This window comes from Thermobia domestica, chromosome 1 (assembly GCF_964235325.1).
Source record: "Thermobia domestica chromosome 1, izTheDome1.hap1.1, whole genome shotgun sequence".
In the NCBI taxonomy this organism is placed as follows: Eukaryota; Metazoa; Arthropoda; class Insecta; order Zygentoma; family Lepismatidae; genus Thermobia; species Thermobia domestica.
Window position 1 is genome coordinate 196,270,617 of NC_137454.1, and position 72,089 is coordinate 196,342,705.

Genomic DNA, 72,089 nt, shown 5'->3' on the forward strand with positions numbered 1-72,089 from the left:
TGAATAGCCGTCAATTTTGAACTTCAGCATAGCTAACGTGTTAGTTTCAAGTCCTTTACCCGAGATGCCACGGATAATAGTACGTCTTTTAACAAGTCTAGTGTTCGGAGGAAGGAGCTCTCTAGTGCAAATTGAAATTTGACTCCCAGAGTCCAACAATGCTTTATACTCTTTATTTCCAATAGTAATTTTGATGCAAGGCAGAATCCTATCCCTAACAATAGGCGTAGTTATCGTGTGAGTCTTAAAAGCAGGTCTTTCACTATTCCCTGAACTATTTCCACTATGTAAAACATTACAATTATTACTTCTCCTGACTTGCGCCATGTTGCACTCTAATGCTTTGGCCGGACAGTGTATTTTGTTATTCACGTGAGACGTCTTATGATTCTGTTTGCGCTTGTTCTGTTCGTTCTTAACCATAACAGAAGTATTCGTCGCAGAGCCCATTCTATCATGCATATTATTATTATTCTCGGCACTCTTACATTCAGAGGAACAAAAATAAGAAAAAGAGTTACATTTCTGTTGATGAGACGGAATAGAATCTACTGACTGTTGATCACCGCATTCTTTCCCAGCGGATGAGATATGATAATGCAAATATGATAATGACAGCATTTCTTTTTTTTCCCGTTGTTCTTCGAGAGGAAATGAAACATGAGAGTTATCGCGCAATGAAACATCAGCTATCTTAGCGATAAATTCCGGTGTACTAAACTGCAAGATTTGTTCTTTCGAATTAGATTTAATGAGCGTCTTGTAATTCACTATTAGCTCAGCTGACTGTTCTTGTAATAAAAACTCACATAACGCATCAACAGATGGAAACGATTTGTTGCATGTAAGCTTAAAATACTGAGGCAATAACCCTTCAATAAAGAAATTAATTTGTTGTTGAATCGGCATGGCTTTATCGAAACTAAGTATGAGATCTAGCTTCTCATAAATGTATGTCATAATAGGTTCACCTTCTTTTTGATCTCTAGAACGAATGGTATGTTCCGTCACCTTCTTAACTACAAAACCACCAAATAATGTGATCATTCGTCTCTTTATGTCTACAAACGACAAGTTCACAAAATCATCTGTCCTAGTTAAAGCTAGAAACCACGCTAAGGCTCCGTCCCTTAATAGATATGGAAGCAATCTACGCTTCTTTACTGCATTGAATTCATAAATGACGCAGTAAGATTCGAAATACTCAAAAAAACGAATGACGTCTTCCCCATACTTGCCGTGAAAAAATGTGGGGCGCACAATAGAATCTAGAGACGTAAGTCGAGCTTGTGCCATAATGCTAGTATTCACCATTTTCTCTAAATATCTCTAAATAATATAACTAAAAGCACATAAAACAAAATAACACAACAAATTGAGAGGGTGGAGGGAGGGTGGAAAAAATAGAATTTCATAAAATTCTAACGGTGGGCGGCAAACAAACTAATGCAAAATAAATCGAGGGTCGCAAACATGTGTGCATTCACACAAGTTAAAACCACATCTCCGCCATGTGCAGTCGCCCCTTGTCGGTCTGAGAGCTCAGATGATGTACTCATAAACAACGTAATTGGGGATGCCAGATCCGACAAGTTGCGCCCAGGATTTTGTAAATATAGAACTTAACAAAACATGAGGTACGGGATCTAACCTGGGTTGCATTTAAATGAAATCCAACACGTACAAAAGAAACAGACTGTGATGTTAAAGGGGGTGAAAAGGGGCAAGAAGGGAGTAACTTTCGGGATAGGTTAATCTACTCGCACTTACTTGCAGGTCTGATCGTTGTCCTCTCCACGATTCCTCCAACGGGCCGATGTCCGTCCATCCCTCTGTTTGGTTGGCTGGTCGTTCCAGTAACCAAGGTTAAGAGTTGGCGAATCCCGGACTGAGTAACCAACTTCACGAAGTCCGCAACTTTAGATAAATTCAAAACTTCTTCTTAAAAAGCAATACATCGTCGTTGAATCAAAGGTGCTCTCTAAGACAGAGCAAGGCTATTCATCGTAAATTTCAAATGAAGCTAGCGGTCTACATTCTAACTCGTCTCTCGCTCCATGTCGACTGTCCCTTCCAATAGTCTCTCAATCGATTTTGTCTGGCCTTCTTTCCGGGTTCATGTCCTGGGTTATTCACTCTGCCTCGCGTCTCGATGAAGAAAGTGCATGGTTGTAGATTAACCAAGGTAAGGTGATGATAGGAATGCTGACGGGGAAGCAATCTGTTATTTTATTAATTAAGAAATTACAAACGTAAGAAGTAAATGACAGACAGCAAAGGCAAATGAACTTAGAAAAAAAAAGTCGAAAGGTGATTTAATTTGAAACGAATGATGATGCTTTTGACTGAAATGTTCTTTTAAAATAAAATGTCCCATTGTTCAAAATAAGAAACTTTTCCATATGTCCAAATACACATATCTTCACAATATGGTGTTCTTTGGAAAACACGATCCGAACCGTAGAGATTCATCTTAGAATGGGAAACTGTTTCGTTATTCACCTACTTTACATTTTACTTGCATGGACACCTCGATCAGTGCTGCCAACTGCTGTCAGTACCGATTAATGTTACGTGTAAGATGGGTTGCATCTGTGTAGGCGTTCTCACAACTGCAAATGACCTGGACCCAAAGTAATGGAATTATAACAGCCAGGGGTCCAGGTACTTATGTGAGTGACTGCACATATCATAGGATCTTAGTATATATCTCTGAAATTTTAGATGATTGATTTTGTTTTCCAAATTTGCCACCAATACAAATTTAGGAGTACTCTGGATATGTGTTGAGCTTCCCAGATTGGAATTTGCTCTTAGCTAATTTAAATATAAAGATCGTAAATTATTTTGTACCTTCCCTAGATTACAATTAATCCATAAATTTTTACTTCGGTAGTTTGAGCTTCTACGTTTATTTTTCACTCCTATGTTTTCCTTTTCGACACGTTATTTTGTAGATGAGAAGTACAGTTACATTTGAATGTCTCGTTGTAGTTTTCGAGTGACAACATTGAATTTTCACCCTAGATGCGTATTATACAAACCGAATATTATGAGTAAAATATCACCTTTCAATTTTTGCTTGACATCATCTTTCCCTAAAAGGTCAAATGAAGTGTAAGTACGGTCGAAGCTCAACGTATATCCTGTTTTAGGGCCAACATACCAATTCGAAGTAACGCTACTGCAAGCTATGTCTAAGTTGCTTTTAGACTATTAAAATATCATGTTTTTGATCGCGGATACAATGTGATACAAGTTGACACAGCCTGTAGATTTTTATTTTTAAGGGGAAAAAACGCTATAAAGCATATATGGAAAAGCGCATCATAGACCTTCCTTGTGAAAAGTGTTTAAAGTATATGCTCAGGAATATGGATACTGATCACAAATTAATTAAAGACAGCGACATACTCGAGTAACAGATCATACATTCTGTCACAGGGTCAAAAGTCAGAGACATAAGAATGGTGGTTTTACAGTCAACATTGAGAACGTCATGTGAAATTGTTACATAGGATAATCGGGGAAAATATTAAGTATGTAGCTACAATATTGGTGAAACTAGGTGAAAGACGTAGATACCTCATTCAATCTAGTAAATATGAACACGAAGAAATTATTCTTTTTTATAGCAACTGACCGAAATCCTCCTTTGGAGTGGCTTTTACCCTTATGTGTGGAAGACAATCAAACATCTGGGGGGATGGTAAATGGAGAATTCAACATTGCTTCAACCAGTGGCAAACAAGTAATAACTATTTTCCTTCAATATATTGATGAAAAATGTGAGAGGCTGACACCAGAGGAAGAAGAAAAATTCTTCAAGCTTCTTAGTATTATAAAGAGTGGAATCGGATGTAATCCTAAAACTTTTGTTCATGCAGTGAGGAATTTATTGTTTAATTTCGACAAACATGCAAAAACAGAGTCCAGTTCGATTTCTGTTATTCATACATTTATGAAGTATAGTGGTATTCCTCGTTTAAACATTACCAGGAATAATCCGCAGAAAGGCATGGAGCAAAATTGGAGTCCAATCAATTTAGTTGGGATTAGAAAGTTATACTTTTCAGATAAAAAAAATACTGATCTCGGGACAATCTCTTCAATTTTAATTTGCAAAGACATGATCACTGACATCTCAATAGGGACAGTACCGCGAAGGAAAAGGAAAGCTTTCCACAGATTGAAAGATTGTGTGTATCAAAACCAGACTTCTGGGTGCACAAAAAAAAGAAAAAAGAAAAAAGAAAAGAAAAGAAAAGAAAGCAAAATGTAGATAGAGTTTCATATACAGATTCCTTTCTTTCAGTTCACAATTGAGGTTCATCTACTGTAATATACTTGATGTTGCTAATGTAGTATGAAATTTATGTGCAACTTTAAGATAATGATTTGAGTCATGCCTTTCCTTTTACAGTAAAAAGTCACTTTTGCGTTCTGTGTATAGAATGAATATTATCTCATTATGTATGTAAACTTATAGTTCTTGTTGTAGTATGATACCCGAATAATAATTATGAAATGATATGTTGCTTTGATGACGCTTCAGTAATTGTTCAGAAATTTAATGAATGGCCTTACATGGCATGAGCAAATAACTTAATTAAATAAACCGAAAAACTTCGCATATGATTCGGAACTCAAAACAAGAAAACGTTTCTTTACTACTTTGGCAAATAACGCCTAATTACGGAGATGTAGCCAACTCAAAGTAATGAATTGAAACTGGCTGTAAGGTAACTACACAAAAGCAAAGAACAGACAAACTTTGTATTGCAGATCTACTGAAGGCAGGGGTGCCCACAAGGGGGGGCTATGACGCAAACTGCGTCATTGAAATATTTGGGGGGGTTAAAATCTATATAAATATGTTTGATGAGGGGGGGTAAAATTAATCGAAAAGAAGATTTTTTTCATGGAAGAACACCTACGGATAGACAATTGGGGGGGGGGGTGCGTCATAGACATAAGGGGGGGTGGGCACCACTGCTGAAGGACTGTCTGCTAGGACGAGAATATGTGTGTGAATTATCTTATTTCATTAATTATCTTAAATTAGCTGAATCGCTATAACTAGCCGTTCCCAACCAAAGTTTCATTCAAATTGCAAGGTACTGAGAGCAAGAAATTAAAAATCAACTTCGTCGTCAGGGAACACTGGCTAAAAACTATTCTATACACTTCCTTTTGCATTGTATGTAACCATTAAGCTCGTTGAGTTGACTCTTTCTAAATTTCAGATGTCGATTTTGTCAGACTAGAAAAATGTTACATTCATGTTTCATTAGTATTGTCGTTAGGTTACCAAAATGTAGTTAAAATTTGTCTTACAATTCCAGGATTACATATGTTATCGTGTTTTTTTAATCTTATAAATGTTTTGTATATTTTGAGTTTTGTGTGTTACACTATGAAAGTTAATTTTAAATTTCAGTTTGAATTTCTCTTATCCATATATAAAGAAAATGGGAGATGAAAAAATAACTCATTGTAGTATAGTTAAAAGTCATTATCATAGACACATGCATTTCAACTGCCGACGGCAGACTTTTTAACAGTTTGGGAAAGAATGTACGTATAAAGTAAAATGTGAAAATAATCGGAAAGATAAATATCAAATTGAATACAAATATTCATTGTTTCACGGTGTATTCGATGACCGGTCAAACGGTTATTTCGATTTCAGTAGGCAACCATATTTGTGAAGTAGTGTTGCTATGTTGTTTAATACATCGAAAATTCTGCAACTGAAGAAAAGAAAAAACATTGAAATTCTACGTTATATGAGAAGTTAAAATGCACAGTGATTCTTTTGGGTTGAAAAATATGGCTGGAATATGGCTGAATTCATATAGATTCTGTAATTTACGAGATCTTACAAAGGTAGCCCAAAACTAATAAAATTTAGTCTTAAATATTGTTAGCTGCAGATAGGTATTTTTTTATGTAGCACTAAGAACGTATAGTCATAGAATGGAAAGGGTAATACAATGTGGCAAGTGTTTTTGCAATCATTTCAGCGTCCCTAGAGTGTAATAAATACAAAATTAAAATAAGTAAATTAAAAGTATATACTATATGTTCACTAAATGAGAGGCAACAATATTCCATCACCATGGAAACGAATCATGACTTTGGGTTCATACTTTACAGTTACCTTATTATTATTATTATTATTATTATTATTATTATTATTATTATTATTATTATTATTATTATTATTATTATTATTATTATTATTAACTGTTGCCATTTGAATTCTTAGCCCCAGAAAACAAATATTGATTAAAAAGTTTAACTGTTGTTGCTGTAATTCGTATGGTGTGAAGAAAGAGTACCATCGAAGAGGGTCAAAATAGTAAATCACTGGTAGGAAAGAATATTCTATCCTAGGCCACTACTCTCTTCCAAACTGTGCCCGAGACTTGTTATTACAATATCAAAATGAATAGTTTTTGCCGGAAATGATCTAGGATCGAAATAGTTAACATATAGAATTATTTAGAATTTAGGATGAGTAGAAGTACGGTCATACCCTATCATGGTTGGAAAACATGCATGGGCGCGGACCACGCATAAGTTTTCCGTTATCTTCCTTTGTACGTGTAAGTCATATATGCATATCCGTCACACAATGAAGAAGCATAGTAGCCCACAAAATTGGAAAAGATAGAAAGAGAATAGCTACTTTAAATTGTTACCGGTTTGCATAATTTAGTTCAATAACATTTAAATTATATATTAACCACTAACGCCGAAACAATAAAAGCTAATGTTCTATAGAAATGTACTTTATAGCTTTGGTTTTATGCTACACTAATAATATTAAAAACACTTTTGACACTATAGTGTGTCCAAAATACACTGAACAAATCTGGAAGGATTTCTTGCCACCCGTAAAATATGTGAACATTATCTATTTTCTACTTGAACCGTGACGGTTTTGTAGTTACTTTTCCACCTTGTAGAATGCTTTAGAAACTATTTTTTTTATTTACATATTATTTGCTTCCTTCCACTTAAGTTCGTACATCTTGAATTCTTGTATACAGTTCACACAACATGGTAGGTCTTGAAGCATTCAGGGCGGAGGACAAAAACACATTTTTTTACACTTGTAAGGTGTTCGCCCATAACTCTTTGCATCTCCAATTTTACAGATCAGATTGAATATTCCAGTGACGAAGATGATCATATCTCATAAATTATGTTTTCCAAAGGTCTCCAAATTTCTTGGCATTCCACATTGCAAAGCAAGTTGCTGGGCTACTTGCATAACAAAATCGAGAAGTGGGATGTTCTCTCTCATACGGTATATTCTCCATGCATTGAGAGCTGAGATGTTAACACAACATGAAAAGAACTGCCACCACCATTTCTTTCATCGAATTCTAACTCTACCTGTATAGTATGCCTGATATGGCACTGCTATAAACTCCTTCTATGTTTTGTTTATTATATATTGCTACTTGCTGTGGAACAGGGATTTCTATCTTTTCTTATCCTTTTTTCTCAACCTGTAGGCTTCAACCAACGGATTTGTCTTTATTTAGTTACTGGCAATAGTCATAGTTTTGTTGTCTTTCCGTTCCTTCTGTTTCTCGAACACGCCTTTGTGGATGTTCGGGCAACTCTTCATTCTCAATATCTGTTTTATCTGAGTCTTCATTCTGTGTCACCTTCAGGATCCTCTACAGATGGTAAGATAGCTACGCTGCACTGCGTGTTCTCAATATCAGAATCTTGTATCAAAATATCATAGATATCATTGAGAGGGATTCTGGAAAGAATGAAAAATTAAATCAATACTTAGCTACATAAAACATGAAATACATTGTCCTTTGAAGATTACACTACTTTATTTTATTTTAAACTAACTATTCTGTTTAGAAATAATATACTTAAACAAAATCAAGATGCTTTACGTGAAACTAAAGTTTTTTGTTTGTTTGAGTTTATCGTGCTACGGTTATGCAAAAGGGTGGCTAAAAGTAACATGGGTCTACTTACTATAGTAGAATCCGAACCACGTTTATCGTTCAATTGCACCCCCACCGGTAAACGTGCCCGGAACCACAGGCACCGAAGATAAGCATGCTGGCCATTAGTTTCTCAGTTATCTTCAAAGTCGTAGTAGTCCTGAATGAGTATTTGCATTTCAGAAAAGAACCAGTATTCCTCAGGGAAATTCTCGCCAAGGCTATGGTAATTCCTATACTGGTAGGAAATTGACAGATGAACATTTGAAAACGTGTTCAAATTTAGTCTTAACATGCTTCCAGAGCAGAGTATCCGGAAACCTGAGAATAAGTTTCGCGAAGTGATGGAGCGAACCCCATTTTGAGAAATATTGAGTGATGGTGATATAGGCATTGCAATACAGACAATTGATTTTTTTTATTTTCTTGTAAAACAAAAGATAACGATAAGAAGAAGAGCATGAAATCAGAAAAAAGCACGAAATTTTGGAGAAAATTTAAAAACTCATTCTCTTAAATTGGGACCGGCAGGATTTCCTGGCATGGTTTTATTATATTTAGATAAAAACCTTTATTTATACACACACTCTTTCAACTTGCACACGTTCTTTAACCCGCAACGGAAAATATTAGTTTCCATGGTTACCGATAGGACAATCTATCGTCGAAGCCTATTCTTTATTCACAGACTGATCAAGTATAGAATAAACGCTCCAGTATAAGTACATTTAAACGAAGTTAACTTTACTGTTTAAAGAGAACATACCATTCCCGCAACATGCTAAAAGCGGAAGTTGTTGAAATTCACTAGTAGTTCCTTTTCCAGTACTTGTTTCAATAGAGCGAATGCGGTAAGAGATTTGGAAATGTTTTTTCTTTTTTTTCACAGATTCAGTATCTCAAGAATGAGTTTTGAATTAGCTTTTGTCTGTTGAAGGTGGAAGTGGTGAACATCTGCGATTTTTAGGTTCCAACACAGTGCGTAATGGATGAAGTAACTAGAAACAACAAGAACCACAAGAACGTGTTTGGTTTCTGACTTTACTTCTTTATTGCAATAGGAATATTGGATATAGAATTAGCATAGTTTGGAAGTCTACTGTAATTTCGCACTCTGAAACAGAACCTTATTATTATTAAAGTATTTATTAATTTTAAAAAATGTATGAGTAAAATTTTAAGCCTTGTACGGTTAATGTTATTTTATCGTAGGTAGAAGTTAGCAAGCTAAATTTAAAAATATTGTGTTTGCATTATTTAAGCTATATCATGTATACAGCAATTCATGTGTCGGAATTTATTGTGCGACTGAATAAATTTCTTTTATTAAAGATATGCTTTCAAATGTATTTTTAAAGTTATTGTTTACTAGCAGCGTTCACCCCGCTTCGCTGCGGTCACCCCGGAACGCAATAAACTTTGTTACTTAGATAATTTTTACTTTTTCGCTTTCAAGTGATATGATAAAAACCATAGAAGATTGCAGTAAATGTTAACATTATATCGCCTGTCATTTATGTTAACCCGCCCCGCTTCGCTGCGGTCACCCCGGAACGCAATAAACTTTGTTACTTAGATAATTTTTACTTTTTCGCTATTGCAGTAAATGTTAACATTATATCGCCTGTCATTTATGTTAACCCGCCGAGTGACACGGTCATGCGGGTTGCATATAAATACGTTTATTTTTACCTATGATGAATAACTAACAAAGGATTTGTACGTTATGGACACTTGAATCGTCAATTATCTCAAGACACTGGTAATTAAAAATTAAAGTGATATGATAAAAACCATCTAGGGTCCAAATCCTAATAACCCCCCAAAAATAAAAGAAATTGGTTCAGCCATATTAGCGTGATGAGGGAACAAAGGATTTTGTACGTTCTCTTTTATATATAAGATTATATAAATATCAGTAGTTGGAGGTACCTTGAACCACCCGACCAATCTCGACCAAATTTTCAACATAGATGAGGTTCGCGCCTGGGATGGTCATTATCACTTTGCTTTGACAGTGCAACGTAGGGGACGGTATATATATATGTTGTCGGTGAAACGTAGAGGAGGGGGAGAGACATTTAAAATGACCGATATTAGTGTTGAATCCATGGCTATCGGGGTCATTGAGACGAATAGTGATGCTTCCGATAACGTTTGACCTTCGCACTAACTAGGTATTTTTTGTAACGCTAATTACCAACAGGGGTGTTTTGTGCCACCTATTCAGATTAAATATATCTCGCAAAAGAAAATAATTAGAAACTCTTACGAAACTCTAGAGGGACTGAAGTCAACAGTACACAGTACGAAACTTACATCTATTTATTATGCTGCAATCTCAGAGTGGCAATTCTAAATGTCAGTGATATCTTCCACCAAATGGGGGGAAGTACTTTGTGCCCACCTACTTAAAATAACAATACGAATTTGAAACTCTCAAAATAAAGAGTACACCAAAGACTAATCACCAAATTCAGAAAAGGCATTTCACTGCTATTTACTATATTGCCATCTAGGAAAGGGACTATTAAATGTCAGTTGCATGTCATGCTAACGGGGGGTACTTTGACCCACCAACTTAAAATAGCAAATTTTATGAAACACGCACACGTTCAATTGTAACGATTGCAAGGTATACGCTTTAGCTAAACATGTTGAGCAATAACATATTTTCTTACAATTTTCAAGAAACCATTAGAAGAGTAATTACAAAAATATATACTGAGATGGGCAAAATGTAACCCCCCTCTGCCCCTTGGTATTCCAAGGCTTAAATACATGTCGGTAAAAATAAAAATAGCATATTTCAATGGTACGAAACACACAAGATACGGAATTGTGAATTTATTTATTTTTATCTAATCCACCGAAACTGGCAATCGATGCTAGTACTTTATAAAATAAAACAAATTAAAATTGAAGTGTTTTCTTGAGTTGTTAAATTTGACAAAAGGGCACACCACTATACCAGAGATAAGATCTAATTAAATCATAATGATGTATTCTGAGCTGTGTGATATTAAGTAAAACTTCTGTTTACATTCTAACTTTATCTCGTTTAGTCTATTTGCCAAACAACAGTTTTTTTAGATAAATTAAACAAGTATACTATTGTAATTAATGACTAGTAAAAGAAAATTCAAATCAGATTGTCTTAATATTGAACAATACAGCTTCTGCGTTAAGAGAAAGAATTACTTATAAATGTGTTAGACAATGTGTCAAATTCTCCCGAAATTATTTATTCTTATCTTAAGCGTAATAATACAAATCAACATTAACTACAATGATCGTTGCTACTGTTGATACAGATATATTAGTTACTATTGAATACCACAATGTTCACCATCCTCTTAGGTAGTGATCAACACCAATATCATGTAACTTACGGTTCTCTACATATAGCTCATTAAATCTCCCGAAATCCGTACATTTTAAACCAATATCTGGGAAACTATGAGAGTGACGCGAAAAAATTCGTCACTTCTTTCAGTTAATTTTTGAAGCTCTATCGAATGGGGGGCTCAAAATTTAAAACAATTCGAAAACAACACACACACACGCACACAGATATAGAAATTTAAGAAACAAACTTTTTAAGCTAAAATTAATCTTTAGTACATAAATAATAATACACTGATTAAAGACAAAAATTAAACAAGTGAATTTCGTCACAATATAAATCTACTTTAGACTTTGAAGCTATGCAAATTCAATATTCAGACTTGAAATAGTACATCTCAACGTTCTGGTTGCAATAGACGAATAAGAGCAAAGATAGAACGTGTTCTTCGGACGCAGAAGCCATATAAGAAACGTCATTATCAGTTATGTCATGCTGTTTTTGATCCTTAAAAATCAATATTCAAACTAGAAGTGATGATTGATGTCTTATCACTTCAGGCTGTAGCAGAGGAATAAAATCATAGATGAAACAAATTCTTGCGCTAATAAATCCGTATCAAACCAAATTTGATTGTCACTATCTATTTCCGTTTTAGTCATAATGAGATCAGTACTGTAACTGGAAATTACAGATTTTCATCATTTCTGGTTTGGATAGATAGGCACAATTCAAGATAAAACTCATTCTTACAAAGCTGAATCTGGATGAAATAAGCACAATTCTATATTTGCTTATATATATATATATATATATATATATATATATATATATATATATATATATATATATATATATATATATATAAATTTTCCCTATATTGAAGAAATATTGACACCGGAAACTCTAGTAAATTTCAATCAATTTCGGTTTTCCTAACGCATTGCATTTGTTGATTCTACGTTACCATGAATAATTGAATCAATTCCTCTAGTAACCGTTTGTCGCTATCTATTGATGGTTTTACTATTTAGATAAACGTTGAAACCGGAAATGGTTTATTTGTACCACTTCCGGTTAGAATAAATGGTTAACAAAGGAAATGAAACATATTATTTGAATGCTATTTCGATTACATTAAAACCATTTCTCGGTATATTTTATCGTTCTTGGTCAATGGAAATCAATATTAAGACCATTAGTAGTAGTAAATTTCAATTGCTTGTGGTTTCGGAAGAGTTTTGAGTTTGATGTTTCCATGTTTCCTTCAGACGTTGATTTCTTTCAAAATATCTCTTGTCGCGCTATTTGTTGTTATTTTTATTATATTTCGACAAATGTTAAAACCAGAAATGGTTGATTTCTACCAATTCCGATTTGAACAAAGGATTAGCGAAGATGAAACTTATCCTTTTGACACTGGATCGACTACAGTAACCACTTGTTAATATGTCTTACCATTTTTAAGCTATCTAAATAGAAGCATTAAAACCGGGAGTATAGTGAGTGTGAACTACATTCCGTGTTGGTAGTGTTATGGGTAATTATGGTTCATTCGCTATAGACTGTGAATTGAAAGTAAAAGAACAACTTGTTCTTGTATGTTACTGCTTTTCTATGACAATATACGTTGAAATCGGAAATGGTCGATTTCTGAAACTTCCCGTTTAGATATAGGGTTAATGGCGAGATAGAATACATCCTTAGAGACCCTGAATCGATTCCAAAAACATCGTTTATTGTTAAATCAACACTGAAACAGGATGTGCTAGTAAATTTCAATCATTTATTGACTACAAAAAGAGGCCTTTCGATGTGTGTTATTGATTTTGATCTATAGCTACAAACTTTAAAAATGAAAGTGGTTCACTTCTAGTACTAATTGTTTGATAAGATGGAGTCTATTCTGGATAAGATGGACTCGACTACAAAATCCGTTTCTTGATATCACTTATCATTTTTGCTCTTATAGAGACATAGACCGATGAATTATAGGACGGGCGGAGTCGCTCTATAAAACTTCTGACATTTATGCACAGTTTAGTTTGGAAGCCTAAGTGACCATTGTTTGTAACGGGGTTTGAAAGTGTTTAGGGGAAACAACAATGCCTCTTCTAGATCAGTTCAAGCAGTTAGGGGTAACCATTTAGATTTTACAATGTACTACATCTTTGAAAACTTCACCTTCCTGTCAAGATTAGGGCTTGTATTTCCTTCTGAGTGGAAAAGAAGCGAGGAGTTGCTTATCAATTTAACTGGAGTAAATTATAGTAACAGTGTAATTTCAAAAGGATTCAACCAACTAAGTAATGATGAAAATTTAACTTGTTACATATTTTTAGTATTTATTAATTCTAAATTAGGGCACTATAATATTCTTATTATGCATTGAAATTCAAGTATGGATTCAATAGTTTCTAAAGTAAATGAGTAAGTCAGATTTACTTTCAGCATCAAGATATTGACCTTTAGTTTAACGTAAATCTGAATTACACGAGCTCGTACCAGTAATCTAACTTTGCTATTCCATGTCGAAGGCACATTTGCTAACCACATATCCAGGAGGAAGATTTATAAAATTTCGCAAGTCTAGTGAGAAAGAAATTTACTTAGTTCCCTATGGTTGTTCCTCGCAATAAATGTATCTAATTTATCTTACTTCTCAATTGAGTATTCTCTAGTTACTGTTCTTTGAATACAAAGTTCAGTTCTTTCATTATTTGTCTGTGGTTTTGTATGCTTGCTTGAACAGTAACATCAGGGGCGGTTCTAGGATATTTTTACCCTAGGCGAAAAACGTCAGCGCCCCCATAACCTCCTTCTCCCCAAACCCAAACCAAAGTAAAGCCTTGTTACCCCTGACATTTTTACTACATTATCGCATTGTTACCATTTGTTTGAACGTAAAATAAAGTAAAACTTACTCGTAATGCCTCTCTCTATGGTATTAATAAGTAATCTATAAGCCAATTATTTTTTTTAAAGAAGTTTTTATTGCTGTGTCATTTCGAATGAAATTTTACTAATATAACCAACGAAAAATTAAAATTTTATTGTAATGTAAACCATGTCGATTCCATTGTAAATATAAAACAAGAGATGGTTGTAATTCTGTCTAAAAATATCCCATAGAAAACGTAATTAGTGACTAGAATGTGTCCAAAGATTTAACTTTTGCCTGTTTAAGGAAATCAGAAGTTAAAAGGTATGCTATGAACAGCTTTGTGTTTTGAACCATTTATACGTTAATAATTCTAGACTGTGCGGGAGAAACAGTGTAAGTCAGAAAAGGGTCAAAATGAGATAAGTCAAAATTGGAGATCTATGTGTCATGTTCCACCTCCACTTAACTTGGCATAAGACAATTGTAAACGTAGTTGAAAAATCGCGTCTTGGTACTGTTAGTATAAGTGATTCATACTTATGTTTGGTAAAATAAAAAGTCGCCTCCTGAAAACCTGTTTTTTTTTTAACTTATACCATTTCTCCCGTGCAGTCTAGAATTAGTCTAAACTAGTAGTAGAAAGTTTATACTTACTCATAACTTTTGATTGGAATACCTTTATCTACATTCAACAAATAGTCTATCACAGAAAAATCATTTCTTTTGGCACCTGTGTAAAAAAACAACATAAAGTTCGTGATATTGTGATAGTACATTTTAATATTTCCATAAGTCTCTCACTCACTGTTTAAGATAAATTAAGGATCAACATTTATAACTTTAACGGCACTTTCTTTGCTTTGATACTTGCAAACATTTTTACTAGGACGCTCGGCCTGTTTTTTATTTCATGTATTTATTTTAACAGATACTCAAATACAGCATAAGGAGCGCCATTTACACACTGAAGTATAACAAACATGATTATCAATAAAATAATAAAAAAGATGAAACAAAGATGAAGTTTCTTAATTCATTTTTAGTTATTTTGAATTTGTGTAATATTCTGTCAAAAGCTTAGCGCCTTAAAAATGTCCACAACAGTTCTTATCTGATTATATAAATTTAGTGCTTTGTGAAAGGAAGACCCAATCGACAACCTAGAGCGGGAAAGGTGGGTATTTGTTGCTATACCGGTAGGAGTGTGAAGTGATAATTCTTGAAATAGGGCTTCAGACCTTAAGTCTTCATTGACTACCTTACGTGGAAACTTTAGGTTAGTGATATTTCTGCAAGCATCTGGAGTCTGGATATTCAGAAATACAGATCTTCTATAGCCATAGAATAAACACTGGGAATACAGAAACGTACTGACTTATGGTCAGATACAGGGCCGGATTTAGCATTTTGGCGCCCCTAGGCCCAATAATTCCCCCCACCCAGTCTCGTTAAAGTTACTTTCCTAAAAACCTTTATTAAAAAATTATATCAGGCCTATAAGTTAATTGGTTAAACACCACTCCACGATGCAATTTTATCATTGCAAGTTTTTTGAGGAATTTACTTGGTTCTGGGCTTAACAAAATACCTTTAATATATTAACAAAAAATTGGTGAATAACTCTGGTTTTGTTCAATTTAGCCATTTGGGCAAATAAATAAATAAAAAACTCTGTAATACATTATAAAATAGTTTTTATCTCAGAAACACAGCTTACATGAAGTATTTTGATAACGTGACACAAAAACTGTGTTTTAAAGTAAAACTAGATATTTTGTATGTACAAATAGTAAATTGTACTAGTATAAAAAATTACATTTTTCCGTTCGATTACGTGATTGCAGCTCAACGATGCGTACCGCTCTACGGCATCCCTACAGCCAGTTCTCCCGTGTTTGAGATCAATGTTGTAACGAAGTTGATGCATAATGTTGAAAAATAGTTTAACTTTATCAACAATTATTTGTTCCAATGAACTTCAAAATCAGAAATCTTTATTAGCCTGATTTTTTTTAATCAATTGAAAAAATATGTTAAGTTATGGCTATTTATTTTTATTTCTAGATATTTTTAATTTTTTTCTCTCAGCCGTGCGCCCCCTGGGAGCTTGTGCCCATAGGCCCGGGCCTACCCGACCTATTGGGAAATCCGGCCCTGGTCAGATAGATGTTCCCCTGCTCCTTATAAATGAGCAGTAATCGATCTTGGATGATCCTACTTTTCATTAACTTTCTCTTCCTAAATGTGTGGTTCACTGACGCACCTACGTATTGGTTAATGTTGACAAACCGCACGTGAAAAAAATGCCTATAATTCCGCCCCTAAATGTTGCCGTCCCAGGCAGCCGCCTTGGTTGTCTATATGGACAAGCCGGCCATGAGTAACATTAACTAAATCTATAGAAACCTGCTTTTCAATACTGTATTCACGAAAGCTCTCCATTGCTTTCTGTCCTATTTTGGATCCAGTTTCTATTTTGTATTCCTATTCCTGAGAAATTTATCTTAATATTGTTCTCCAGTCTGATTCTAAGTCTTCCCAGTGATCTTTTTCGATTCGGTTTCCAGTTAAATGTTTGAAAACGTTCTGACTATATGACCTGACCACTTGAGCCACCACGTTATGAAGTTTCCGTCATTCACCATTCCTAGTCTAGCAGCTAGGAGAGTCCTGTTGGGAGTTTGAGAGCCAGAAGGTTTGTTTGTTTTACCAAGTTCTACTATCTTTAGTGTTTAAAAAAAAATTGGTCACATGTTCTGAATCATGGTCATTATTGCGCAATGGCCGCCATCTTGAATATTCCTTTCGTATTCACTACATTTTTCTTAAATACATCTAGCTCAAGCTGTAATTGTCGCAAAGTTATCAGTTATACCTCTTTCGATTTGCAATAGTATAGGCTTTTAGGTGACGTTATTCACTTGTCAGTAATACACACAAAAGGGAAGTAAAGAAGGGAAATTTTGAAAATTTCCCTCAAAATTTTCCCTTTTACCGATTTTTTGCTATTGTTATATGGCAACGCTGAGTTCTAGACGAGAAAGAAAAATTTCATACATTTACTGTAATGTGATAAATATATGCTGAAAGTTTTGTCTTGATTGGTTCACTAGCAGAGGAGTAATAAAATATTTTGTTAGAGCGACCAAAATCATAAAATACAATCTTTGGATTTAATGAAAGTACTTTTGTCACATAGAAAGACCTCCAGCTCAGACTGTAATTGCCGCAGAGGTACAAATAATATTTCATTTTATAATTTGTTTGATTAGAGTAATAAATGGTGTAGATTAATCTAACATATGTGCCATTATAACTTATGACAAGGAAGTATAAGGGAAATAAAATTCATACGAAATATTTTCCTTTAATGATGTGGAAACACTAAAAGATAGAAGTGGAACTACTAGAAATTCACTAAACATTAATACCCAATATTTAATTCACAAGTGAAGACAGTTTTTTTTTTTTTTTTTTTAAATCGTAACATTTCATGTTTCGTAATTAAGAAATGTGTTCCAAATTTGATATCAAGTGATATTTTCAAACAGCAATTTATTCTTCTTCTTACATAACAGTCCACAAATGTCTGATAAACTGACACTTTCATCCCACATTTACACACATATTACTTCACTTTACATTTACAGAATGGACAACACGGTATTTGTTTCACTCTGCAAGGACAAACATTAACTTTTGCACATGTCTTGCACATACAAGGAGAGAGAAATTCAGGAGGTCTGAAATATCCAATCGTTATTATTGGCTTATGATATCCTGCTTCTTCTATGTAACCATACTCTAGTGGATTCAGTGGTTGGGCTTCATCCTGCACAGTCATCCATATGTAGCACTGAAGATATGCACGCTTTATATGAAAGACTATCGTTGATGATGGTGGACATAGTTGAGAAAAGTTGATAGCTTTTGCTTTGTGGTATTGTTCAAGTCGTACCATATCACAGTTTGTTTTTGATGAACCAAGTACTTTTGTGATAAAAAGCTCGGCATTTTGTATCATTCCTTCATCCAAGGGAGCAACCCCAAAATTTTTCAACAGGGTTCCTGATGTCATTGCTGTTTTAAGTGCCATAAGTTTTGTCCCAACCTTACCTGTGGTATCGCAACCAGTTAAACTGGGAACAGCAGGAAGAACATATAAAAGTGTGTCGTCCATGTTCTCCGTCATTTTGTGAAGTGGTATGTACCTCATAGATGGTCGTGGGTCGTGTGTCTTTGACAACCCACAGTTCTTCCAGGCCACATTTTTTATAACTCTTTTTGAAATGATATAGTGCGGAAATCATAACATCTGTATCTACTGAGGCAATTATAACTCTTTCAATGCAATCAGTTTCGACCATGTGTTGGATGTGTTTCATGATTCTATTATCAGCTTCCTCATTCAAAGTAAAGACCTGGTACCAAACTAACAGATTCTTCGGTTAATTTCAGGCATAGCTTTGGGTTATGTTCGTGACCTCCTCCCAAATACAAAGATTTTATAGAATTTCCTTGATAGACAATCCACTCAATGAAGAGTTCTTGCAAACGTGCTTTGTTCTGGCTTGAAGCCCAAAAAGTATACACACATCAATAGGATCAACATTTTTTTGTCGCCTCAGTCGCTCCCAGTTTTTGATACTTTTATCTTGATACAAGGCAAACACTATGCCAGTGCGCAAATAACCTTCGGAAAGTTTTAAAAATATTTTCCAAATAGTCAAAGTAGTCTCCAAACGTCTTACACATAAGTCGTTTGACATATACTTTTCGCGCGTATACCATAAAGTCAATCACCATTGCTGCTCTCGTTTCCTGCGTTAGTAGATGACTAACTACATCATTCTTATTTAAAAAGTGTTTTTCAAGTTCTTTGCTGAGTTGTGCTTTATCTGCTTTCTTTAAGAACCCATCATCTGTTAGATAATACGATGTAGATGTAAGCTCGTATTTTAGTACTGTCTCAATATCGAAATTTCTTGAACATGCTATTTCTATGAACCGAATAGCATTATTTGCTTCTTGGAGTGCCGTCTCGGTTGCATATATGCGTTTCTTTGTCTTTGGAAATTGTTTATGTATGGGATCTAAATACCTTTGGATTTGTCAATAAGCCTTTCTTGAACGAAGTTTTTGTAGCTAGTTTTCCTTTTCCTTGTATAGAGAGTAAGTATTCAGCTATTACTTGATCAATTTTTGTTCCACTTATTATGTTAGAAATTCCACAACTATCAACTTTCGAAAAGTGATTTCCTCTCTCAAGCACAAGAGTTATCATCTCTGAAATATTTTGCTGCTCTTGAATTGTTAAAGACTTCGAAAACTCATGATGAAGAGCATATTCATCGTCTTCATTAAGGCCACAAAACCGTCTCAAAAAGTATGTTATATTTTCTTTCTCATGTTTGATAAGATCGTGTTTTGTCACGGCTTCTTTTCGTCTGGTTACTCCGATTATGCCTCCAGATCCCTTGGCTGGCTTATTGTAGTGTTGCTCTAGTGTTTGATCCAATGCAACGCTGCTAAATCTATTGTTACTATGTTGAACTGTGAAATGACCGTTCTTAAACTCATTATAGATCAGAGGATGTTCTTGTTCTAGTTTTAAGCAATCGTGGTAATATAGAGTACACCACCGTGCACAATTTGTTCTGTCAAATGAGAAGAAAAGTGGCAAACACTCTCTTAGGCTGCACACATGCAAGTCCCAGTTATTTTCTCTGTCCGCTCGAATTAAGGCTCTGAGAAGAGGAGTAAGTGTGGAGACAAACTGATCCCAATAAGCAAACATTTCACTTTTTTGTGCTCCACTTTCTCTAAATTTCTCAAAGTCCATTTTGATGGCACTCAGGTTTTCTATAGCACATTTAGTTTCTTTAGATAAACTTTGTTCTTCATACACTGATAACTGTATGCGTTTTACTATTGAGAACAATTCGGAGTATTTAGTTATGTTAATCTCTTCCATGGACGCCTTCCACTCCAGTGTTTCCATTACTTCACAAAGCATTCCTATTGCTCTAACTCCCCTGCTATAGTGGTTTCCTTTTAAAGCGCTTTCAGCAGTGTGTGGATCCATGGTTTCAGTCTGAACAAGAATTTCCAAAGCTCCACTGCTCTTGAGGTATAGACCAATACATGCAAGCGCGACTTTCTGAAGATGAAATCCTCCAAGGCCAAGAAATATGTTGGAAAACTTTTCGGGTTGAAGAAGCTGAATTTCTTTAGCTATATGATATACGCCTTCGTCACACCACAGTGAACTCTCTTCGACATTTAACTGGTGCAAGATATCTTGGAAATTACGCATTGTTGTATAAATAGAGTCATACTGAATTGCAGGATAGGGTAATATTGGAGTATATCCCGTAATGGTCCTGTGAGATGGATGTTCAGATAGTGCACTCATAAAAGCGTTTCTAGAGGGAATCTCAACTTCCTGAGGGAAATCTAATTGAAGAACGTTGGATTTTTTAAAAAATCTTGAAAGAAACCATATGAGATCTAAATTTCTGCCTGGCTGTTTTATTTCATTTGCTGTAATTAGGTCATTGCTAGGAACGAAAGTACTGAGGATACTGCACCTTGTTTTTGGCTTTGTGTAGTATAATAGTTTTTGGGCATCTATATCTTTAATGAGAGTTCATGAAGTGACATCAATGCCAAACGTTCCCAGGTATCTCTCTGGACTATCAGGTTCTTCTAACGAGACGTTACGTTTATCACTCAGATGAAGGTCTTGAAACAAGACAAGTACTGTGTCGTGTGTTCCATGTATTCCTAAAAATGTAGCTTCTTCTCTGTCGAAATTGTCCATAGCACCTCGAACAGGAATGTTGGGTTTTATTGATGGAGGTATGGAAACACGGTGTCCTTTCGCCCTAATAATAGTCCTGTTTGCTAGCATTTGATCTTGACGTACTACATCATCATAACTGCAGCATAGTACATCATCATAACTGCAGCTTAGGAAGAAAATCTTGAATCACTTACCTTTAAATCATTAATCTTCGCTCTATTGATGGCTTCGACGTTAACCTCGACTTTTGATCATAGTCAAGAGTCCAACAGTGCTGCCAACCTACGCAAATAGAAATTTCCTCTTGTATTTACTGTGCTACAGAGAAAAATAGAAACTTTTAAGCGTATTTTCCACATTTTTTTGATCCTTCCCATACGCACTTCTGGCAAGCCACCTAAAGGCCTATATCGTTAAAAGTAGATCTTGATATTATTTGTATCTCTGTGGCAATTACAGTCTGAGCTGGAGGTCTTTCTATGTGACAAAAGTACTTTCATTAAATCCAAAGATTGTATTTTATGATTTTGGTCGCTCTAACAAAATATTTTATTACTCCTCTGCTAGTGAACCAATCAAGACAAAACTTTCAGCATATATTTATCACATTACAGTAAATGTATGTAATTTTTCTTTCTCGTCTAGAACTCAGCGTTGCCATATAACAATAGCAAAAAATCGGTAAAAGGGAAATTTTGAGGGAAATTTTCAAAATTTCCCTTCTTTACTTCCCTTTTGTGTGTATTACTGACAAGTGAATAACGTCACCTAAAAGCCTATACTATTGCAAATCGGACGAGGTATAACTGATAACTTTGCGACAATTACAGCTTGAGCTAGATGTATTTAAGAAAAATGTAGTGAATACGAAAGGAATATTCAAGATGGCGGCCATCGCGCAATAATGACCATGATTCAGAACATGTGACCAATTTTTTTTTAAACACTAAAGATAGTAGAACTCGATAAAACAAACAAACCTTCTGGCTCTCAAACTCCCAACAGGACTTTCCTAGCTGCTGGATTATCCCGTTCATCTTAGATCCGAAGCTCTCAGGATCTTATTGTCAAATATTTCAATCTGCGTTCTTCACTCAAAGTAAGCGATCATTATTCGTAACCATACATCACAACAGATATTATTATTTTGTATACGTTAAACTTCAACTTTTGGCAAAGATAGTGGAATTTGCACTAAACAGTAACGTAAAGTCCCTGCATTCACTCGATATTTAATTTGTTTTTGGATATTGTTTTGGTCTGTTAATGTTGACCATAGATATTTTAGAGTATCCACTTTGTCGAAAGTATTATTTGATACTTTAATGGAACCATAATTTACAGTATTATGGTCACGGCGAATTTCCATGTATTTAATTTTCACTTCATTTACTTCTGTGCCCATGTCACTGCAGGTGTTTAGTGAAACTTGTACACTCCTTTCACTATTGTTCTCATATTATACCATAGAAACCTTATGAGTACAATTTAACTCTAACCCTTTAGTAGTTCATGTGGTTCTGATCCCACGTTAAAATTTGGATCCACGTCTCATATAACCTCGCTGCTTAATGGTCGCTAATATTAAAATCAAATCAAATCTAGCCTTTGATTGCTATCATTGGTTTTCAGTATTCAGTATTCAGTATTCAGTATTACTAAACAAAACTCAATAAAATGACAGCAATGTACCCCCTTGTTTAAGACCATTATCGAGATGAAAGCTCGCGCAGGAGTATTTTCCTACTCGGGCTTTACTTTTAGTTCCAACGCAATTCGCTGAGACAGTGATATTTCATAGGTAATTCAGTTTAAAATTTGTTAATTCAAGAATATTCATTCGTTTCGTATGGGGACTTTTGGAACCGATTAAGAAAATTTTGTATTTCTTCATAACAATTTCAATACGAGTGTCGCAAATCACACAAATAAACTACGAAACTCTACTCGTTGGGGAAACAATAGTGCCACTTATTTTCCTGTGAGAAGTTAAAAATTTCTTCTATTCATGATGTGAATTGCGCTTTAGCAGGGAACTTAGTCTCTGCCATTTACTCTCACCTGCTGCAAGATTGGGGGAAAGGGAGATTTTCAGCGATGGAAAAAGGTCAATCACATTGTACGTAAGTGCAGGCGTTTAGAAGTTTGTTATGTTAGATGTACAAACGGAAGGAAGAGTCAAGTCAGAACAGGTGATTAAAGAGTCTATGACTTAGGCACGCAACGTTGCAATATCTCTCATGGACTCAACCGGTGTTGTAAATTTCGTAATGTTGTAATATGCGTTAATTTGTGATGTCTTGTTCGGTGACTTTATGAACTCCCTGATTATAGTAGTGCTACTGGTTGGCTATCGTACATTTTTCTTTGAAATTAATTGTCTTCTCTCTTCGATATAGAGTATATTCCCTTAATATTAACACAACATAATACACAGGTAGTTCTTGCACTGGTTTTAATTTAACCATTTATCCTTTTCCTTAATATTTTGTATAGTTACAAAAAGCATTTTTCCGTATGTATTAGTTTATTTATATTTTATATTTATTAACTTAATTTAAAAACGAAGCGATGAATGGGTTTCATGTATATTGAAAAATATTATTTCGTGTTCTTTTCTGGTTCTTTATGGAAGAAACATGAATCTATACAAAATATTTAAACTACTTTCATTGTTATGATAAAGCAGTCAACAATATTTGGTCAAAATAAATTCTAGAAAATAGAACGAGATGGTAGCTTGAAATTCTATCACCTAACTGGAGATGTTGAATAAGTAGATTCTGGCATCGGTGTGAAGTAGTTCATAGTAAAAGAGTGTAACAACGAACCGTTCATATATTAGTTATATACACAATAAGAATAAAAGTACAAATAAAATAAATAATTTAATATTTTTTATTATTTTTTTAATTTTTAGTATACGTTTGTAATAAAACTGACATTTGTAATGCATAATTTATCCAATAACACTATTGACAAAGTCCAAGAAATAAGCGACATCAGTGTAGACTCCAGGATATCCTGGTTCAGCACAGCCATTGCCCCAGGAAACAACGCCATAAAGAACACCATCTTGAGTAAGAGGACCGCCACTGTCTCCCTGTAAATAACATAGTATTATAATGTTTTGAGGTAACAAAATATAATCTGCAGTAAACAACCAATATATAAAATTTTATGCAATAGAGAAGTGTGTAGTATAATTTCCAAACTACAAATGATTGTTTCTTGAGAATTCATCCATACTCAAATACGTCAACCAGAAAAATTAATTTTGCAATCAGCAGTAAAATTATTAATTGGAGTTTTTAAATGGAAAGTTGTATAAATAAGTTATATAGAAATCTCTACACAATATATCAAGAAAGTTACATTTAAAGATTATTCATATATATATATATATATATATATATATATATATATATATATATATATATATATATATATATATGTTTTGATACAAACTATTTAAGTTTTAGTAAATACTGCAACAAATTTTAAGGTAGAGAAGCATTTTCTCTCTCTTCCACTTGATACGTATCAACATGCAAGGTATGAATGAGAAACGGAGGTGATACTTCCGTAGCTTACAAAGTTCTTATCTATTTACTAAAACTCAAAGTAGTTTATACAAGTAACCATTGTATCTGCATATATATAATCACATTCCTTAAGGATGAAAAGAAAACGATGAGAAAGGCTTCATTATATCTTGAGTATGTACTTCTCGTTAGGGACATAAAGAGTATTACATTATTAATGTTGACATTATAGCTCAAGTCACTTTAACCTCATTTTGCCTAATACAGTCACCACCAACCAATGCGTTATGTAGGCAGTTTAAAAAGCGTAATGTATTTGTAACTACTTCTGGTCCCCAATGAAAAATGCCCTTATAACTACTACGAAAGCCTTAGTGGAAAATATTGTTCGCTGTGGATTTTTCATTTAAAAGATATTTCTAGAATGTTTTTAATTAAGTACGAAAGAGTCTAATTTTTTCTATTAAAATAGCTTCAGTAAAGACCCAATCTGTTGCTAATTAAAATTTCGAAAATAAAAGAAAATTATTAAAATGGTAGTAAATATATATCGTACGATATAAGAATGACCTGCGAAAAAAACGCACTGGTCTACTCGACTGGAGAAACAAAGAAGTTCAGTACCGCTGTGACATGGTTACGAATGATGAGAAAGGGAAGCATTTTCTCACAAATTATTGCAAACAGTATTTTAACACTTTATAGAAATTAGTATATTACAGACTTGATACCCTTGTTTACAAATCATTAAGATATTATTTAGTTCACATATTCAATATGCTGGAGATTAACTAGGCGAGCAAGAGAAAGAAACAGTAATATATAGAGTATGACTACTTCCTATAAATTTTCCGATGCTATAATTGATCATAAATTTTCATTTTCGAAATTGCCCACAACCATAAATAGTACAAATGAGACCAAAACAAGTTCTAATAACTTAGCAATTTACTAATAATTAAATGAAATCTTTCGTTTTAAGGTCAGAAGTTTATGTTATTTAGCCTAAAGGAAGATCAACAATTTACTAATGATAGTGTCAATCTACCTCCAGGTAAAGTGAGATTGTAAATAGAATTTAATTGTTAACGACGAGATAAGATCAATGCCAGAATGGAAAGTGACGCAGAATGTCGTCAGTGTGTTTTGCTTTCGTCTTGTCATGACTTAATATTCGTATCATTATGGTTGCAGCCTAACTTTGGAATTGAGTTTGCAGGAGATTCTATTTCTTTCTGGTAAGCAACTACGAAAACCCGTTGAGAATGTTTTCACGTGTAAGAATAATATATATTTCAATGTTCGGGGTAACTTAATGTCCGTCAAATAAAGTTCCAATATGTAACTGCGTCTCTTCGTCTTTTCCTTATAACTACTCAAGAAAGCTCCAACAGCACGCATCAGATGCTACATCGCTAATCGTTTCACTCTCTTTGCATTCTTGAAATTTCGAAGTAATCGAATACAATTTTCCAAGTGTTAAAATATTAAAGTGTTAAAATGTTAATACCTGGCGGTAGATTGTTATTATTATTATTATTATTATTATTATTATTATTATTATTATTATTATTATTATTATAGTTATCTATCTGGAATAAGATATACTATCCATTCAAAATTTCATAAATTCTGTGATTTAACATTATTTATCATAATAATGAACATGATATATAACACTCAAACTGTTTACTTTTGTGAATTCGAAATCATTTGCCCATATAAAAATGCTCCATAATTATTTTACACGTAAAGAAAAAGAGTGTTTATCAAGTCTAACATCGCAAAATCAGTGTTATTAGGGCAATTTACAATCTTGGAGATATTCATTATTAAGTGGACTTCACTACATTTTATTAGTTGTGTAACATAGGTGTATTCTAAACTATTAGAAATAAATATCCAAATTTCTTACTTGGCATGAATCCTTTCCTCCTTCAGGAACACCAGCACAGATCTGACCTTCAGGAACTCCACCATAGTCATTATCACACTCTTCAGCACTTACAATGGGAACTTGAACTTGCAGGAGATCATCAGACACATCACCACCCTCCTGTAGCATAATAAAATACATTTAATTGATAGTTTTAAGGATAATCAATTAATACAATATCAGTGAATATTAATGGAAACTTTAAACTCTTTTTATTAACGCTGATAGAAATATTTAATAGAGAGAAACCAATGTTCTTCTTTTAAATCAGTTAAAGAACAGTGTGAATAAATGATAAGCTGTTTGTTTTATTGTAAACACCAGTGTTACATAGGTCTTTTATTTGCACATTTCAATATTTGGGGTGCAAATACACACTTGAGATTTGTCCAAATTTCGTTGTGGCATTCAGATTATTTAAACTTGTTCTCTTAATTTATGATTAGAAATATTTCAGAATACGTTAAATGTTTTTACGCAAATAATGACACAAATATTATATGATAGATTCATATTTCAACACTAGATAATAAGTGCAAACGTCTACATCTTGATATATATATTTTACCTCTGTAGTACCCCATCCAGTGATGGTAACTTCAGTTCCTGGGGCGAGCTCTTGTCCAGAAGAAGGAAGTTGAGCAGGTTGAAGGTTATCATTCAAATCAAAAGGTTCGCTAACCTGTTAAAAATGATAAACGTAGGTGATTTCTTGAAGTTTACATTATATTTTTATAATCGTTTAAAATTCTAGTTTAGTTTGAACTCATACCATTTGCTAGAATTCTGTAAATTCACTACTGGTCTTTAGGAATATGGAACTTTAATACATATCCTGCACCAAAATGAAAAATTAATGTAATAAATTGATTTTAATTTCACAAAAGCTTGTATTTCAAGGGTATTTACTGCTAGAACATTTCCATTTATGTCTTGGAGTTATTTATATAACTTACGCTGAATGTAAATATTCTTGTTTAACTTACTCTGAATACGGCAATGTCGTTGATTGGAATACCACTCCATAGCGTATCATAATCTGGGTGAACAGTAATCTCGGCTACACTACGGGACTGTCCTTCTTCGTTCAGGTTGGTAATTCCAGCAACAATGTTGTAATATCTCCTATTATAGCTGTTAAATAAATGTAAAATAAATTTCTATTCTAGTGTAAATTATGATTAACACGTATAGTTATTTTAGCAGAATTATCGTATAGAGCAGAGTTAAAAATAATGGATGGTTTAAATTATTTTTTTTAGCTTTTCTAAACTGTTTTTTTAAGAGAAGAAAATATCAAGTTACATTTGTTCCACCACCATTTGCTCCACCATTTGTTCAACCAAGTGAGAAGGAACAACTTGGAGTTAGAATGGGGAAAGACAATAGATACGCTATAGGTTTATTATATGTGATAGGTCAAATTAATTAGAAGAGGGCGAAGTTCATATATTTTCTTTAGTTTGCAGAAGGAACTAGATGAAAGATATTATTTTGTTATAAGTTTTAAAGGTATAAGTAGTGTAGTCTCCAAGTAGGTGTATTAAGAAGGTACTTATTAAGTATGTAAGTAAAGTAATGAGCTTAGAAATGATGTACAGAAGTAAAATTAGCCTTTCGCAAACGATTATTTTCAAAACTTTGTGAGAATACCTGAAAGGTCGATTTTTAAAGATAGTAATTGATGAGAGGTATAAAACACTAACTTATTTGATATAAAGTATTGTGATATGTTGAGCTGAATTGTGAATACTACGGAAAACAGCTAGAATATTTCGTAATGTTGGTACAGAGAAGAATGTAATGTAACAAAACGTATGTGTTATACATTAGAGATGTTTGAATTATATGTACTATATGTACGGTATTTATTTGTAAGTACATTTATTATTGATCACTTTTATAATGATCAATAAGAAGACTTCGATTCCCTTAGAAATGAATAGAGCAATCAATTCTCTTTAATAGTGCATGATGACTTGCATCATCAAGATTTCCTTACATATCGTATTCTGATATTACCAATTGTCACATTGTACTATTATACTTTAAAACAATTAGTAATTGACCAATATAATTGAATTTATTTATTTACTAATGCAATATAAAATAACTTACTCTGAGCAATGGCCAGCAGTGATTACGAAGTTTTCACTTACGACGGTTCCTCCACAGATATGACTGCCAAGAACTTGGACCGATGCCTGCAATACAAAAACTCACACTTAGTAGTTTGCCAATATTAATATTAACAATACCAGCTTGTTGCTAGTAGAATACCTGAGTATTTTCTGTGTATATGCCATTATCGGGTCGGTTACCAGATGGAATCCCAATTAAGGATTTCTATTTTGATCAGTATTTCTCCTGTTATAATTTATTGGCGGAAATTGAACATTCTAAAATCCCGTCAATTTTCTTGAAGCTACATTTACTGTATAAAAATATCCTTATATTTAATTTATCTCTTCACACACTTCGAATAAAATGTTTAGTTTCTTTCTTTAAGAACTATATACCTTGAAACGATTATCAAAATAATAATTGACCAAAGATCGATAAATGCATCTGAGCATAGAACACTCTGAAAACCGAAGACGTTTTTAAATCTCAAATAACATCTTTCTAACTAGCAAAATCCGAAACCACTTCAACTTTAAATAATGGTATACTACCAAGGATAAGATTCCGAGTTGAAACAAGGTATCAAATTTCCATAACTGATGCTTAATAGTTAAGTCCTATGCTTGTTTTTGTGTTCATATGAACTGCTAACTTCAACTCAGAATACTAACACTCATGTTGCAATATTCTCTATATTTGATATTTATATATTATAATAATATATATTTGTATGGTCCTTTGTTTGTAAGTTATTTTTCCTTATCAGAAACGCATAGTTTAATTATACTCTGAAAAAGTAAAGTTTTTGAAGAAGATATACATTCTCTAAGTCGATTATAACTTTCCACGTTCCAAAATCGACGTTAAAAAAATATGTGAAAATATGTTGTACTTTTATGACTTTAAGGACAAAACAGAGTATTTGCGTTTCACATTAATATTGTTTTTTTTTCTCATAATGTCTGCTCTTTAAATAAAACAGAGGGAGATAAGCATTACATTGTTGAGCAGCTGTATTCCTTCCAGGCACACAAATTCAAAGTACCTAGAAGTTAACAAACGTGTTCTACCCTCTCCGGAAATAAAGTAAATTAAAATGCAATTACTTGTAATTTTTATGCAGATTATGTTCTTTAGTAACTAGGTGTTAGTGCAATTACCATACACTTTGAGTTTACCGGAGACAAAACTATGTGGAAGGAAGTATATTTATTTTCTTTCAGGAAGTGATTTTAGCTATAAGCTAAAGCTGAAGCAGAAGTGGCGCCAGAAGTTTTGAAAGATGGTCTTTGGTATTGAATACTTTCTACGACGTACGACTACGACGTATATTCTGTTCAACAGTTTGTTGAAAACTTCTGTATAATTCAATTTGAAGTCGCTCGTGTTTAACTTTTAAAAATGTATCTCTGGATTTGTTTATAATCATTTTGGTGCTTGGAATGATGGATGTATCATCGCAATAACCATCTCAAGTATTTCTAATATTTTTTCCAGAGTGGTAGAACCTTGCACTTCAGAGTATTCATATTTCTGCATTACTGAACGAAGAAATAGTGGGTCCAGGTAGGTACATTTAAAACAATAATATCACACGACCGACCCTTAAGAGTAATAATAGGAAGACTATCACTAAGAAATTCTACCCGTTCGAATTCTGAAGTTATTCATTTATGAATGAAAAATCGTGTTTCTAGTTGTTGAATTTTATTTCCTTTCTGGTTGAAGGACGTACAATTTTCGAACTTTACTGCTCTCTTTCTTTCCCATTTAACTTTCTGAACTTCTACTAGGTTAATCCTATATTTCACTAACTAACTGGCTACGGATTTTAACGTGCCTGCCCTATAAAGACTTCTTATGTTCCATGTTTCAAATTTCACGTCCATTTTAAGTTGTTGAAGTCGTGCCAAGTTATCAGTCCGATACTTCTGCGAATGTCAATGAAGAACATGAACGCCCAAATGGAGAAAGAATGTGATTTTAAATGATTTAATCCATTCTTTTACTTAAGAGTAGAATATTTCCAGAGAGATAGGTAAGAACACTCTTCGAGGCGATATTAGGGAACTACACTAGTGTAAGGGGAATACGAATTCAATATTCCAGGTAAAAGGCAGTGTCAAGTTCTTAACCGCTGGTGTATATCCATGAAATTGTTGCAGGATCATCTTTCTAGAGGGCATAAAAATTAACATATTAAAACGTTTGAAAATCTTTCCGTAAGTTTTGAAAGGAGAGAAAAATATTTATTACGTTATATATTCATCTGAAATGTTTGTTCTAAGAATAAGTGTAAATATCTCTTTCTCATAAAAGAAATAGTAACACCTCATTGAATTCTAACATTTCTTCAAATTACGCTTCCAATGATAGTAACAATAAATCATTAAAGACATGAAGCACTCAAAAAAATTGACTTGTTTGAGTAGCTTGATTTAAGATTAGTATTGGTAATGAGTAATAATATTTCCCAAGCTAGACATAATTTAGTCTCTTGCGCATTATTTAGAGCTTCATGTTTGAACATGTTTAATACTTTGTTAATATATTTACAGAGTGTAAAATGGATATCACAATTAGTGTACATGTAGTCTAGACAAGATATGTTTCAACCCATTCCTGCCCCTTTATTTTATTTATTTTTTTTACGAAGATATTGAAAATAGTATATTACATTTTACATTTGATCAGTCTCAACATCAATCGAAATACCATAAGAGTCATTTTTGCAAACTTTTGTTGGAGTTGTGAATATGGATACATAATTTTGAGTAATATGAAAATCCTTCAAATGCTTGAAGTGAACACCACATCAAAATACTGTAATATATTTCTATGGATACTCTCTAAGAAAACTTATTTTAAATATTTAGGTATATAGGTTATGGTATAACATTACATTGTTCAACCTAGTTGGTAAGTTTTATCAGATGTGTAAAAAAATAAATATTGCAAAGCCTTGACTTTAATTTGGTAAAAGCAATTCTATCGGTTCAAATTCACTATCAATTATTGGAGAGATACTCACCTGGAAAGGAAATTCTCCAGGTGCAACAGGACTGCCCCCTACGATCCTTCCATGTGGGAAGAAGTTCTTCCTTCCTAAGAACTTGTAGTTAGGTGTCGCTGAAATGATATAATTCAGGTTGGATTCACATTAGATTCTTTAATTTTTTATAGCAAGGTGTAAATTAGATTAACGCTTTCTAGAGCCAATCAGTTTATAAATACTTAATTAAGAAGTAAATATATTATAAAATAAGGCTAAAAGGGGCCATGCTATATAAAATAAGAAACACGCATTAATGGAATTTGGAAATGTTTTGTGTCCAAATAAAAATTGAATGAACTTTTGAAAAAGTAAAATAAAATAATAAATAAATATTTGAAAATCGATACATTGTCAGTTTTTAACTTTGTTTTTATTTAATCCTTTATCTTTAGATATTAATGAGTTTTTTCTTAAGCAATAACATGTAAACATATTAATTAATTATTGTTGACAGATTTCAGGAATTTGATTAACTCTCTCTTTTTACGCCCAGCAATTACTTTTTACAATGAATTAAAGTTTTTCAACGGCATTTTAAGCAAATTTATAATTTTATATGTTGTGTTTCGGAAAACGTAACAGAATTTCACTATGCACTATTCTTAACATTAGGACAACAGAAAAGTATGTATTCCCTTTTACTTAGAACGGTTTAGAAATTTTTGTCTTTGAACAAAATTAGCAACACGTAAGTTTCCTCTCGTTTCGCCATTGACTTTCATAGTCAGGCATTAGTCTGACGTAGTTCATACTTCACACATTTTGGAAAGATGGAAAATCGTAATTTATGGAATAAATTTAAGTATTTATACAAATAATGCATACCGAAAAATGTTGTTCCGTAATATAATTTGATCAGTCAGAATGACTCAATTCAAATCATAAATTAAATTTTAGAATTAAAATACTTTCTAGAATAGCTTAAGACAAACTTACCAAAAGCGCACACTACTAAACCAGCAAATAGAAACAAACGAAGCATGATGCTGTATAGTGAAATGTGTGATATTAAACGAGAGGCCCAGACTTATATACTAAATTTTATCTTATAAAATCTCTTTTCAGAATAGCAAATGTTAGATAATTTAAAGAAGTAAGATTTTTTTAGCAGTATCCTATTATTGGGAATAATAAAAGAATGGATTTTTTTATCTCTGCGTGATAGGGTTTTCCCAATGAAAACATAAACACTGCTTAGGAATTGTGTTAGAAAATGTGTCCAATTTCCCCAAGATGAGCATTTCTTATCATTCACTACAAATAACATATATATCAGTGTTTCATTCAGAGTTAACCGATACACAGTTTATCAGTGTGAAACTAAATGGATCTCCTCAACTAGATAATTTTGTCTACTAGACTTTTTTTTTTTTAAAAAAAAACAAGAACAATCTATATCGTACGTATTCAACACTATTGTTCCAGATTGAATCAAACTTGGCATAATAGTCAGCCTCTTTCCCAGAAAATTTTGTCTGACAAGTAAACCTTACGTTTGGGTGAATCGAGTTGCTGACTGAGACACATATTAGAAAGTAGTACTAAATGTGGTCAGTATTTCAGTGAAGTTATAGGTGCGAAGCTCCAGGGGTTTAGGAGATACGGCTACCAGAACATCATATGGAAGTACATAATAGTCTTCATACAGTTGGAGGTATAAGCTCTGTAAGACCTCTTGTAACGACAAAAGGTGAATAACAAATACATGGGTATATATTAGGACTAGGGGGAAGTCATATAGTAAGAGTATACCTGACGGCGGCCATCTTGAAATCCGCCATTTTGAATTAAGGTTAAGTTTTTAAAATAGGAATAGGGTCATGTGCACATGATTTAAGGCGCAAATTTAATCAGAAGAACAATGGTGACGTTGATTTTCATTTACGCGCAATTGGTAAAAAGCTACAGGGAAATTAAATTTTGTTGGAGCATATGTATTAGTACTTTCACTCCACCTTGTAAATTTTGTGTTAATGATAATAATTAAATAAAAAGCAGGTGGATAAATATTAGGTCTATGGTAAGAGTTGCCTTAATGGCGGCCATGTTCAAATCCGCCATTTTGAATCAGACAAAAGTTTTAAACAAAACGCATAACAGTGACACCTAATTAATAGCAAATTTTACCATAACTCCAACGGTATAACCATTTTTGCTTTATCATTAACCAGTATTTGTTATCGCATAAACAAGTTGCTAATTTAAGGAAAAATGACCAAAGTGGAATTGAGTCATAATTGAACTTGTGTCTTTCTTCCAGAAAAGTCCTCAATTAGTACAATCAATATGTAGTTCAGAAAAGAGTGCATGACTTGTACAAAAGCTCTGCTCACAGTGATCACACCTGACAAAGGCAATCAAGTTACACTTGACACATTTGTCGTTAACAATTCCGTCAAAGCAGTGGTCATAAGGAGCGATCCATTTAATTTTGTGCTGGTTAATGATAAAACAAAAATGGTTATACCGTTGGATTTGTGGTAAAATTTGCTATTAATTAGGTGTCACTGTTATGCGTTTTGTTTAAAACTTTTGTCTGATTCAAAATGGCGGATTTGAACATGGCCTCCATTAAGGCAACTCTTACCATAGACCTAATATTTATCCACCTGCTTTTTATTTAATTATTATCATTAACACAAAATTTACAAGGTGGAGAAAGGACTAATACATATGCTCCAACAAAATTTAATTTCCCTGTAGCTTTTTACCAATTGCGCGTAAATCAAAATTAACGTCACCATTGTTCTTCTGATTAAATTTGCGCCTTAAATCATGTATCACATGACCCTATTCCTATTTTAAAAAACTTAACCTTAATTCAAAATGGCGGATTTCAAGATGGCCGCCGTCAGGTATACCCTTACTATATGACTTCTTCCTAGTCCTAATATTACCCATATATTTGTTATTCACCTTTTGTCGTTACAAGAGGTCTTACAGAGCTTTTACCTCCAACTGTATGAAGACTATTCTGTACTTCCATGTGATGTTCTGGTAGCTGTATCTCCTAAACCCCTGGAGCTTCGCACCTACAACTTCACTGAAATACTGACCACATTTAGTACTACTTTCTCATATGTGTCTCATTAAGCAACTCAATTCACCCAAACGTAAGGTTTACTTGTGAGAGGTCAAAATCAAAATGTAAGTTCGCTGCACCGGGACACTATTTTGGTATATATGCAATAGAAACTTAATCTTTCTTAGGTCTAGAGAGCGTTGTACCAACTCCGTTCCAGAAACTTGGCCCGAAAGTAGATATGCCTGGAAGAAATACTGACATTGGTAAACCTTCCCCTGCTACATGATCATGTTAAATATTATATTGTCCAGAGTACCAGTCCAGAGAGCTACGGGTGGTTAAATTTTTGGTCATATTTTCTATAACATACGATCACAAATGTTATTCGATTGAAATTAAACCTAGTATCCTGGTAGATATTGATGTGCTGTATATGTATGTCAAATATTAGATGCATGTTCAATCAATTTCCGATTTATGAGAAGTCAAATTTTGAATCCTATTAAAAAAGTCACACACCAAATTCATCCGACCGGGACTAAGCTAGGCATGTTAGTAAATCTTGAGCTGCTGAATGGACATGTACAATTATAATGCACTGGCTTTCTGTTCCTACGTTCTGCACAATTAATGTTCAAAATGAATTCATTGGACATAATAAAGAGTAATAAATGTTACTTAAATGCAATCAATGGTCAGTTGTGAAGAGAAATTGTATACAATATCAATCATAGGTCAGTCTTGTACAGAACAAAAAATAAAATCAAATGAAGGACACTTTACTAGAGCTATGCATTTTTAACTTGTAAGAAAAAGGATAGGGAAATGGGTGTTACAATATGAAAACACGTGATATATATCCTTCATAAAACTACCTAATAGGTACGTGAATACACAACTTACATAGCTTCACAACTAACGATAGTATTATGATGTAGAAGAGCGCTATAATAAGAACAAGTGAAATTCGTTTCAAAGCATGTAACTACGTAACACTTGCACATTCTGCAAATTCAATACTGAAACCAAAGTAGTAAAGCTATAACTCCCGGTTGCCATAGAAGGATAAAATTAAGGGTGAGATCGGGTGTTTGAGTTCATAATACATTCTCGTTAAATAATACAATTATTACTATATAGAAATTGATTATTCAAACGGTCATTGAAATTGGTTTTACTACTTCTAATCACAGTAGAGAAATAAGAAATGAGATTAATTTTAACCTTGAGACATTGTATTGCATCAGAAAGCCATACCTAGGTATCTGTGACCGCTTTTGGTCTACAATAATCAAAATGGAAATCATAACTAACGGTAGATCTTTTTTAACACTTCTGGTTGCAACAGATACATAAATTCGTAGATGGAGCCGCTCCATATGGTCATGAGTCTTTATCAAAAACTGCTTCTCACAATAAACTACAGTTTTCCGCTATAGCAATTTACGTTAGAATCCGAAATACTAGATTTATACCACTTCTGATTTAAAATGAGTGATAGGGTTCGAGTTCAACCCTATTTACTTATTGACACTTTTAGTTCATGTCAAAAGACGTTTCTTGCTATCCCTTACCGTGCTTGCTCCCCGTAAATGTACTGAAACCGGATATTGTAGGCATTTTTATAGTTTCCTCTTTTAGAAAGAAGTAATAATTGAAACAGAATAAGTTATTGTGACGCACTATGGATTGAAAGAATACACTTCTTGCTATTGATCACCGCTTTTATCCTACAACGATCAAGGCTAAAACCGGAAATGGCTCATTTCTAGAGGTTTTGATTTGAATATAGGGTTAATGTAGAGAATTGTTATTCATTTTTCCTATGCATAAAAGTGATTTCCGAAATCCCAAATCATTTCTGGTCTATACAAAGCCATATTGGAACTCGAAGTTCTAATGGTTTTCTACTACCTTTACTTTTAGTAGAAAGATAAGGGTGGAGATTTAATCTACTCCTTCCTCGGTGAGTCGATAGAGAAAAACACTCATGGCAATATAATATGATTTTGCTTTCTGACGATCATAGTTTTATTATTTATGGCTTTAAAATGGAGTTGTAACAGGTCATTCGCTTATTACCATTTTTCCCACTTTTACTCAGATTTATGTCTAGAGTCAGAGTGACAGATGGACGAACATGTCTGGGCTATAAGTCTTCACATAGTTTCAGAATATCCAAGAATTTTTGGACCGTTACAGTTTCCCGGCTAAAATTAAAAAGTAGAATATTTAAGTAAGGATGTTTTATTTTTTTTATTTTTTTCCATGTTAGCAAAATAGGAAAAGAACCATCAACCATTGGAGCTCTTACTATTTTATATATATTTTCTTCTTCCTTTCCTCTTGCTTCTCATACTGGTCTTCCTTCTCTCGCATATCTTTTGCCAGTTCTGTTCTTTTCTTTGAAGTTTGCAATTCGGACTATTAGTCCTCTTAGTTTATTTTCTTCTATTTTTCTTTTCATTTCATATCCTCTACGACTTTTCTATTTTTGGATTACATCTGTTACATTTTGGATTACATCTTTTCCGACGAACAAACATTGGCTTCTTCTAAACATAAACAACTACATCATCATCCAAGGTCCTTTTAATTTGAATCTCTCTACATAATCTGTTTCGCATCTTGCTCTCACTTACTACCTGCATATATTTTATTCACATTTTTTGAATGGTATACTTTCTTTCTTGTTATTTGTATCACTGAAAAATTATGATTTCTCCTCATTCCACAGGTAGCACAGTAACATCGCCTTACCTTTCTAAACATCCCAAAACATTTACTGTATTTCTGGTTCTCAGATTCCTCTTCTTTCACTGGTAAGTACCAATAATTTTGGTTTTCATATTCCTTTACTTTTACGATCAGTAAGCAATCATTTCTGTTCAAATCAATCTCCGGAACTTGGTTAGTTTCTGTACATTCCCATGCATCAATCTCTTCAGTTTCCTCCATTGATGAACTTTCCATTTGAACACTACCTGTAGGATTGATTTCTTCCTTATGTTAGCATGTCACGTAAATCTTGACACAATTGATTTTCGTTATTCTTCAATTCCCCTAACTTCAGCACAATTTTCCGTAACAGTACAATTTTTCTATATTTTCCTATATGCACTACTGTAACCATTCACAATATAATAATTTCTTCGTGCTTGTGAGTACACAAATTTCAAAATTTGTTTTGCCAAAGCATAGTTTACTTCTTAACACACTCTTCCCTTTTCAAATAATTACAAATAATTCTATTATCATAGCTTTCCTCATCCTTATGTCTGGTCAGTTAAAACAGAAAATCAAGACGTTCCGATCATTAGACTTCAACGTCGTGGAAGTCTCTTCTGCGACCCAAGGACAAACAAATTATTTTGCATTTAGCGCCATTTATATTGCATGCACTAACAACAGCACGAAGAATCCTTTACGATAAAGCCAATTCTTTGCAAAATACAATAGTCGAATCCCTTACGGTTCACCTGTGATGTCGGAGCAGTTCATTATAACCATAAAATAAACGTCCTTCAGACTAAAGCAATCTCGGGATTTCAATGCCTTGAGCTGACGATTCCTGGCATGATGTTGTTCAAGACAGTAAGCTTGATTTATTTCATGCAGGAAAGTTAATTACGAAATTAGTTATGCATACGAGAATTACATTACAAACATTAAAGAAAATTGACCCCTAAGGTATTTTTTGACTACATACTACATATTGCTTATCAACTAATAGATAGAGAATCACAAAGAAGATGGGTCCAGAAAAGAGAGGAGGCAGGTGTGTTTGTTTGGAGACATAAACGACACCTTCGTCAAAAACACGTGAAAACATACGTCATGAGATTTCGTTATGTAAGTGATCTCGAAGAAAAATATATGACAATATACTCTACATGATATCTGTGAAACAAGCAGACGTCTTGTCAATTCTACTTATCATTTATCTAACCAAGAGAAAGCACACTTTTATATAATGTAAACACTGTTATGATTTCTTAAACTTTATCTTGATAGTTTCTGATTCAGTGCCAGATGTTCGTATTCTTACTTTTCTTATTCTTAATAAGATCGAAATTCCTTCCTTCAAAAGTATTTACAAATTTATTTGTAATGATCTGGAAACACATGGAATTCTATTTACAATTTTAAATTGTAAAAATAAGAATAATAAGTTATTAATTAGTTTCTAATATTGGTTAATTTACTTCAAATTTACGAAATATAAATTATTCATATTATTTAGAGATATTTAATGTTTGAGTTTGTTTGAAGAATAGTCAGTATTAAGCTTCTCTTAAACAAGACTAATATTTTAGGGCTAATTTCAATATCGGCGAAGTAGGTGTAAATTTTGTCAACGGTTCTAATAATTTATTCCACCAATTATCAGGCACGCCCAAATGAAAGTAGGACTGATACATTTAAGCAAAGGTTCATTTAGTTTTAATGCATACGTATGTTATAAATTCAAAAAGTGTTACACAGGAGACAAGATCTGTGTAACAATACTGTCTATAAATAATCACCTAGATGGTTGAGACAGGTGTCCCATTGGTCTACGAGACGATGGCTACCGTCAGCGAAGAAAATCGTGGGTTGCGTTCGGAACCACTCTTAAACTGTTTCTCGGACCTCATCGTTGTCAGTGAACCGGCGTCCCTTCAGTGCTTTTTTTAGTAGGCCAAACACATGCAAATCGCAGGGTGACAGATCAGGGCTCTAAGGGGAGTGCTGGAGAACTTCCCATCCGAAGTGCTGCAGGATATCTTTGCACACTTGTGCCACAGGAGGGTGGCATTATCCTACAACAGAATATCTTCTTTTGACATCATGTTATGTCTGCGATTTTAATATCTGTTTGAAGTTTGCGTACGGTATCGCAATATGTGTTTGAATTAACTGTACCTCCCGTGTCCAACAGGTCCAACATTAAGGGGCCATTCTCGTTTTTGAAAAAAGCACGTCAGCATTACTTTCTCTTAAATGACTTTTTTGGACGAGGAGAACTGGAATGTCGCCTTCCATACTCATTTCTTCGTTGCTGGATCGAAGAAATGACACCAGATTTCGTCGCAAACCACAATTCGGGACAGAAAGCTGTTTCCCTCTGTGCAATAACGCCTCAAATGCTGGAAGCAAACACCCATGCGCAGAAACTTCTGGTCCTCAGTGAAATGATGTTTTGGGACCCATTGTGCACAAACCTTTGTGTGGTTCCCTTGCTCACAGACAGGCTGAATGTAATCTCCCGGGTGGTTATTCGACGATTTTGCATCACAATGACGTCCACTGCAGCAATTGATTCATCCGTGATGACCACATGTACTTGACCTGGTCGTAGCATGTTCGCTGTACTCAAAGGTCCATGACGAAACATTACATCACCTGAACACTGCAATACGTGGCATATACTCATTCCCACACACATCTTTCATTCGACGGTAAATGTCAGTTCCACTAACACCCTTTAAACACAAAAATTGGATTACTGCGTGCTGAGCCTGTTTGGAGGAATCCATGGCACGCTCGTTACCTCTTTTCTTGCTTCTGTTGCAGTCAACAACATTCAGATCCTATCCGCTGCATGTCAATTTTCTCCTGACATTTGCTGCCAATTAACAGGGAAATCGCAAAGTTCTACTACTGGGAACAACGGCACTCCACTCACAGTCCCACTTTCAGTTCAGTATGCCTTATAAAATCATATTTAAAAAAATAATGTGAACATATGGGAATACTCTCTCTCTCTTCATGTTTAGGTGCTATTTTTTTATCTCTATCTTGATTGTTTCTTTTTTCCTCTCACTGATAAGATAGTAGAAACGCAAGCAGTATTTCGTTATTTTCGCTCCTTACTGGGATTCCAATAGCTTTTAAAGTGAGTTTATAGATAAAAATCAATATTTTGTAATATTATGCTCTTTATATCCTTGTTGTATATCTTGGTATATTGCATTAGATAGTTCTACATCTCAAACCACTAAGGTGCAATGAAAACATTAGAAAACTCTTCTGACAATTCATCAATAATTAACTTAGATTGGATTCCAGTTTAGCTCCTTTTAAAGGAGCAGTACGGGTTAGAAGCAAGTTTGGTGTAATACAAAGAGCTTTAAAAATAAGAGACACGTATTATTCTAAACCTTGGTAGGCCATCTCATTCAGTTTCTGTAGGCGTTTGTTTTTGATAAATCGCAAATGCTGACATCATTCCTGGGCTAGCAAGGAACCCAATGTGAGTCAGTAACCACTCCACTGTGCGTAGCTGATAAAACTTTAATAGTGCAGTGGATTTCATATATTTTTTTTGTTCGTTAACAGTCTTGTTTGTGTTGAATTCTTGATGGACGTTTTGGTTAGTTGTTTTTCCTACAACATTAGTATAAAAAATAGAGAGAGCAGTGATTACGTAGTGTTGGCGAAGCAGTTTTTTCCAGACATGTTTTCGAGGGCACTGCTTCCCAGAGCTCTGAGAAGGCCCCATGAAGAAACCAAAAAATATGTATATAATATAATGGTAAATAGAATAGTACGAGTAAGTAAGTAATGGTAAATAGAATAGTAATAGTAAATAATAAGTGTGCCGAATAATAAGTGCGCCCCCGGAACACTTTTCTGAAAAGAAAGACTGTTGCCAAGTAGAAACACGTGTTAGTACAGAGCGTGCTAGTGTGAAGTGAAGAATAATCCATAACACGTGCTGTGTTTTCGGTTGTAATACTCGTGCGATTGAAGCTGAGGGACATAAGGTATTTTCTTTCCAAGTAGTGAAAAGTCACCAGATTAATATTTTTAAGTTATGGCTCAAGAAAATCAATACGAAAATTTTGTGCCGAATAAGAACACTAATGGTTGTTCCAAATATCTTGAAGAGTACGACTTTGAGCAGTCATACTTACTGACAGAAAAGCTAATGCCAGGAAAATCATTTACACCCACGTTGTCCAGTTACCAACGTAAAAATATCGCACAAGACGCAATTTATGGTTGTAGTCAAGAGGAGGCATTAGAGGATAATAGCGATGGTGTCACTCATAATTCTGAAAGAACTGTTTTAGAAATAAATGTAAATACAACTGTTATACAATGTAAATTAGGGGGTGAAATATACCGGCTTGTAGAAGAAGTCAGTGAAGATGACAGTGTTCCACAGGACATTGATTCATCGTATCAAGTAACAATATTGATGGAACGGGTGATGAGAGTAGTTCCGCGGAGAGCGATGCCAATAAAACAAATTTAACCGGTTAAGTATTTTTCGTAATCTGGCTAACTATACAAATCTTATTTCATTTTTGCCACATGTGCCGCGCTCCTGTACATACCTTGAAGCACAAAATTATAGGGTCATCATTAAAAGTTGCAACAAAACGTGAAAATGAACATACTTATGTTCGGAAATCGGAATCATGATTAAAGAATAGGTACTTATATGTTATAACAATCTCGTCCGCCATCTATTTAAATGGCATTAGTTTCAAAATTTTAGTTTATTGTTTAAATGATGAACTTACGCTTTGTAGAAAAAAGTACGTTTTTAATCCTTTTAGAATTCCCACTTTTAGAGATAAATTTTAAACTTTCACTCAAATACCAACTGCTCCTTTACTATTCTCGTAGGATCATAGTTCCTACCACTTTCTTTTTTTTAAGGATAGATCATATTTTTTGCGAGCTTCTCCGTATTATACCTATACACCAGAAACGGGAAAATCGGGAAAGACCGGGAGATTAAAAAAAAAAATGATTTTCGAAATGTTTTTGCCCTTATGGCCCGAACCCGGGTTCACGTAGGCATCTGAGTGTTGTTTTTTAAAGATACGCTGTTTTGTAAACAATAAATGTACAAAGTTTCAATCTTGTATCTTCAAAACTGAGTCTCAAGGTGAGCCATTGTTTCATATATATATATATATATATATATATATATATATATATATATATATATATATAAGGTACTGCGTCATTAATATTTAACCTAGTTCATGGTTCAATCGCCATTTTCTTCAGCATAACGAGTCCTTTGCAATGGTATCACTCACGTGTCCGTATCATACACCTGAGCCGGAAAATTCGGAAAAAACACCATAATGGTATTTGAAAATCCCGCCAAAACACTTTGCTTCTTTGGCACGGGCGTGGGTTCACGTAGGGATCATACTTGTTCTTCAAAAAATACGTTGTTATATACATAATACGTGTGCGAACTTTCAATCTTCTATCTTGAAAACAAAGGGTTGAAAAATTGTAGAAAGTCTTAATTTAAGCCATGTTTATGTACATATACATGCATAATATAAAAATGTTCTGTGTCATTACTATTTAGCCTAGAGTCACGGTTCAAAAGTCACGTTTTTCAGTATAACATGCCATTTCCAACGATACCACTCACATATCCGTATCATACATTTGAACCGGAAAAAGTGGTGAAAACTGGAAGTTTTCCTGAAAAAAAAATTACACCATCGAAATACTTACACCCCTCGGGCCAAGACCAAGTTTTACGTTGAGAAATACCCAAGGATACGCACAATGCATATTCAAAGGTTTAATTTGATACCATGAAAACTAAAGGCGTGAAATTTTTTTCAAATTTGCCTTAAGGAAAAATAAAAAGAGTCACGCCCCTCCTCCCACTTGGCACCAAGTTGCCAATCCGATTCTAAAACGCATTTGTGGTGTTCTATGGTCCATCCGTGATCTAAACAATAAAGAACCTAACCTAAATAAACGGCCAAAGATGATACTATGTCATGGTACCAAAAATTACCAAACATTCTAAAAGGGATGATATTATAAAACTTTTGTGTAACGCCCCGTCAGATATTCTTATTTTTTTCATGCAGATGATTTCTAAGTCTTCTTAATCAGTTCTGGAAAAGGGAATCGTACTTCAGAACGTGCCACCACACTTCTCACAAACGAAGTGTTTGGTATTGTGTATGTTAGCCTACTCTCACTGCTTGACTACGGATGATGTCATCACAAAATCTTTTGTTTCTTCTGTTACCAGCGAACGACTGAACATATCGCGATCAAACAAACACCGTTCCTCTTAGAATTTTCAACTCTACAAATGGAAATAACTTGTAAAAAATGCATTTTTAAGTCGAACTGCTCTTTTAAGCACCAGGGTCATAAAATATAAAATTGATGATATGTCTGTATCAACAGTAATAATAATAATAATAATAATAATAATAATAATAATAATAATAATAATAATAATAATAATAATAATAATAATAATAATAATAATAATAGTAATAATAATAATAATACATATAAGAACTATAACATTTACATTAAATTAAAGGATTTTCTAGAGGATCCTAGTTGTTATATTATAGCGTAGGTTACTATGGCGTAAGAGACTCATTTTCGATTCCTATTGGATGCTCATGTGTTTAGAATTCTTAGCTAAGCATCTCATATTGAACTGCTAAAAGAAAAGTAAATTCTAAAATAAAAAACCATAAACAGGTTCTCACCAAATGAAACAACGCTTTGTAATTTTTTGAAATATTATAATCGTAAATGGAAAATAAACTTAACATTATTTATTGCGTTTTGTGTATAACTATTGTATTAGTTCACAATTAATAGACTTACTACAATGTAGAACAACTTTGTAATGAATAAAATGTAATAGGGTATTTTAATGATACATTTCTGTTTTATTTTGTTAATATGACTGTTATTGGAGACAATGTATTAAATAAGTTCTTAATAGAAGATGTAAAAGTTATATATAGGCTTCCAAATGTTTATAATAATTGTCCTAAAATATATTTGCATTGAAACTCTTCTGTTAATATATGTATTTACTTTAAGTACTGAAAATGTGTTTTAACTTATCGAGTTAAATCTTGTCAACTTTTATATAACTCCCTGTTAATAAAACATTTGTGCAGATTATCATCAGATTTAAGTACTCCTGAAAGTAGCTTCGTAATTTGATGAAGCTACTGCCTACATCTAGTCAAAAAAGAACTCAAGGATTTGTTTCACATTTATCTATCTGTCTATCGCAATATAACCTAAAACACTCTCATTTTCTCTTTTATAGGGAAAGACATTGAAAAGTACTAACTTTCATGTGGTAACAGCTATAAAAGTTATACTTAACAATACTGGATATTTACCTACATTTTAAGCATAAGAATTAAGCTCTCGAGACTTTTCTTCTTGCGTAGCACTAGTTGCAGTAGACATTGGTCATAAAAGTACGTTCGGAACGCAAACTTTAAATTTGTTTACCCGAATCCAATTACTGGCCAACCATGAATGATGAACTAAAAAATGACACTCTGAAGGGCACTCCCGGACTGCTTTGGATGCTGTAATACTGGCAACGAAATTGAGTAATTTCGAAACGAATGTGTTGAGCAACATGTAGTAATCATCATTATGAAGTTGTCTGACATATGCAGTGCTTTTGTCGTGATTTCTATTGACGAAATAGAGATGATACGTTACTAATTTTCCGCCTCGAGCTGGGATCGAACCAGGGACTCCATGCACCTTAGATGAACGTTCTATTATGGAGCAACAACGAATCAGAGTTGGAAACCATGGTCAACAATGTGAGTTTATTCAAACATCTCCTTCATGCTGTTGACATATCATCAAAAGATAATTCGGCGACATTTTTGCTCGTCTCTCAGGTAATTGGGTATTCATGGCATATAGACTTGGTATAAATAAATTTTTAATGCGCGTCTTCTCTATGCTTTATCGCATCTTCTCTATGCTCCCTGTGTCATTGTGCAAATCTGAATTATCTGAATTATTCAGCTGGCCTATCTGAATTATCACCTTGTTATTTCTGACAATGGCAGACATTGTAAATGTTGCAGGTTTACTGAAATAAGTATATTTTCTCATCAGCTAATATTGAAATCTCTCCTATGGAAATACTGTACGCTTCCATATATATACTGTACGTTGTCCACTCCAATACATAGCTCCGAAGATGTTACCGCTGTATGGTAACGAAAGCTCAGCAGAGCAACATTATATATATATCGCTTTGTAGACGACACTAAGAAACATGCCATGTTTTAATTTCTACCACTGCAACCAATTACAGTCATTCTGTAACAGATGATCGTGGTATTTAGAGTTCAAATGTACTTATTTTAATTTATCCCTATAACTAGACTTGGAAAATTAGGATTATTCCTTTTTAATAATGGGGAATAACAGTTATAAGCTAGAACTGGTATACACACATGATCTTATTAAGATTGTCTATAGAATATATGATTATTTTAGAAACGATGCCCAACAAAATAGTATCGATCTTCTGCATAGCGAGCTCTTCAGTGTCAGAAGAAAACCATAGGTTTGTGTGGTGTAAGTTTACGAATGCTGTAGAGCAGTGGCTTTCAACCTGTGGAGAATGAATAGAAATCAAGGAGAAAACAAACTACTGACAGAAATAAAGTGAAGTGCATAATTGTAAATATTACGAATGTTATAACAAAAGGCATTAAAAACAGTACAAGCGCAAAATACTGTTGAGTAAGCAACGGTTTTACCAAGAAAAAAGCTGGTACAGAATAATACTGCACTACAGTGATAAGTAGAGGTCTTGATAGAAGAAATAATCGTAGTCTTACCAAGAATTGAATACTACATCTGAAATCGCAAAAGTGTAAGAAAATACACATATGACCAATGGACGGCAGGGAGGAGGGCCTGAAGTATGCAGGGTTAACAAAGGAAGTATGAGGTACGTACAGATAACAAAGGGACACCAAGTAATTAACGTTGAGAACAACTGAAGTAAAATATTGCGAACGAGGGGAAATTAGGGGCGGGTTTCCGTGCACCCCGTGCTTCTGCAATGCTCATCAGTTGTTTAAACAAGCAGTATTAATACAACATACAAGATATAACTTTGGAGCCCTTCCAGCTGGTGTAGTGGCTAGCTTGATCGCCCTTGTTGCAATGGATCCTGGGTTTGATTTCCTGTGGGAGAGCGTTGAAAAATTTGAACTTGTTACGGTGGTTCGATTTACGCATTATACTCAGTTTCACATCTCATGTACTTTTAGTGCTGAAATGTACCTAAACGCCATTTAACGAACAAATAAATAAATTGAAGGAGGTATCATTAGTTTCATTTCCAAATCATAGTAATAATTAAAAATAATATAAAATTAAACTAATGTTTGTTTTGTTATTTCAGGACTTAAACTAACTTTGTCTCTATGATTGTTTCAGCGCTTACGATAATTCAAAACGTACATGTAATAAATCAACAATCATTTAAATTAATACATATAAAAGAAACAGTATTTGTGTGATGAAAGTGCATATACAGTACTTAATGAAGAGGCCAACAAGCAACAATGTACTTGAACTATTTATTACATACGCCATTTCGTCGTTTATTTAATTTTATTTACTTATTTATTTATTGTGTTTTAGAACAGTTCGAGCCTAACTAAGAAAATATACATTACTTATAGCTACGATATAGATGTGACGTAACTTTGTCATGTATTCAATAACAGCTTGAATACGTGAAGTGGGAGTAAATATTAACAGCGACTTGATTTTCTTACTTTTGTATTTCTATTCGTAAATTCACGAGAGCGAGCTTCCCTATGCCTTATATATTCATGTGGCAAAGCTAATTGAAGTTCTGTGCAGCACGCTGCACAGTGCTGGCAGACAATCAACTATCTGACTTGCACCGTACTCTAGTTGGCTTCCAACTTACAACCTTGCATTTGACCTTCATAGTGAAAAGCACGATCCCTTCATCGTAATTCCCCCGTAGTGAGTGAGGGAGTCAATAACATTCACGTAGTCAATTTGGAACCATTTCATGAGTATGGAACGACGTCGCAGTAAATAACAAACATCATATTCAGAGCATCGTTATTTTCAAAGTCAAGATGGTGAAGGATTTTGTGTGGGTTATGCGCGGTTACATAGTAACAAGAGATGATTGAAGTTAACAAAATGAACAGAATCTTCAGTTTAGTGACCTATGTTCACGCTCTGTGGGCTAAAGGAAGCGGATATTTAATGGTTTTGAGAAAATTGGTGAATGGCCGATGTGAGACGAGATAGAAGAATCATATGAAACGGACTATATTCCTCCTCATTCGCCATAGTGGACAAATGATTGTTGAAACGCATGAATGGTGATGACACATGAAGAGAAAAAAAGAAAGAACTGGTAATTTTAAAAACAAATAAAAAGTTCCGTGTTTAGGAGGTAGAGTTGTAAAAGCCGTGAAGTTATGAACTTCCAGAATGAATAATGCAAAGACGACATTAGTTCAAAGAGGGGTGACACGCTGTCACATGAGATCACAACATTGACTGTTCAGATATGAAAAGGACAGGCTCAGCACCACCGTTTAGAGGCTAAGGGCCGAACTTCGTTATATTATTTCTTATCGAGTCCCTGACGTACAATGTGAAGTTACTTGCGTACCCAGATTGAAAATAAATTTACAACTTGTGACCTTTAGGCTAAAGGAGAAGAGCTTATGGAACGAAAATATACTAGAAAATAATATTACATCATGAAACCCACTGGCAAAGTATTTTGTTCAAATAAATCATCTAAAAATATTAAGGGGGTAACAGCATGTAGATACGAATGTAGGATCGTCCTGTGCATGTGGAAAATCAAACATACAGGACGATAAAAACACTAGTGCGTTGTTCAGTGATGAAGCTCTGTTTTATGTCAATGGTGAAGTCAAGAGACAAAATTTTCGATACTGGTCTCAAGGCAATCCACATTGGATGAGTCCATCCAAACAGCAGGGCCGTCAAAAAGTGATCTTGTGATGTGATTTGTGGAAAGCTCATGTGCTAGAACCTTCCTCCTTTGATGAACCTGTAAATTGGGACAATTATCTTAGCATGCTGAAAGACAAATTGATGCCCCAAATTGAGAGTTTGGGTGAGAAACTTCCAGACTGGTTTCAGCAGAATGGGGTCCTCGCCCTTTTTGCTACAGCAGTTAGAGATTAGTTGAATGACAATTTTCCTCACTGGACTGGGAAAGTTCATGAGGAGTTGAATCCCCGTTTGCCAGACCTTTCTCTCTTTGATATCTTTTCCTGGGGCATGCTGAAAGAGAAAGTTTACTCGATGAAGATTAGAAATTTAAACCATCTGACGGAACACATTACCAGTCAGTGTGCCGAAATCGACGGCAATTCAGACCTACACCATCGAGTTCACCTTCATCTTGCAAAGTGCATCAAATTATGCATTGAACAGCACGGAAATCATGTTGAAAATATTATTTATTAACATTAAATTAACTAAAATGTGCTTTTCTCCATGTACTCAGACTTTATGGACTTTACAACGGGATAGTAAATTAAAATTCTCCATATAACTTTAGTATTGGAATAAGTAGATTGAGGCATCGGTTTGGAGTAGTTCATACTAAAGAGTATAACGACGGTTCGTTCATACAAATATGTTAATTATATACACACTAAGAATAAAAGCATAAATAAAATAAATTATTTAATACTTTTTATTATTTTTATGGTTTATAGTATACATTTTAAATAATAAAAATGATTTTTACATTATATACTTTATCCAATAACGCTATTAACAAAGTCCAAGTAATAAGCGACATCAGTGTAGACTCCAGGATATCCAGGTTCAGCGCAGCCATTGCCCCAGGAAACAACACCATAAAGGATGCCATCTTGAGTAAGTGGACCGCCACTGTCTCCCTGTAAATAACATAGTATTATAATGTTTTGAGGTAATAGGATATGATCTGCAGTAAACAAGAAACATATAAAATTTTATGCAATAAAGGAGGGCTTACTCCAATACATTTTCCTCTACAATAGATTGTTCCTTGGGAATTCGTCCATACTCAAGCACGTACAACCAATAAAATTAATTTCGCAATTAGTAGTGCAGTTTTTATTTCCAGTGTTTAAATGAAGTATTGTACAGTAATGTACAAATTTCTACAGAATGTAACCCGAAAGTTACGTTTAAAGATATCGTAGACACTATTTTAAGTTTGAACTAAATACTATAACAAACTTCCAAGCTAAATCAGCATTTTCTCTCCATTTGACTCGATATATATAAGCATACAAAGTGATATATATATATATATATATATATATATATATATATATATATATATATATATATATATATATATATATAGAGAGAGAGAGAGAGAGAGAGAGAGAGAGATGATGCGTCCCCATTTTATAAAGTTCTTATATGTTTATTAAAAACTCAAGAGTTTATACAAGTAACAATTTTGTCTATATCCATACACACATAATTATCTTCCTTTAGGTTTACAGGAAAGCCATGAACAAGACCTCACTACATTTTGAGTTTGTACCCCTCTTTAGAGAGTTAAAGTATATAAGGTTTTTAATGTTGAAATTACAGCTCAGGTCAATTTATTCTCAGATTGTCCAATATAATCACTACCATCCTCTTCGTTATGTAAGTGTTTACAAAGAATAAAAGATTTGTAATTATTTCTGGTCTTAAATGGAAAATGCCCTTTTATCTGCTACAAAAGCCTTAATGGAAAATATTGTTCGCTGCCCATTTTTCATTTAAATATATTTGTAGAATGTTTTTAATTAAGGAGCAGTACGAAGGAGTCTCATTTTTTCTATCAGAATAGATTCAGTGAAGACACCAATCTGTTACCAACTAAAGTTGCAAAAATGAAACTGAATGAGTAAAATGGGAATCAACATATCTGATGCAATATAAAGATGATCTATCGAAAAATACTGTGTCTATTCGAATAGAAAAACTACTAACTTCAGTACCGTTGTAATACGACTACGCATGTTGCGGAAGGAAGACTAGATATCCTCTAAGTTTATGGTAAAGTGTGCTTTAAAACTTTATCGAAGTTAGTATATTGCATACTCGATATTTTTTTTACAAATCGTTCCTAGATTATTCAGTTCACATATTAAATAAGCTGAAGATTAGCTAGACGAGCGGGAGAAAGAAACCGTAATAGATTATGACTACTGATTCTTATAAATAATCTGAAGTCGAATGTTATATTCAATCATGTATTTTCGTTTTCGAAAATGCCCACAATTATAAATAATACAAGCAGGGACAAAGTATGTTCTAATAATTTGACAATTTAAAGTCCCATGATTATGCCCTTCAACCTAAAGGAAACGGAACAATGTTTTAATGACAGTGTCAGTCTACCTCTAGTTGAAGTCAGGTTGTGAATGGAATTTAATTGTTCACAACACGATAATATTAAGTCTGGGATGGAAAACGATGCAGGATGCTGTTGGTGTGTTTCTTCTTTTTATTGTCATCGACTCAATACTCATATCACCTTAGTTCCAGCCGAACATTGGGGCTGAGCTTCCAGAAAATAACAGTAACCAACTATGAAAACCTGCTCCTAATTTTGTCACGTGTAATAGCAATACATATTTCAATGCTCGGGCTACTGTAAAGTCCGTCAAATTAAGTTCCGATTTGTATCTGCGTCTCTACATGCTTTCCCTTATTAGTGCTCAAGAAAGCTTGGAGGACACGAATCAGATGGTCCATCAATTATCTTTAAATTTCGAGGCAATCAAATAGTTTTGCTAGTATTAAAATGTTAATGACCAACCGTAGATTATTATTATTACTACTAGCTCAGATTACTCGCTTCGCTTGGTTATAATAAATTTTTTAAATGTAGAACTCCTTATCTCTTGTGTTGGTACCCGTGAAAGGTGCTCTATTTGGATTCGACACTAATATTGGTCATTTTTGATCATTTTAATCTATATTTCCCTTCCCCTCCCCCAAGTTGCGAGGCTGAATTTGTGTTTAAAGGGCATTAGGAATATCATTGTTAAACTCAGCTATCCCGAAAACTAGTTACTCGATTTTAAACTCGGTAATTCTCGAACATTGTTACAGGGGCGGATCCAGGACCGACTTCTGGAGGGGGTGGTGGGTTGTCATACTGCTACTTTTAAGGGCTCCAACCTTTGGGATGGGTTTTATTTATATATATAAAATAAGAAAGTTTCCTCTTCTGCGAGGGCAATCGACCCGATCGCCCCCCTCGATCCGCCCCTGCATTGTTATATATCTTCTCTCTCCGCCTTCCCTAAGTTGTACCACCATAGTGAATAGATAAAAACTATACCAGATCCGAATAATATCTATATTGAAAACTTGATCGAGATCGGTCATGTGGTTGAAGAGTTACCAAATCAGAAACATAGTCATTTGCAATTATATAATATAGACTTTATTATTATTTGTCTGGAATAAGGTCAACTATCCCTTCAACATTTTATTTTTTCCATGATTCCAACATTATTTATCCTAATAATGCACAAGATATACAACATTCAAACTTTTTACTTGAATAATTCGAATTCATTTTCCCATATGAAAATCCTCAAGAGTTAAGTTACAAGTAAGAAAAAAGAGTAAAGATCTTTATCAACATATCATCACAAAAACTGTTTTTTTCGGAACAAGTTATAATGTAGACGATATTTATTGTTAATTGGACTTCACTGCTCTTAATTAGATATTTAACGTTAATGTATTGTAAACTATTAAAAGTAAATATCTAAATGCTTACTTGGCATGAATCTTTTCCTCCTTCGGGAACACCAGCACAGATCTGACCTTCAGGAACTCCACCATCAGATCGGTAAGCATCGTCACACTCTTCAGCACTTACAATGGGTACTTGAACTTGCAGGAGATCATCAGACACATCGCCACCCTCCTGCAGCAAGTCAAAATACATTTAATTGATAGTTTTAAGGATAATCAATTAATAAAATATCAGTGGATATTAATGAAAACTTTAAATTCATTTTATTAACGCTGATAGAAATATTTAATAGTGAGTAACCAATGTTCTTTTAAATCAATTAAAGAACAGTATGAATAAATGATAAGCTGTTTGTTTTATTGTAAACACTAGTGTTTGGCTGACAAACTAAAGAGTTACTAGGTCTTTTATTTGCACATTTCAATATTTGGAGTGTAAATACAAATACAGAGTTGAAATTGGTTCAAATTTCATTGTCTTTCAGCATATTTAGATTTGTAAATTAATATAAGGTGTTCTTAAATTATGATAAGAGAAATATTTCCCAATAATTTATATGCTTTGTATGCAATTAGTGAAACAAATAGTGTATGCAAATATTATATGATAAATTCATTATTATTTTTTATAATAAGTGTAAACGTCTACATCTTGATATATATATATTACCTCTGTTGTTCCCCATCCAGTGATGGTAACTTCACTACCTGGTTCAAGCTCTTGTCCAGCTGAAGGAAGTTGAGCTGGTTGAAGGTTGTCATTCAAATCAAAAGGTTCGCTAACCTATAAGATATTTTTAACGATAAACGTAGGTAACTTCTTTAGATAAAAAATATGAGAATATGTTTATAGTATATTGTTTCTATAATGTTTTAATGTTCAAATTTGCTTAGAACTGTGGCAATTTGCTAGACCTTCGTAAGTTCATCACTGATGGTTAGTAATATGGAAATTCTACTCTAATATATCTGCTCCTTAGTGAAATAATAATGTAATTATAAATTGAGTTAAATTTCACAAAATAACGTACTTCAAGTATATTAACTTTCTCAACGTTTCCTTTTATATGCTGGATTTATTCAGCATAATTTACAACTATTGTTAATATTTTGATGGTTAACTTACCCTGAATACGGCAATGTCGTTGATTGGAATACCACTCCATAGCGTATCATAATCTGGGTGAACAGTAATCTCGGCCACACTTCGAGACTGACCTCCTTCGTTGAGGTTGGTAATTCCAGCAACAATGTTGTAATATCTCCTATTATAGCTGTTAAATAAATGTAAAAATAATTTCAATTCTGGTGTAGATTAATGATTAGCTTGTATATTTATTTTAGCAGAATTATCAGATACAGCAGCATTAAAAATAATGGCTGGTTTAATTTTTTTTTTTTAGATATTCTAAAACTGGACTTTTAATAGGGGAAGAGATCGAGTTTCTAATTGTAATGTGGCATAGTAATAGAGACCTACTTAATGTAAAATTTGCTCAACTTGAGAAGGAACAACCTGGATGCTATAGGTTTCTTACCTGTGATATGTCAAGTTTATTAGTAAAGGGATGAAGTTTGTATGCTATTTGTTAGTTTACAGAAGGAAATGGACGAAGTATATTATTTTGCTATAAATTAAAAGATGTTAAGTAAATCAGCCATAAGCAGTTTTATTGAGAATATGTGTATTAATTGTGGAAATAAAATAACGAATATGAGAGTTATGAACAGTTATGAAATTGGTTAGTCTTTCGCAAAGACTTATTTTTTTAAAGTCTGGTTTGTGAAATACCTGAAAGTACCTTTACTAGAAAAGATAGTAATTGAATTAGAAGTATAAACCGCTAACTCATTTAATATAAAATATTGCTCTAATTAAACAGAACTGTGGGTGCTACGAAAAAGAGCTAGAATATTTCGAAATGTTGGTGTGAAGAAGAACGAAATGAAACAAAATCTTTAAAATTTTACATATCACGTTCTTGTCAGCTAAGATAAAGGAGACAGTGATGGTGACACCTGAATGAAATGATTGAATGAAGAAAGTGGGAGCAAACGGAAGAACCCGAGAAAACACACACATTTGTCCAACACTCACTCACTCACTTGACGTGAGCTAGAATCGAACCAAGGACCCCATGCACCAGAGGTGAACACTCTACCACTGAGGCACCGCGGCCCTGGAGAAAGAATGCAGTGCCACCTAGCACAACTTATGTGCTATAAGCTAAAGATGTTTAAATTATTTGAGTAACTTTGTTATTGACAATATTTTTATAATGATTAATAAGGAGATTTCGGTTTTAACAGAAATAAAAAACGTCCTGGTCTAATTATAACAATCAGGTCACTTTAATAATGTAGGATATGTTGCATCCTCAAAGGTGCCTTTTATATCGTTAATACATTACCTATTGTCATTATACTTTATGACCTAAAAATAAATAAATGATTAATGAAATAGGACTTATTTATTTACTTATTCAATATTACATATCGAGTTTTAAGTGAGGCAACTTACTCTGAGCAATGTCCAGCAGTGATTACGAAGTTTTCACTTATAACGGTTCCTCCACAGATATGGCTGCCAAGAAGTTGGACTGATGCCTACAATACAAAAGCTATACTTAGTAATTCTTCGCTATGAATTTTAAGAATACCATCCTGTGGCTAGTAGCAAACTTGAGTATTACCTGTGTGTGTCATTCCCGGTTCGGTTCCCAGATAGAATCCCAAGTAGGAATTTACATTTTTATCAGTATTTCTCACCTTATAATTTAAGGACTGAAATGGACACTCTAAAATACTTTGAATTAATTTTCCTCAAGCTAAATTTACTCTATAAAAATATCCTTGCATTTGATTTATTTTTCTACAAACTTTGACCAAAATGTTTAATTTCTTTCCTTATGAACTGTATACCTTGAAAGGATTATCAAAATAGTAATTGAGTAATGATCGATAGATGCATGTGAGCATACAACACTTTGGAAACCGAAGTCTTTTAACTTACATCTTTCTAACTACCAAAATCCGACACTGCTTCAACTTCAAATGATGGTATACTTTGCAGGGATAAGATTCCGAGTTAGAACAAGGGACGAAATTTCCATAACTGGTGCTTAATAGTTAAGTCATAAAATAATATCTTTGATATATTTGAAACCAACCAGGGACGGATTCATAAATTTCCTTAAGGGGTGCACTTCTAGAAATAGAAATTTTATAGAGACGCAGATTTGCATTTGTTTTTGTGTACTGCTAATTTCAGCTTGAAATTTTAATTTTCAAGTTGCATTATTCTCTGTATTTGACACATATATTATAATAAATCCATTTGTATGGTCCTTTCTTTGTAATTTATCGTTTTGTTTATCAGAAACGCATAGTTTAATTGAATACTGAAAGAATAAAATATTTTGAATAATATATACATTCTCTAGATGGATTGTAACTTTTCACTTTCCAAAATGCAAGTTAGCAAATGAAATAAAAATAAGTTTATGATCGGTATGACTAGTGAATAGAAGTAATTTTTTATGACTTCAAGAATAAAATATCTATTTGCATTTCACGTTGATATTGTTTCTTGTTCCCTCATAATATCTGCTCTTTAAGGAAAAAAAGAAGGAGACAAGCATTACATTGTTGAACAGAGTATTCCTTCCAGGCACACAAACCTAGAGGTACCCCGGAGTTAACAATCATTTCCCACTATGCTAGAGCTAAGGTAAATTAAACTGCAGTTACGTGTTAGTCTTATGCAAAATACGTTCTTCAGTAACTAGTGTCAAAGCCCTTACACTTGATTTTACCCGAGGCAAAATTTTCTGGAAAGATTTTTATTTTCTTGCAGGAACTTATTTTACTATAAGCTCCAGATGAAACACATGTGGCGATAGAAATTTTGAAAGATAGTGTTTCGTATTGAATACGTATCACTGTGACTCTATTCTATAGCTTGATGAAAAAACTCTGTCCAATTCAATCTGTAGTCGCTCGTGTTCAACATTTAAAATATATTTCTGTTTTTTTATGTTCACTTTCGTGCTAGAGAAGGTCAGTGTATCATACCAATAACCACCTCAAGTAATTATTATATTTTTTCCAGTATGCTACAACCTTCCATTTCAGACCATTCATATTTCTGCATTCTTGGACTAAGAAATGGTAGATACCAGTAGGTACATTTAAAACAACAATATCATACTACAGACTCTTAAAACTGATAAAACGAAGTCTATCACTAACAAATTCAACCCGTTCAAATTATGAACTTAATTGTTTGTGAGTGAAAAACCGTGTTCCTCGTCCGTGATTTTTATTTTGTTTCCACTTTCAATGAAATGAAATTAAATCTGTCAGTTTTACGTCCAACGATTATGCCTACTAGTCTAAAGGAGACGATCATGATGAGAAATGAGCGGAATGGTGGAACAAATAAAGTGGGAAGAAACGGTAGAATTCCGAGAAAACACACGCACATGGTGCTTGCCACTACAAAGTTCACTTGGTGCAAGCTGGGATCGAACCAGGAACCCCATGCACTAGAGGTGAACCCTCTACCACTCGCCACCGCTGAACGAAACCAATCCATTTCCTTTCCCGATAAATAACGTAAAATTTCCAAAGTTTAGTGCTTCCTTTTCTTCCCATCTAACTTCCTGAACTCATACTACTTCTTCCTGAACTCATACTACGCAGCTCTACTCAATTAAAAAATTCTTGTGCCTATCTTTTAGAGCTACACTGAAAAAAAAGTTTGGTCAAATTGACCAAAAAATAGTTCCTGGGTACCAAATCGTTTGGTCAATATAGCGCCAACCAAACGCTTGGTCACCAGCACTAAATCGTTTGGTCACGATTTGTTTGGTTGCAGGAACCTATTATTTGGTTACCAGTACCAAATATGCATTTGGTAATTTTGACCAAATAATGACCAAACAAGTAGAATTTGGTTGGGAATACCAAAAATTTGGTTAAAATGAACGAAATTTGGTTCTTGGAACCAAATAATTTGGTTGGAAATACTAAACGCGTATTTAGTGAATTTGACCAAACCATTTGGTAGCAATTACCAAAGACTGTTGCTATAGGTACTAAACTGAAAATAATACGAGGGTTATCACAAAATTCATGGGAAATTTTTTCTAACGAAAATGGTAACAAAGCAAGAAATTTTTAAACATGCAAATGGAAAGTTAATACATATGTAAATATTACGTATAGATTGGATATAAATACATATTCCCATAATACGAACAATCATTTTTACTTTTTTTTTCTCGTGCTATATTCTGATGGAGATGTGTATGTTTACACAATTCCTTACATGTAACGTTTACGTATATGCTAACCTTCCATTTGGATATTTCAGAAGTTTTTGATGCGTGACCATTTTCGTAAGAAAGAAAAAAAAAAAGTTGCCATGACTTTTGCGGTAACCCACATATAAAGTTAGAAGTTATTGCTTCTAGTTACTAAGAACTTCTTCAAAAATAAGATTTACATATACATTTTGAAGCAACATACGAAATATGTATACGAATACATGTAAATTTAAAACTCTATGTATATGTACACAAAGTTGCAAATCAATTTTTTGAGGAAAATAGAACTATTTAATATATAAAGAATTTACACACAACATTTTTCTACAAAATCATTTTATTGTAAATAATAATAGTAAAAAAACAGCAACTGAGTCATACAGGTTTCAAAATTAAACAATGATATTAACATCTGTTAAAGTACTGAAAGTAAGATTTTTAGATCAAATTCAAAACTTCAAGAAAAAACGTAAAGAACTTAAAGAAAACTTATACTGTAATTTTACTCCCAGTAAACAACATTGAAGATTTTTGAAAATAAATTAGAAACTAGTTGCTGAAAAACTTCGCATACGTATTTAAAATGTTAATACAAGAAAAAAGTTTATCTACGACTTTGGTCGGAAATACATATTTACGGAACTGGGGCCAATTTAAGATAATCAGTAGAAATGTTCGCAGGAGTGGCTACAATGAATAAAACAACGGAGAAACATCGCACACGTGTTCAGAACCTCACTATAAGTAAAGAGTTTATTTGCGATTTCGGTTGGAAAAGCCTAATTACAGAAATTAGGCCAATTTAAGGTAAGTAGAACATACATACTTTTCCGTAATTAAACGTTTCAGATCAAATTAAAACAACCCTCTCGTATCGAGGTACTCAACCGTGTGCAAAGTTCCTCGATTGTTTCATTCAATGTAGTATCCTACGATCAATTCAAATAATTACATTAATATATTGATAAATTGAGAAAACAACCAATTTTGTCACACCAGACCCTTTGTAGGTACGAAATCAAAGATATACAAAGACTGAAAAACATATAACTGAACCGGAATTCCAACCCGGAACCTCCCGCTTACCATGCAGATGCGCTACCACTGCGCCATTCAGTCCGCTCCCAGAACAGCCATACACTCTTCCACCTTGTGGAACAACATCGTTATAAAGAGTGAAAGAATGTATAGTTGTTACTGAGAGCGGACTGAGTAGCACGTCTGCATGGTAAGACGAAGATCCCGGGTTCCACTCACGGCTCAGACGCATTTTTTGACTCTTGTATGTCTTCAATTACCTTAAATTGGTTCCATCTGCATAATTAGGCGCTTCCGATCAAAGTTGCAAATAAACTCGTTTTCTTATACGGAGGTCCTGAACACACTATGCGAGGCTTGTCGGTTTATTCCTGGAATATCATGCATGTACATAAATACATCTACATTTTCATAAAGTTCTAATACATGTACACACATATATGAACAAAGTTATAAATCAACTTTTGGAGAAAAGTAGAACGAATTTAAGATATAAAGAATGTACATAAAATACTTTTCTATACAAGAATTTTATTATAATTGAGTATAGCAACTGAGCCATACAGACTTCAAAATTAAACAAAAATATTAAATTCAAAATTAAACAATGATATTAATATTTATCAACTGTTCACTGAAAATAAAATAGCATTTTAGGCCAAATATAAATCGTTTCAAAATTAAACAATGATATTAATATTTATCAACTGTTCACTGAAAATAAAAAAGCATTTTAGGCCAAATATAAATCGTTCCAAATTACACAACGATACTAACATTTATCAACTGTTTACTGAAAATAAAATAACATTTTTAGGCCAAATATAAATCGTTTCAAAATTAAACAATGATACTAACATTTATCAACTGTTTACTGAAAATAAAATAACATTTTTAGGCCAAATATAAATCGTTTCAAAATTACACAACGATACTAACATTTATCAACTGTTCACTGAAAATAAAAAAGCATTTTAGGCCAAATATAAATCGTTTCAAAATTACACAACGATACTAACATTTATCAACTGTTTACTGAAAATAAAATAACATTTTTAGGCCAAATATAAATCGTTTCAAAATTAAACAATGATACTAACATTTATCAACTGTTTACTGAAATTAAAATAACATTTTTAGGCCAAATATAAATCGTTTCAAAATTACACAACGATACTAACATTTATCAACTGTTTACTGAAAATAAAATAACATTTTTAGGCCAAATATAAATCGTTTCAAAATTAAACAATGATACTAACATTTATCAACTGTTTACTGAAAATAAAATAACATTTTTAGGCCAAATATAAATTTTTATAACAAAAAAAGATAAAGAAATATAGGAAAATTTAAGCTATAATTTTACTCCCAGCAAACAGCATTGAAGATCTTTCAAATAAATTATGAACTATTCTTAACTGAGCGAGAAACTAGTTTTAATTAAGCTATTGGACGATACAGATACACAGTGGAAGCTTGGGAGATACATAATTTACGACTTTTCAAGTTTTACAACTGAAATGTAGGTTTCATGAGTGCATTACCTGAAAGCTCTCCATTGCTGTTAGACGAGAATATATTCTTCAACATTCACGTTTTTTTAAACAATCATTCATTCCTACTAACTTATTACTACCATTCTTAATTTCTCGTATAACTATTTATTGTGTGACAATCCTCCTATAACTGAACAAATATGTTGTTCTGATAACAGCCCGTTCATTTAGGAACAGCAATGTAGTATTATTAGTCACAGAATAGAATTCTTTGCTTGGACAAATTCTAAATTAACTGGAAGTTTTAATATTGCTACACAATCAAGCCAAGATTGCCTTCAAGTTATCCCTTTAAAGCGCATTTCGTAAAGGAACGCAGAGCATATTGTTACCCAATGCTACAAGAAAAGTAGGACTCACCTCAACTATATTATTATGAAGAACACAGACCAGCTTTTCTGTTTGTTTTACTTCATATGCATACACGTGTTCATTGAAAGATATAGTCTCTAGCTCTTTGCATACAAAAGCTACAGTTTCTTCTCGATTAACTAAAATAGTTGTAATACTACCAAACACAGGAAAGTGACTGAGAATATCAAGAACAAGAATCATGCCTGGTTTATACATTGTTCCTTTAATTGAAACCCATCGTGGTATATAACTCATCTCGAAAGATCTGCTAGGAAGAATGTCATTTATATGTATAAAATCAGTATGTGATGATACTAGTATTTCTTCTCCCGGCCCGACTGATACTGTGGAAGACTTTAGTCCTCGTTGAGCTAACATTCTTTCTGCTTGTATTAACTGGTGTCTTAAAGCTAAAGTATATGTAAGATTCTTTCGTGACGTAGTTACATATGACGCAGATTTAAAAATGTTATGTTTTGCTTCAAATCTCATATTCCATAAGTGAACTAACGGTCCTGACTGACGCATTATCATCGGATAATGACACATAAAATGGTACTTTGGTTTCAAAGGTTCATTGAAAACTTTTAGGAACAACTCGTGATGTTCTTGAATCAAAATGTTCAACAGTATATCACACCCTATTTGAAAAGATGGAGCAGTAACTAAGTCGATTATTTTTCTTAATGTTATATATAAATCCCAAACATTGTCGTTTGGTGGAATAAGATCTCCAACCGCAATTCCCAAATACCTAACAAAAAACAACATTTGATTAGCAGACATGTTTATGTTTCCTTTTTTCAACTTTTCCATGGTAATTACAGGTGGTCTGTTTCGTTTTTCGTTTGAACCAACGTCCAAAAACTGGATCCGAGAGTTTAATGTTTCAAGAGTAAATATTTTACAGTTTAGAATGAAGTGTCGAAGTATGTTGACAACATCATAAATACATACGCCTTCAAGAAGGTCATGCATTATATCAGCTGAAGCGTTTTTTGTGACGTGGAATGAATTGATTTCATGAAAAACACACTTTTCTTTAATCCCAGTTTCAGATTGTTTATTAACAGCTACATCTTCGTCATAGTTTTTTCTATTCCTTAAAGTTTGATTGTGTAAGTCAAACGAAACTAATAATTCATTTCTAGAGATCTTACAAAACCTACAGGGATGCAAAGAGGAAAAACTTTCTACAAAACCTAAAATACTATGCAGCCCCAAATTGTCGCCACAAATTATACCAATGCAAAAATATATAGTTTCAAAGCCGTTTTCTGTGTTTACTGATATGCCTTCATTTTCAAGAAATTTTATTTCTTCCAATAAAATGTTAAATGTCGCTTTGTTTCCAAACATAATTCTGTCTGACGAATGAAACAAAAGCACTAATATTATGTTGTCTAGTAAAGAACGAAATTCCGGAGGAAGACATGGTATACTTACATATACCGCCCCAAGTTTGTGAATACCAGCATGGGAGCCTAATGCATTTCCTGTTTCAAAATCGTCAAAATAAAGGAAGACCGGAAATACATTTTTCTTACCAAGGAAGTTTACCTTTTCCCTCCAAAGTAAACACTGTGTAAAATTTGAAATAATGTCACATGATGATAATTTATCTAGGTAGTCACGCGTTTTCATCAATACTCCGGGCATGGAAAACATTCGCTCAAGAACTTTACTGAAAGGAATGAAATGTCCGACAGAGACAGTTGGAGTTAAAACAAGTTTTCCAGATACCATTTTGTTTTCTAACCGTGTGCCAATTACATACTCAATTGGTTTTATTAAATATCCATTATTTTCTAAATACTTTCTTCGCAAATAATCAGTTTCTAAACCTTCAAAAGGATTTTCTAGACATTCAAATTTTCTTTCAATGGATCTCGCTTTTGAAGGTTCAAGTGTCTTGATAGCTTCCAAGACATCATTTTTCAGTGAAGATAATAATGGACCATAAAAGTTGGAGACCATTTCCACGTTGTGCTGAATTTGGGAACGTGTCAAATTTCCCGTAGCATACAATTGTGAAACAAATGTAGCACTTTCTAACTTTACATTTGAAGCAAATAGATCATCGTTAACCGTTTCATTATTCTCTATTTTTGGGGTTACAAGTGGTTCTTCTGAACACAATATTGAAGGAACATCATCATCGGTTATAGCATCACAAGATCTGCCTGCAACATCCGTTGAGTGTACGTTGTTGGCAACTACGGAATAAGGAGCTGCTTTACATACAGCTACGTTAAATAACTTTCGTCTGCAATATAGATTTTTGTGTTTCTTCCGAAAATGATCTCTAAGTGATTTGGCCCCTTGAAATTCGCGAAAACAACCTTCATCAATACATCTAAAGACTCCATTGGAGGATATTCTGTGTTTGAACTTTAAATGAAGGATAAGTGATGCTACTAGCATAAAATTTGATTTGCAAACTGAACAAACAGGCATTGTTACAAACAACAACATATAATTCATTCAATTACATACGTACTGAAATAAACATGGTACATTTGTTTAGAAAAACGTGATTCAAGAGAGCATAAAATAGCAGTAATTGTATCTGTTTTGACCACTATTGTTTACAGATACCGGTATTTCACATCAGTTTGTTTTAAAGACCAATCATGTCCAACAATAGTGTATTTACACTCATGATCTGTTTATCGTGAGGAGTACTTATGTCATATACCGCTTTTTGCAAAAGAAGCCAAAGATGTTCCCCTTCCTTAGGGTATTCTGCGTTAAACACAAAAAAAGTTTTAAAACATATGTCCACACCCTTGAGCACGTTGTCTAGCAGATAAAGGGTGTTGTCTATTATCACGTACGTTCCTTGAATGTCTTTTAAAGAAGAGCCCACAACAATTACTGAGGGTTGGCGTGTTAAACCCAACATTGATAACTTCTTGTCTCTCGTTTCCATGAAGGGTTGAACATCACCCATTACCTGTTGGAATTAGAGAGAGGTTAACTGATCATGTTACATACTTAAATAATTTTTCTTACATATAAGAACAAAGACATTTCTGCTTCCTCAATAGTCTGAAGCATTATTTATTGTACATTTACAATGACATATGCATTTTGCGCCTATAAATATATGTTATTTTGAAGCTAAAACATTGGTAAGTAATACTAATACTGCAAAGTTTTAAAAGCTCTTAAATGCTTTAAAAGCTGCAAAGGTTTTCAAAAGCTATTTATATCTGACTGCAAAAACGATACGTTCAAACAAGGACAGAAGCTACTAAATTACGAAAACTCGACAACTTGTCCTCAAATAGACTTAAGAACTTCCTCACTAGCATTTACCAACAGAGAATATAGAATAGATCACATTTATGCTCAATAAGTGATTTTGGTTATTAAAATGAAATGAAATTTTTGAGTTTTATGCCCCACAGTTATGCCGGCTACGCTTAAGGAGACTGTGATGAGAAATGAATGAAATGGTGTAATGAAGAAAGTGGGAGAAAACTGGAGAACCTCGAGGAAACCCACGCACACGGTGTTAGTTCACCACAAAGTTCACTTGGTTGGAGCAAGGTTTGAACCCGGGACCTCATGCACCAGAGATGAACGGTCTATCACTGAGCCACCGCGGCCACTGTTTGGTTATTATTAAATAAATGTATCGAGTTCGTATTTGTTCACATGTAATGAAACGTCGTAGCTCAGCTTCACACTCCGAAAACAGGGTTCTTGGCGTAACCTTAATTTTCTTTCCAACGTGTGTCTTTGAAGAGTGTGTGTGTGTGTGGGGGGGGGGAAGAATTATTGGCGAGAACATTTTCATACCACTTTGAAAGGCACAAATTACTTTAGTTTACGCTACAGTCCTCCGAACTTAATGATCGGAGATAGGGGAAGAAGACCAACTCTATTAATAAACAAGTTGTTGAACCTTCGCTGTGTGATCTCCAAGCATACCCCAAAATCCCAGTCGGACTACGAACTGTGTTACGTATTCTAGAAAACTGAACCTTTCGTCCACGCCCGATACAATTGGATAATTATGGATAGCCAGCAATGGATAATAATCTACTTCTCTCTCTCGGGGGCGCGGTGTCTCAGTGGTAGAGCGTTCACTTCCGGTGGTTGGGGTCCTTGGTTTGATCCCAGCTCACGCCGTGTAGACTTTGTGGTGCACAAATATCGTGCTCGTGGGTTTTCTTGAGGTTCTCCCCTTTCCTCCCACTTTTTTCATTCCACCATTTCATTCATTTCTCATCATCACCGTCTCCTTTAGCCTAACCAGCATAACCGCGGGACGTAAAACTTAAAAATTTCACTTCATTTCTTTCTTTCTCTCTCGTCCTCACGTTATTTGAAATTAACAATAAACTAAGTTATGTTTCTGTATGAAATATAATGCCAATCAGATGTTTATAAAGAGTTTGAAATGAAATGTGAGAGTTTATCTCAATAGTTTTTAAATTTTGCACTCCAGGCATGGGCCTAGTTGGCTAATAGCAAGTGCGACCCCGCTTCTGCCCCTCTTAAGATTTTCATTGCCTCTCTCCACCGAAATATTGATTTAACAGATCTAATTCTCATATGATTCATGCCCATGCCAGATCCATAAAAAGACGTAACTTTATTTTCTTAACAAAACATACGTAGTTGACACCTGATCTGGCTGACCATGATCAATCAATAGAATAAAATATACTTTACTTACATTAACATGACAGAAGAAACTATCCTGAGACTCTTTCACAGTTGGCTTCCAAATTTTCTTCGATGTTTTTATATGTGATGTTGACCTACACAGGGTACCAAGCAATAAAAGTAGTACACTGGATCTGGTATCTAAAAATAAAAATGAAAACTATACAATAGAATATAAAATAAAAAATATTTTTACCGAAATTGTTTTTTATACGCGGACTCCTGCATTATTATATCTTCCATATAAAATCTTAAAAATTATATACTATTTCGATTAAAATGCCTACCGGACGTTTGACAGTAGTTTGCAGTGGCAAATGCCCCACCCATTACAGCTCTGTGAATCAATTCCATTATTTTCTATATTAATTTTAATGCTTAATGGTTTGAAACAAATCTGCAATGTTTGTGATGGATAAGAAAGAACTATATGAATGAAAGTCATTTTGTTTTTAGTAGTGAACTATTTTGCAGTGTTATAAAAATTATATCTTTAATCATTAGTAACTCAATATGAGTGAGTTTTGTTTTACAGTTGAAACTATGGTAGACTTAAAAACTATGCCAATTTAATAACAAAACCGCAAGTAGTAGACACATAACTTTCGGATCCAATACAGGGAGAGAGAGATAATCTGTTCTGCGTGCGCTGAGTCTATAAGAAAAACAGATTTCTGCTATCCGTTATAATTATTAGGAATCAAAATTGAAACTACAATAACTACTAGTTTTTACTTCTCCCGGTTTCAGTAGAAAAAAAAAAAATCGGATGCTGTATGGATGCCACTATTTTACCGGAAGTAGTAGTATAGCTTTACTATTTTCGGTTTTTGTACAGAAACACCGGTTAATGTGTTTACTTTACTTGAGACGCTAAATCGAATCAGGGAAACAGTTTCTAACTATCAATAACCATGTTTGATTTATAACGATCAATGTTGAAACCCTAAACGACTGATTCATACCACTTCCGGTTTGAATAGAGGCTTATCTGGAGAAATGAGATCTACTCTTTGAATCAATGCTGAACAACTGAGTATATATTGTACGTATAGTGTCTACTACTTACAACCAATGTATAATTATTAATATGATCATTACAACATACTTGTTGCAATAAAACTGGATTCAGATAGAAAAATCTACTTCATTCATACAAGTAATTACAATTTCAAGTTAATGAAACAGAAACAAAGGAAGAATTAAAGAACACAAAAATAATATTACCTTCTGTAACACTTTCTGTGTCTAACAGACTTAAAAGTTCGACTGCTGGAGCGTCATGTAGCCGTTTCTTCATTAGTTTTTCCAATTTTTTACTGACAGAATCCCATTTCACGAACAAGGATGTATGATCAGGATATAAGTCTTTGAAATCTTGATCAATCTGGAAATGGAATTCCATTGTATTAAAACATTTACATTAATAACATTATTTCATTAATTTTTAAGAATCACAACTTCCTTTACGTGCATAAATGAAATTTCTTAACTGTAACAATTTCAATACAAACTACTAGTTACAGCGTGTACTTTTATGGACTTGGACTTGGGTTCAAATTCAACCTGCTTTCCTCTGGTGTTGTCCAACATCTTGAGGAAATTGACTTACTGGTAGCTTAAATAAGTAGACCACAAAAGCCAGAAACGTAGTGCAAGAAGATGTTACATTGACGATAATTGCCAGTTAGACCCATATTGAGGTTGTGGCATCACGGGCTTTCGTCGTGTTATAATGATTTTTGGTTATATAGGTTAATGTAAACAAAGGTCTATTTACTCGGATAGATTAGGCAAGGATGGGGAAAGTTTTGATCTGGACTTAATATTACAGGTACCATCCCGGTATTTGCTGGAATGACTGAGGAAAAATCCACGGAAATTTCAGTCACGATGACCGGATTTGAGCCCGGAAGCTTCCGAATGTAAAGCCAAGGTTCTACTTTCTGAAATAAGGCCGCTAGGGTTTCATATTAATTTGTCAAAGGACAAAGTGAAGAAAATTCTACAATATTGTTAGCGTTTATCAGACAATAAAACCACTATTTGCTATCTACTGAGTAAAAGAAAAAGACTTATTGAATCGAAAAGTACTTCATGCATTTAAAAAAATCAATGTCAAAGTTTCTATTGCTGTACGTATATGCTTGGTTGGTACGCAATCACAAGAAAGATTGTTTATCAGTCATGTAAGTATTGTTCTTCTGAGATCTCGCTTTCATAACCAAGTGACATCGTGTTGTAAGAACTCAGTTCTCAATTGTTATCTTACTGAATATGATACGTTCCTTTCCATTGCAAGGTAAAGTCAGTGCACGTGTTCGTAATGTATGGCCACGTAATCATATGCGTCTTAAAAATGGAAACAATAATTTTAGGTTTAGAGTATTTGTTTTCAGACTTGCGATTGAGCTTTTCATCTAGTTGTTCAAAGGAAGATCGAGTTGCTAATAAACTGAACTTAATCCTTTCCCACTTTGTGTTACATGCATGTGGATGAATATGTTATAAAGAACCAGCAAAAAAGATTATTAGACATGTTTTAGTTCTTTTAATATGCAATCTAAATACAATGCAAAATGTTCACTTTTTGAAAAGGAAACTGCAAAAACTTTCCAGATTCATTGATTGCCTCTATCCTCTTTCATCACCGGAGCTAAACAGGAAGGAATCTATAGTTTGTAGTTGAATCTGAATTACTTTTATAAAATTATACACCTACCGGGCATCGAACCGATAACCACCAACCTACAGGCAGTTCAGACCTGCTTCAAGATATCTCAACATTCATGAACAGATATTACATAAGAGGACAAGGAAGTAATTCATGTCCACCATTTATATATATATTTTATTATGGTTTTATGACAACTAAGGTCTATTAGCTCACACATACAAATACCTACACTAGTATATGTCATTTCAATATTCAGTATGACTATCCTGAAGGCTTTTACTATTTTCTTGTCAAACGCGACACAATTTTAAAGAAAACTTCTGTTCTAAAAAGTACGTTATGAAAAAATCAACTTCTGGACGTGAGCAAAAGATTTTGTATGAGTGTTCTCAGCCCCAAAGAATAATTCAATGCTTGTAAATTATGGCCTATTCAGTAACAACACAGTCCTTAGTAGTAAAACAGAATGCAGGTTAATTAAATGAATCTTACCAATGTATATCCCAAAGGCTGCTTCAATGCTGGCCAAGTTGAAATTATTTCATGAACAGTTTTGCCCTCTTGCTTGCATCGAACTTTCAACGTTTTCTTCCAGTGATCAAGTACTTCCTGCCAGGGCTCGACACTATGCTTTAGCCACGCTAAGCTGTTTTCAATATCTATGCCACATTCTGAAAGAGAAGAATAAACTTACCAAACAGATCTGCATTACATTAAAAACTCAATAAATAAATTCCTATATTTTTTCAAATATCAGTTAAAATGATTCTATATTTTCATAAGTCTTCTGTACAAGTATTTATATCCATATGTAATATATAATAAAGAAAGAAATATATTTACAAAAAAAAAAAAAAAATGTCCTGGAACTGTTCCTGTGAAGCTGAACTTGAAATTTGCCTTCATATGGTAATCTATATTTCCGGCACAAATATCGAATGCCTTTCATCAGAATGGTTTAATTCTTCAAACATGTAGAACTGATGTAAATTACATGTTCTAGCTTAGTACTTCAATGGTATAACGTAATAGTGGTACTATATAAGTATAATGACTATCTACGACGAAGAAAGTCGCAAAAATATTTAGTAATAAATGCTACTTATGATTTCTTATCAACAAAGTAACTCTTGTAATGAAGGATTTGAAGATTAAGCATACAAAATTTGGACTTGTTCAGTCTTGTAAATAGAAACACATAGAAACTAAGTATCGATTAATTTAGTGCACTATTTAATCCTTAATAGATTAGTTGGTTGCTTAACTGAAGAGTAGGTGAAAAATTTCTCGACTGTAGTTTCATGTTGTAAACAGTAACAATATCTACACAGTCCCATTATTACCTTATACTATTGAAATACTCAGCTTGAACGCATATACACTTTACGTTTTGAGCCATCCTGATGAAAGGCACACGATATTTTTGCCAGAAATACATATGAACATTGAAGAACCACGTTTTAATCTTACAGGAACACTTTCAGGTTAGTATCGACTTATATTAATGTGTTCCATACGTTCAATTAACAGGAAAAAAAAAAAAAAAAAACTAAACCATTTTTTAAAACATTGTTCTTGCAAACCCTGGCACAAAATAGGTAAATCATTGGCAGTTTTTAAAGTATGATCGGGGCCTCGGTGGTTCAGTGGTAGAGGGTTGACCTCTGACGTGTGAGATACTTTGTTTGATTCCAAATCGCGCTAAGTGACACCGTGTGTGTGGATTTGTCGGAGTTCTCCCGTTCCTTCCCCCTTTATTCATTTCTTATCATCATTATCATTATCTTCTTTAGTCTACCTGGCATAACTGGGACGTAAAACTGAAAGATTTCCTTTCATTTTTAAAAGTATGATCAGAGATGAATAAATCATTTACTAGATTACATTTTAAACATTACCATCTAGTGTAGAAGTTCCAGTGTCACGCTTTTCTCTTGACGGACCAGCACGTGACTTTGCAACAACGCCAAACTTTCTTAACGACTTGCGTGTATTTCTATATTTGTCAACGAGTTTTCCTTTTGAAATCTTCTGATTTGGACCTTGTGACTTCGGTGGAATATAATACACTTCCTAAAAAAGACATTGTTACTGTAAGATTTAGAATTATAAACGTAATAAATGAAATTATGTATAAAAAAAACATTTCAGACAATTACAGAATAATTTATCATATTTATACTCTTCTATGTGATGTTCTACTTTTAGTATAGCATACGTTTTCTACAAACAAACCCTGAATTCTGCATGGGGTATTCTCGCATATATATATATATTGGGGGAGTGGTGTGGAATAGATAAACTATTTTTCTCTCATTGTCACATAGACTGGTAATATTACAAAGCACAACTTACGATTTCCAGCATAAAATTTACCCTATAAAGTCAGCTTATTTCCTTCCCCACCTTATTTGCTTCAATAGTTCTCCAAGTTCTCGTCAAACCCATTCTCCCACGTTAAAAGGTCGAAGTTATGCTATTCAAATGTCCAGCAGTAACATAGATTGAAAGTTATGTGAATAAAGTGTCTATATAATAACTGAAACGTTAGTTATATGCATACCTGACATTCCGTTGGAAACAGCTCAGTTATCTGTAATGCCAAATGTTGAAATATTTCATTGCAAAGAGTTTCATTCATTTCCATAAAATGATCAATTAATATTGTAACTAACTGCTTCCTAGTAATAGCAGACAATTTGTTGTTTTGAAGGTATTCATTGCAAACTTTCCTGCCTGTTAAGCTCTGTTTTAGAAAAGTCTCAAGATTCTGAGAAAAAAACAAACAGCATTACATGTACGATTACGTCATTCAAGATCATTTAATCGAAATCACTGAAATAGAATTTCAATTTTGCATTTCTGTATAAATTAATTGCTGATTAACTTCTGTTGAAGGATAACCATATTTAATAATAAATAACTATATAAATAAATAAATGAATAATAATTATGAATAGAAATCAAACTGATAATTTCTGCTTTTCACGTATTCTTTCCACAAGTTATTAGTGATTGATATTCAAAGAAACACAATTTTGCTTAAAATATACAATGTCCCTCAATACATTTAAGTCTGTTTGTTCTATAAACTAAGGACATTAACTTACGAGGAGTTTACAGCAGCATTGCTGTTTTCACTTCAAACATGATTACTATGTTCACAAGGTCACGTATTTTTGCTTCGGACAAGTTCTGAACTGTGGTTTGCGTGTAGCGAGATCAATTTCCGGTGGGGATGTCTTGAACGCACTACAGCCGTTCGGAACCCAGAGGTTCGATAGAAAGAATTATTCTTCTAGTTAGTTCCCATGGCATAAGCGTAGGAAGTATTTGTATTCGTGCAACATATGCGAAGAAAACATACGGACCCAGCACATATCTTATAAACATTATGCTGTCACTAAGCAGAAGTGTTCGACTTTACAAACACATACATCTAATATATATAGCAACTTCACACTTTTTACAATTCCATGAGCAATTGAAGGCTTTATTTTTACTTTTTTAGGAAAAGTTTCATGGTGATATGCGTGGCCTTTCGGAACGTTTAAATGTATTCCTTAATGTGATAAGCGCAAATAATCACTACTACATACACATCACTGCACGAAATTATCATATTCCTAAACTAGAGCTCATGCGGCTAAATCCGAGATGTATACATTTTCCCTTGGTTTGGGATTTAATATTTTATCACTAAAATTATAGTTTTACAATTTTCAAATAATTCCATAGTATTTAATAATTATACCTTATATTCATGTCATGGGAGGCAAATAAGCCCTGTGCAGCTCTAAAATTGCAATATTGTTATAATGACACCATTAATATATACGCGAATCTTTCGGTTTATTGTTTGACAAATACTAAAGTGTATAGACCTGGCGTGACAAGAAACGAAAGTTGGTATTTTAGTATGATCTATTTTTACTAACTCCAAGAAAATATACATGTTATAGATAAACGCATTTTTTTTTTTTTTTAAGAAAATCGAGAAGATTTTTTCATTCAAATCTTTTTCGTCAAAAGTACTTGTCAAATGTTTCCCGACCATATATCAACAGTTGATTTAGCTTCATAGGCTAAAGGAGACGGAATAAATACAAACGAATTATGATTAGGAACTTAAGAGCAGAGATGCTGTTTAC

The 72,089-nt window shown here is 33.6% G+C and overlaps 2 protein-coding genes across 6 annotated transcripts in view; both read right to left on the reverse strand.

The window, feature by feature from the left end:
- Positions 1-23,902: 23,902 nt before the first annotated feature.
- On the reverse strand, positions 23,903-32,678 carry LOC145666947 (trypsin-1-like). The gene is made up of 7 exons (XM_081734570.1): positions 32,617-32,678; positions 31,657-31,754; positions 28,620-28,705; positions 27,488-27,635; positions 27,070-27,183; positions 26,481-26,621; positions 23,903-24,123 (listed from the first exon to the last, which is right to left on the reverse strand). Exons 1-7 carry the CDS (start codon positions 32,660-32,662, stop codon positions 23,980-23,982), a joined length of 777 nt encoding a protein of 258 aa, XP_081590696.1. The 5' UTR covers positions 32,663-32,678; the 3' UTR covers positions 23,903-23,979.
- Positions 32,679-49,211: 16,533 nt separating this feature from the next.
- The window catches only part of LOC145692528 (uncharacterized), a 26,643-nt gene continuing 3,765 nt past the window's right edge, over positions 49,212-72,089 (reverse strand). For 2 of the 5 annotated variants that reach the window (XM_081767843.1, XM_081767852.1), the window contains 9 exons: positions 69,837-70,011; positions 68,431-68,609; positions 66,489-66,648; positions 65,272-65,402; positions 54,822-54,907; positions 53,427-53,574; positions 52,971-53,084; positions 52,323-52,472; positions 49,212-49,437 (listed from right to left, as the gene is read on the reverse strand). In XM_081767843.1, the coding sequence (XP_081623969.1) occupies positions 49,294-49,437; positions 52,323-52,472; positions 52,971-53,084; positions 53,427-53,574; positions 54,822-54,907; positions 65,272-65,402; positions 66,489-66,648; positions 68,431-68,609; positions 69,837-70,011 (1,287 nt within the window). In that variant the 3' untranslated portion in view covers positions 49,212-49,293. Of the gene's footprint in view, positions 49,438-52,322; positions 52,473-52,970; positions 53,085-53,426; positions 53,575-54,821; positions 54,908-58,928; positions 63,538-65,271; positions 65,403-66,488; positions 66,649-68,430; positions 68,610-69,836; positions 70,012-70,501; positions 70,709-72,089 lie in introns of those variants that run through there. The other 3 variants (XM_081767838.1, XM_081767848.1, XR_014132621.1) reach the window with 3 other exon arrangements.

Excerpts from the sequence above, each read along its gene's own strand:
- LOC145666947 (XM_081734570.1), bottom strand. The coding sequence starts at position 32,662 with ATGCTTCGTTTGTTTCTATTTGCTGGTTTAGTAGTGTGCGCTTTTG. Across the intron at positions 31,755-32,616 it reads TTTAGTAGTGTGCGCTTTTG|CGACACCTAACTACAAGTTC; the intron begins GTAAGTTTGTCT and ends ATATCATTTCAG. Across the intron at positions 27,184-27,487 it reads ACGACATTGCCGTATTCAGA|GTTAGCGAACCTTTTGATTT; the intron begins GTAAGTTAAACA and ends CATTTTTAACAG.